This window comes from Carcharhinus amblyrhynchos, chromosome 5, assembly GCF_965287045.1.
Source record: "Carcharhinus amblyrhynchos chromosome 5, sCarAmb.v2.hapA, whole genome shotgun sequence".
Classification (NCBI taxonomy): domain Eukaryota; kingdom Metazoa; phylum Chordata; class Chondrichthyes; order Carcharhiniformes; family Carcharhinidae; genus Carcharhinus; species Carcharhinus amblyrhynchos.
In genome coordinates, this window is record NC_137328.1 from 114155257 (window position 1) to 114215425 (window position 60169).

Sequence of the window (60169 nt, forward strand, 5' to 3'; positions counted from 1 at the left end):
GTTTAGTGTTCCACAGTCCCATCTACCGCATCCCTCCACACCACCCCGCACCCCCCTGCCCCCGATAACCTTTGATTAGTGCTGACTAACAGGAATCCAGTTCTGCCTTAGAAATATTCACTGATTCCTGCTTCCGCTGCCTTATGAGAGTTCCAAAGCATGGCATGATGGCATAGTGGTTAGCACTGCTTCCTCAGAGTGCCAGGGACGGGCTTGGGTCACCGTCAGTGCAGTGTCTGCACGTTCTCCCCGTGTCTGCATGGGTTTCCTCCGGGTGCTCCGGTTTCTTCCCGCAGACCAAACGACGTGCTGGTTAGGTGCAGTGGGCCCAGAGGACACAGCTCGAAACCAATAACAGCTATGAACCATCACTCAAATTGGACTCCCGCGAGAATAGTGAAAGTCTTGGAATCATTTCACTACTTATTGGTTGTTGTGGGGGCAGAAAATAATAAACTTTATTCCTTTGAGAGAAGACATTTTGCCTCACCCCTGTCCTATAAGGGTTAAAATTTAATTATTAGTTTCACAAGTAAGCCTACATTAACAATGCAATGAAGTTACTGTGAAATTCTCCAAGTCGACACACTCCTATAGAGGGAGAATTTGGCACGGCCAATGCACCTAACCAGCATGTCTTTCAGACTGTGGGAGGAAACTAGAGCAGCTGGAGGAAACCCATGCAGATATGGGAAGAACAGACAGACAGTGACCCAGGCCGAGAATCAAACCCAAGTCCCTGGTGTTGTGAGGCAGTAGTGCTAACCACTGTGCCACTGTGCCATCTATCTGATGTTTAATTTTAAAACAGTGCCCTTTAGTTCTGGACTCACCCACAACAGGAAACATTCTTTCCACGTCCACTTTGTCAAGACCATTCAGGATCTTAGAAGTCACCCCTTCCTCTTCTAATCTTCAGTGGAAAGAAGCCCAGGAATTAAAGCTCATGGTATTGGGGGTAATGTATTGACATGGATAGAGAACTGGCTGGCAGATAGGAAGAAGAGAGTGGGAATAAATTAATCCTTTTCAGAGAGGCAGGCAGTGACTACTGGGGTGCCTCAGGATTCCTTGCTGGGACCCCAGCTATTCACCATATACATTAATGATTTGGATGAAGGAATTGAATGCAATATCTCCAAATTTGCAGATGGCACTAAGCTGGAGGCAGTGTGTGCTGTGAGGAGAATGCGATGAGGCTGCAGGCTGACTTAGACAGGCTGGCTGAGTGAGCAAATACTTGGCAAATGAAATATAATGTAGATGAATGTGAGGTTATTCACATTGGTGGCAAAAACAGGAAGGAAGTTATTATCTGAACGGTGGCAGTTTCGGAAAAGGGGAAGTGCAACATGCCCTGGATGTCATGGTGGAACAGTCGCTGAAGATTGGCATGCAGGTAGAGCAGACAGTGAGGAAAGTTAATGGAATACTGGTCTTCATAGCAAGAGGATTTGAGTATAGGAGTTGGGATTTCTTGCTGCAGTTATTCAGGGCCTTGGTGAGGCCACATCTGAAGTATTGTGTGCAGTTTTGGTCTCCTAGTCTGAAGAAGCTCATTCTTGCTATTGAGGGAGTCCAGCGAGGGTTCACCAGACTGATTCTGGGAATGGCTGGACTGAAATATGAAGAGAGACTGGATCGGCTGGCCTTGTACTCACCGGAACTTAGAATGATGCGGAATTCTCTACCACAGAAAGTTATTGGGGCCAGTTCATTAGATATGTTCAAAAGGGAGCTGGACATGGCCCTTGTGGCTAAAGGGATGAAGGGGTATGGAGAGAATGTGGGAGTGGGATACTGAAAGTGTATGGTCAACCATGATCATATTGAATGGTGGTGCAGGCTCGAAGGGCCAAACAGCCTACTCCTGCACCTATTTTCTGTTTCAATATTTCTATGTCCAACCTTGTCCTCATAAGCCAACCTGCTCATTGCAGATATCAATCTAGTAAACCTCCTCTGTGCTGTGAGACCAAAACTGCACGCAGAATTCGAGATGCTAATACCATGTCTGCTGCTGACATCATCATCCATGTCTTTGTTATCTCGAGACTTGACTATTTCAATGCTCACCTGACCAGGCTCCCACCTGCACATTGTGAACTGGGGTTCATCTATATCCTAACACAATAACTCCCTTTCACCCACCATGCCTGTGCTCGCTCACTGACATTGACAGTCAGTGTGGCACCACCTCAAATTCAAAACTCCTGATTATTGCTTTCAAACCAGTTCCTGGCCTTTCCCTTCCCAACTCTGGCAACATCCTTCCACTCGATTACCTGGCAAAATCTCAGTGCTCCTCTCATGATGGCCTCTTGAGCAAGCCTGATGTCCAGCTTTCCGCCTTTGATGGCTTTGCCGACTGGGCCCTAAGCTCTGGAATTCCTTCCGCAAGTTGTGGGTGTGATGCTTTGACTGATAAAACAAAGGCTGGTAACATGTCAGATGGAAATACATTGACAATTTTAGTATTTTTCAATAGTTTTTAACAATATGCAATTAGGAGGCCAATTCTGTTTGAATATTAAAAGCAGGTATCTATTTTTATGTCTCTCATATATAGAAATTGAAACCTTCAGGACAAAGTAGCCTCACAGGAGGAATTCCGTGTAAAATCCTTTCCCCTTTGGGACATCTTTTATCGACAACAGAAGAATGTAGACAAGACTTGGCAATATCACAAATGAGGGGAGGTTCTGTCAGCAGGGTAGGCTATTTCTGACTAGCAATTGAATGCATTAGACCCAAGAACAAAAGGCATGATGCTAGTGAGTACAAAAGAAATCCTTTAGGATTGCATGAAAGATCATGTGAATGCAACTCCATTTTAGACAGGAAATGAATAATAAATGCTTGACGTCAATCTTCTCAAACAGTCATTTGTCCACCCACCTGCAGAAGAGTCTAAATCCTACTGAGGCACTCAAATTAATCAATCCCCAAGATCACTTTTGCAACAGAGCTACAAAGCATGCTGCACGCCAGGTTATCCACCAAACATGTGACGTTTTGAAAATCTTGATGTGTTAACCCTTTTGTGCATTTGTTGATACAATGATGAGGCACAGTGAGCAAGTGCTCATTGTGAGTGCTTTCCTTGCTGTTATTAGTAGGTTCTATATAAGTTCATAAGACATAGGAGCAGAATTCGGTCCATTGAGTCTGCTCTGCCGTTCGATCATGGCTGATATGCTCCTCATTCCCATTTATCCTGCCTCCCCTCCCCATAACCTTTCAACCCATTCCCAATTAAAAATCTGCCTAAGTCCTCCTTAAATTGACTCACTGTCCCAGCATTCACCGCACTTTGGGGTAGCGAATTGCAAAGGTTCACAACCCTTGGGGAGAAGTAGTTTCTCCTCAACCCCCCTGCTTTAAATTTGCTACACCTTATCCTGAAACTCTGACCTCTCGTCTTAGAATGCGCCACATGAGGAAGCATCCGCATCTATCCATACCTTCTATCATCTTCAATACCTCAAGTTGATCTCCCCTCATTCTTCCAAATTCCACTCTATGGTGTGTTCCAGATATTGAAGAATGCGCACATGGAGTACCTTAACTTGGTTTGTTTCATTTACATTTTACTCGGAAAAAAGTGGACAATGTTGCATAACTAAAGCTTCGTTCATAAGCAGTCTCTCAGGATTGGTGTTAATGCCACTTGAAGCATCGGAATTCGAGAATCTTTGTTACACTGAAGACACATGGTTTCATAGATCCAATGAATTGTGATCTCAACCATTTCTTCCTAAGTCTTGTTTTAATTTGAGGGGTAGCACCATTAAACATAAACAAAAAGCAGGCTGAAAGTGAGTGGTTATCCCACTGGACTAGTTAACATCAAGGTCTGGATCACCAATCCAGGGAACATAAGAATCCCACATTGCCAGTTTGGAAATTTGATTGAAGTTTATTTTTATTCCACTCAAGTTCAATGGGTTCTAGACCATAAGACCATAAAATGTAGGAAAAGATTTAGGCCATTCAGCCCACTAAGTCTTCTCCACTATTCAATCATGGCTGATATGATTTTCATTCCCATTCTCTTGTCTTTTCCCCATAATCCCTGATCCCCTTATTGATCAAAAAACCAACCTATCTCTGTCTCAATGACCTGGCCTCCACAGCCCTCTGCGGCAATGAGTTTCACAGATTCACCATCATCTGGCTGAATAAATTCCTCCTCATCCCAGTTTTCAAGGAGCGTCCCTTCACTTTGAGATTGTGCCCTCAAATTCTAGTCTCTCCCTCTCGTGGAAACATCCCCTCCACGTCCACTCTATCCAGGCCTCTCAGTATTCTGTGAGTTTCAATTAGATTCCCCCCTCATCTTTCTAAAATCCATTGAGTATAGACCCAGACTCCTCAAACACTCCTCATATGACAAATCTTTCATTTCTGGGGTTCTAAGATGGTGTGACCTGCAGACTCTGCTGGATATGGAGGGTCAGGTAGATGAGTTGTTGGAAGATTTGTAAACACTCTCTCTCCGGTGCTTTGATTTTGTCCCTTCGTGTTCTCGAATGAATCATCTCCGCTTTGGTTGGTCTTGACCCAAGGATTTCCATGAAACAGCAGAGATGTTTGACCTCTTCACAGCTACATTGAGGACATCCCTTAAAGTATTTCCATTCTCCGTCTGGGAGTCTCCTGTCGCATGAGAGTCAAGTAGATCTAGTGTGTGGGAATCTGGTGTCAGGCATACCAACATATCCAATCCAGGGCAGTTGAATGTTACTATATATGGGGCTGGCCAGTGGTTTCTACTGGACATATTGCACTACCAACAATACAAAGGTTTACTGATGCATCCAACTGTACTCATTTCACCAATGCCTAGAGTGAAACTTTTAACATCAAATGGAGAGGCGACAGCCGAGTGGTATTATCACTAGAATATTAATCCAGAAGCTCAACTAATGTTCTAGGGATCTGGAGTCGAATCCTGCCGTGGCAGATGGTAGACCTTGAATTCAATGAAAAACTATCTGGAGTCAAAATCTACTGATGACCATGAAACCATTGTCAATTGTCAGACAAACCCATCTGGTTCACTAATGTCCTTTAGGGAAGGAACTTTGCCATCCTTACCTGGTCTGGCCTATGTGTGACACCAGAACCATAACAATGAGGTTAACTCTCAACTGCCCTCCAAGGGTAATCAAGGATGGGTAATAAATGCTGACCAGCCAGTGACACCCATGTTCCACACATGAATAAAAAAAATACAATATTTTTCTCCCTTTTCCACATACTTTAAAAAACTAATTATTTCTCTTTGGAATTATACTACAAAATTATACAAATTTAGTGTCAATGCAGAGATGAACCATTGTGTGACCCACACGAAATTTCTCGGGCTGGATTTTCAAAGTGGGGTTGGGAGGAAGCTCTGTGCCCTTAAGTGTAAATGCCCTAATTGGGCAGGAGGTGAGCTCAGCATACAATTGGTGCACAGGAGGTTGGAATGGCTAAAGCCATTGGCAGCCCATGTTGGAGTTTGCCACTGCCTTGCCGAGAGAGAGCAGACGGCTCAGAGGGAAAGCGGATTGGGAATGAGTGGTGGCCAGGGCAATTTGAGGTAATGCGCAGATTACCCAGATTATTTCTGACCAAAGTTTTGCTACAGCCGCCAATTCATCAGCACAATTCTGATTATGATCTCAATCTGTTTGTGTGAGTAACCACAATTATTCACGGAAAAAATAAAGTCAACTTCCTCTTACTGCAGAAGGGAGTCACTACTCAAATATATGTCTGGGCTATTTTTGACAGTCCGGTTAGTTTTGGTGCAGAACGGACCCACAATCACAAAAAGGCTCGAAAATCAAGACACGGAAATAAACGAAAATACTAAACTGACTTTGTTTTCATACTGTTTGTTGAACTAAAACAAAGCTCGTGTGTACAAAATGTAAGATACTAAATTTATAAGGGCTGAGCTTGGACCACGAGACAGATCATGCTATAACACTAGCATCACTGCGACGGGAACTGGTCACTCAACCTGGATTTTTAATATTCATTTTATGGGATGTGATCATGGCTGACTGGGCCAGCAATTATTGCTCACCCCTAACTGCCCTCTCTTTCCGAGGGCATTTGAGAGTTAATGAAGTCACATATAGGCCAGACCAGGGAAAGACAGCAGATTTCCTTCCCAAAAGAACATTAGCGAACCAGATGGGTTTTTCCAACAATAGTTTCAGGTTCATCATTAGATTTTTAATTCCATATTTTTTAAATTGAATTCAAATTTCACCACCTGCCTTGATGGGATTATGAACCAGGGCCCACCAGATCCTGTTCTGAGTTTCAGAATCACACATCCAGTGTCAATACCACTGCACCACTGCCACCCCCTATGCTGCTACAGTGGCAAATTCTATTGGTATGATTCAATTGAGCTCCCACACAGCAGGGTACAACTTTCTCTCTCCATTTATATACGCCGTACATGGATGGGAAGAAGTGGAAATGAAAGCAAGTCTGGAAAGAAATTGCAGGGTTATAAGGAAAAGGAATGGGAAAAAGGAGGGAGAACCAACATAGACAATGGGCTGAATGGCCTCCTGCTTACTAATGCATTTGATTTCCCCAATTCTTAAAGTGAAACTTTTAACAACATCAAATGCAACAGTTCTCTCCTTTTTCCAACTTTTATAAAAAGTTAATTTATTATTTCTCACTGTAACTATTTTACAATTCATTCACAGCAGTTGCTGGAAATCCAGTTCCTTATCAATGACACAATTGATACGGGAGACTGCAGCTTGGCAGCACCCAGGATCTGGTGGAAGCCATGGTTAACTTGGACTGGGGCATGATGGTTGAGCCAGATTCTTTATGAATACTTCTTGAGATCTATGAAGAGGTGAAAAATCTGGAGAAGGTTTTACTAATGGATGAAAGGGCACGGCTGGAGAGGCAGGTATATCCAATTAGAGGCAGAATCTTGGAGGCATGTGAAAAAATCTGTGGAACCGGGGGAGGGCTCTTGCCCAAAGAAGCGGGTATGGAGACAAAAGTGATGAAAGAAGAGTTAAACATCATGTCTGATTACCCTCTGATTTCAGCTTCTCTGCTGTTTGGCCATTTACACCTTTCATTGAGCAGAAATTGACAGCCAAGTTCCGCACACATGAGGACGGCCTCAACCTGGATCTTGGGTTCATGTCACACTATCTGTAACCCCCACGATTTGCCTGGGCTTGCAAAATCTCACTAACTATCCTGGCTGGAGACAATGCACATCTCTTTAACCTGTGCTTAACCCTCTCTTCACTCATATTGTCTGTACCTTTAAGACTTGATTATCTGTAAAGACTCGCATTCCAACTATTATTCTGTAAATTGAGTTTGTGTCTTTATATGCCCTGTTTGTGAATAGAACTCCCACTCACCTGATGAAGGAGCAGCGCTCAGAAAGCTTGTGGCTTGTGCTACCAAATAAACCAGTTGGACTTTAACCTGGTGTTGCGAGACTTCTTACTGTGCTTACCCCAGTCCGATGCAGCATCTCCAAATCATGGCTAACCTGAGTGAACAGCTAGGTACAAAGAGGGATGGACAGCAGCAATGAAACAAAGTTTGTCGCATAGCTTCTAAATAATAACAGACCTCCTCAAAGTTCAGATCTGAATTATGATCTAAATTTAAGTTTATTTATGAATCACAAGTAGGCTTACATTAACACAGCAATGAAGTTACTGTAAAAATCCCCTTGTCGCCACACTCCGGCACCTGTTTGGGTACACTGAGGGAGAATTTAGCATGGTTAATGCACCTAACCAGCATGTCTTTCAGATTGTGGGGGGAGAAAACCAGAGCACCCAGAGGAAACCCACACAGACACATGGAGAACGTGCAGACTCTGGACAGACAATCACGGAAGCCAGTGTTCAAACCTGGTCCCTGGCACTGTGAGGCAGTGGTGCTAACCACTGTATCCCCCTTACTCACAAACATGACAGCTCAGATTATAACATCAAGGGGTCAGTCCAGAATGAACTTGGGTCTTCAGCACACACATGGAGGTGGAAGTCCGCAGCATTAAGGATAGATTCTTGAGGCACTAAGTGGCTATGAAGAGGGATCGTCATTTGGTAGCTGTTTTTGGACAGGGAGGAGTGGAGGCACACAGGAACAGTTTCAGAGGGTGGATATTGTGAAGAACTCATGGAGAAAGCTTGACCTAGCCAATCACATACTTGTTAAGGAATAAAAGGACTTAAATTTACACAGCACCCTTCAGCCCCAAAGCCTTTTACAGCCAGTTAAATAACTGCTGAAGCATAGGCCCTATTGTAATGGAGGAAACAGCAGCTAATTTACCCGAAACAGAGATTATCTGGTCATTACCTCATTGCTACTCATTGAATCTCGCTTTATGTTCTCTGTTTAGTGATACCAGTTGGGGGAATGTATATTAGCCAGGTGGTAAAGATAAGATCCAGACCACTTTTTTACTTCTACCTTCCACACCCAGGGTCTCCAAATCCTCCTCCACCAATGAGGCAACAAAGGGATCATGATCAGGGGATGCAATGGCCTGGTGGTATTATCGCTAGACTATTAATCCAGAAACGCAGCTTACGTTCTGGGGATCCGGGTTCAAATCCCACCATGGTCGGTGGTGGTGCTTGAATTCAATATAAAATATCTGGAATTAAGAACCTACTGATGTCTGTGAAACCATTGTCCATTGTCAGAAAAACCCATCTGAGTCATTAATGTCCCTTTAGGGAGGGAAATCTGCCATCCTTACCCAGTCTGGCTGATATGTGACTCCAGAACCATAGCAATGTGGTTGACTCTCAACTGCCCTCCAACTAAGGGTGGGCAATAAATGTTGGCCAGCCAGCAACACCCATGACTCATGAATGAATTAAAAATTAAATTGATCTAACATTCCATCTGAAAGAGAACACCCCTGACAATGCAGCACTCCCTCAGCGCTGCACTGCAGAGGAGTGTCAGCCTGGTGTGCATGCTCAAGTGTCTGGAATGGGACTTAAACCTACAACCTTCCGACGTAGCTATAGCTATGTGACTAGTCGTAGAGGATGAAACACAATTGTTCAAAAACCCAAGGCTAACGATCTGCAAAAATTATCAATTAATAATAACTTCAGAGACCTCCAATCTAAAATGAGAGAACATAATATTGTGCTGAATCCTGAAAGTTACAGATAACTACCACACTCTTACCTTGGAAGAGCCATTGGGTGGGGAGGGAAAAAGAGATAAATGTCAGTGGTGTCACTGATTTTTATTAGACCCCATCCCCTCTGGGACCCATTCAAATCAAGTCCAGCTCACTGTATACACCCAAACATTATCAATTACCAGATCAATTGCTTCAAGGATGCTTCACAGCACGGTACTTCGGGCTAACAACCCGTCGTGTGTCAGTTTAAGTGCGCAGAATGAAATGGCACACAATTCAACTTTATGGCTCTTGCGGGAGATTGGAAGGAAAAAAATTCCAGTTATGTGGAGGGTCCTCCGCTCTGGCTGGGGGTTAAGGCATCCTGCTGTGCAAGAGTTGGCCCAGCAATCTCCCGTCTTTAACCTCTGCCTAGGCTGATCAAGTTCACTGGAAACTGACGTTGCTCATCTCAATGAGTGGGACATTCAAATAAAACTGTGCAAAGGAATGAATCAGACAACAAAATGGCAAGTTATAAGTTAGTTATTTACTGGTCACAAGTTAACCTTAGATTAACATTACAATTTCACAGTGACTTCATTGCAGTGTTAATGTAAAGCTCACTTGTGACTAATAAATAAATTTTAAAAAAAAATTCATTAAGTTACTACGAAGATCCCACAGTCACCACACTCTGCCATCTGTTCAGGTGCACTGAAGGAGAATTTAGCACCAAACCAGCACGTCTTTTAGACTGTGGGAGGAAACTGGAGCACCCAGAGGAAACCCACGTAAACATGGGGAGAACATGCAGTCTCTGCACAAACAGCGACCCAAGCCCAGAATCGAATCTGGGTCCCTGGCGCTGCGAGTCAGCAGTGCCACCATGCCACCCTTGAAAACAAAAACGGAGGTTTTAATTACGTATTTCAGGGGATTTTTCATCTTCTGAATTCTGCTTGAACTCTCGCTGTCAATGCTGTTGGGTGCTGTGTAATTTTGAGAATGTTAAGAAAACAAGACATTAGAAGTTTTGGAGCGGCTCAAAAATGTTCTATCCAACAGCAGCAATTAAACCACAGCCAATAATTTGAAATATTCGCAATGAAAACAGACATTTGCAGGAAATCTAGTGTGTGCAATTGCTGCATTGCTGGAACACTGAAGCACACGACAAAGCTAAAACATCTCCTTTTCTTGGTAGCTAATGTATAGCAAGAGTATAGATTCAAACATAAAAGTAAACCTCTGATATGGGGAACCTTCTCGCCAGAACACTGAACAATAATTCCAATTTATCATCCCACTCAGTGCTTTATTTCAGCAGAAATAAATATATTGCCCAGAGGGGGGAAATAGAGGAGAGACAGTGTCATCTTATGGTGAAGAGTTGCATGTACAAGAGTTACAATTTGAAGGTCGACATGAATGCTTTTGTACATGTGTCAAATCAGCGTCAACCCCTTTGCAAATATAGGACAGAGTACAGCACAGGAGCAGCCCCTTCCGTGCTCCAAGCGCAGGCTAATTGTGATGCCCTAATTAAAAAGTCTTCTGACCTTACTCAGTCCATATCCCTCTATTCCTTCCCTACTCATGTATCCTTTCAGATGCCTCTTAAATGTTGCTAATGTGCCGGCTTCCACCGCCTCTTCTGGCAGAGGGCTCCAGGCACCCACCACTCTCCCTGTGAAAAACTTCCCCCATATCTCCCTTAAACTTTCCCCCTCTCACCTTGAACCTGTGCCCCTTTGTAATTGATGCTTCCATCCTGGGAAAAAGCCTCTGACTATCTACCCGGTCTACGCCTGTCATAATTTTGTAGACATCTATCAGGTCCCCCCTTCGCCTTCAGCTTTCCAATGAAGCCAACCCTAGTTCATTCGACTTCTCCTCATAAGCAACACCCTCGAGACCAGGCAACATCCTGGTGAACCTTCTTTGCATTCTCTCCAAAGCTTCCACATCCTTCTGGTCGTGCGGCAACCAGAGCTGCATGCAATATTCCAAATGCGGCCTAACCAAGGTTTAATGTAGCTGTAACATGGGTTGGGGGGGGGAAGAGAGGGGGCAATTCTCCCTAAAGTGCTGAATTGGCGAGAAAACTGGTCTAAATCACAACTGTTTTTTCAGTTCAACTTCAGACCTGAATCTCCTACACTCTGTGCACTGCAGAGGTCACAATCATGAATATCATTAAAAGGTCGGGGGGGGCGGAGCCTATTTGGACCAGAGTCTGACAGCTCCAGAATTCTGCACATGCGCAGTGGCCCCAATCTGTCAGTCTCCCCGTTTGCTGGCCAGCTTGATCGCTGGCCAGCTCGGGACCCATACAGTGCTGCCCCTCCAGCATCCACCCTCCACCCCCCCACCACCCACCCCCCCCCCCCCAAACCAACGGCCCGATCGTGGCCTGCAGAATTCCCACGCCAGCCCCAACACCCACCTCCATTCCAGAGTACCACAATCTCCAGCAACCCCCCTCCCAGCAGTGATGATCCCCCCATTCCCCCCCCCCCACCATGGCAGCCCCCCACTCACCCCCTCCGTTGACCCGCTCCCTACCCTAGCAGACCGTCCCTCCCCCTCCGGGAGGCGGACTTCTCTTGACAGACACCCCCCCAAACCCGCCCCGATCGCTGGCCTCCTTCCAGCCAGATTGATCCCATCGCAGAGTGGCAGTGGGACCCCCCCCCTCCGCCCCCGCCCCCCCCCCACCCCCCCAAACCCCACTGATTGCTCCGTAGGCTCCGCTCATAATAGGCCCCACCCCTTGACCCCCTATGCCGGGGGCACAGGCTGGCATTACCGAGATGCCCATGCCCAGGAGGCACCCCTCCCCATCGTCTGACCCCCATAGGGAGCCCCCGATTGCTCTCCTTCATTCCAGCGGGGTCTCCCGCTAGTTCCCCGAATGTGGGGAGCTGCTGTAAACCCCGCTTGAGTGAAATACTCCTGGCAGGGTGGGAGATCAGCCATGATCTTATTGAATGGCGGGGCAGGCTCGAAGGGCTAGATGGCCTACTCCTGCTCCTACTTCTTATGTTCTTAAGTTCTTCATTGCTGTCGTGCCCAGTAATGACATTCAAAATACATTTTAAAAAGGTTTAAATGACATGCCTCTCTTACCACCGGTTTCCAGCTCGGTCCCAACTGCGCCTGTTCTCTGACCGTGGGAGACGCGGATGCATCGGGAACGTTTGCACGAATCCCGTGAAATGGCCGACACGCGATTCTCCAATCCCGACGCACCAAAAAACGAGCGCGGGGGGATGGAAGAATCGTCTCCATGATTTCCCAGCACGAAAGGCAAATAACATTTGATAAGAGCTTTGTGTCAAAACATTGGCTCTTAAAATGTTGCTCTTACTCCAAGCTCAGTTACCAATGAAACCCACTTCTTTGGTATTTCTCAGTACACAAAATAACACCGATGATTTGAAGCAAGGAATTTCACTGTTTGGTTTCGATTAAATGGGATTAGAGGCAGTGGTCAGAAAATTAAACCATTAAACGTGGCTTATTGAAAAAACACGTTTGAAATATTGACAGGAGCAGCACCGCACTCTGGGCCCACACCATAAAAAGGCTCCTTTGATGACAACGGACTCATCACGTGATGCTAGGAAAATATTTCCGCAATTCGGATACTTTCCCCACTTCCCTTAAAAAAAGATGTTTTCTTCTCACCCCACCAGCTGCGGATCAGTAAGCGCTCATAATTAGTAACAGGCTTAGAAATTGAAGATTCGGCGATAGTTGGGAAAGGTTCCATTGGTAATTGCCCCCACATGGTTGGCAGCAATCTTCTCTCTCTTGGAACGGAGACAGAATCCGGTCGAGTACACCAATTGGAAATTTTGGAAGTCTTCCTCAGAAAACAACTCTTGGGATCCAGCTCCTTTCTTCTCCAGAGTCTCTCAGATACATGCACAATAGACACGCAAAGATGCCACACTGTTTAATGCACCCTCCAGCCCCTTTTTTAAAAAATGTAATTGCTTGCATGTTCATTCCAGAGGAACGAAAAAGAGGAGGACGCTTCACAAACCACTGTGAAATCACCTTTGTACTGGGTTGCGATGCTAAACCAGCAGCTTTTTGGCTGACGCTGATACCAAACATTGCTAGCAAAAAAAGTGACGGGTCTGAAGGAACGTTACAGTGTAAGGACTGTCTGTAATCCAACAACAAGCCAAATCCCCAAATGTATATTAACATAGACAACTCAGTGTAAAGCATAGCAAACACAAATGCAGAGCGTGGTTGTAGAGGGTTGTTTTTCAAATTGGAGGCCTGTGACCAGCCGTGTTCTTCAGGGATCAGTGCTGCGTCCAATGTTATTTGTCATTTATATTAATGATTTGGATGAGAATATAGGAGGCATGGTTAATACGTTTGCAGATGACACCAAGATTGGTGGCAATAGTGGACAGTGAAGAAAGTTATCTCCAATTGCAACGGGATCTTGCTTGAGCCAGTGGGCTGACGAACGGTAGACGGAGTTTAATTTAGACAAATGTGATGCATTTTGGTAGATTGAACCAGGGCAGAACTTACTCAGTTAATGATAGGGCGTTGGCGACAGTTACAGAATATAGAGATTTAGGGGTACATGTTCGCAGCTCCTTGGAAGTGGAGTCACAGGTGGACAGAGTGGTGAAGAAGAAATTCGGCAAGCTTGGTTTCATCGTTCAGAACATTGAATACAGGAGTTGGAATGTCTTGTTGAAGTTGTACAATAGAAATGTATAAAAACTACAGCACAAACAGGCCCTTCGGCCCACAAGTTGTGCCAAACATGTCCCTACCTACTAGGCATACCTATAACCCTCCATCTTACTAAGTTTAGAGACATTGCTAAGGCCACACATAGAATACTGTGTGCAATTCTGGTCACCCCATTATACAAATGATATTATTAAACTAGAAAGAGTGCAGAAAAGATTTACTAGGATGCTACCGGGACTTGATGGATTGTGTTATAAGGAGAGACTGGATAGACTGGGGCTCTTTTCTCTGAAGCGTAGGAGGCTGAGGGGTGATCTTATGGTGTCTATAAAATAATGAGGGGCACAGCTCAGCTAGATAGTTGACATCTTTTCCCAAAGGTAGGGGAGTCTAAAACTAGAGGGCATAAGTTTAAGGTGAGAGGGGGGAGATACAAAAGTATCCAGAGGGGCAATTTCTTCACAGGGTGAAGAGTGTCTGGAACAAGCTGCCAGAGGTAGTAGTAGAGACAGTTTTGTCTTTTAAAAAGCATTGAGTTACATGGGTACAATGGATATAGAGGGATAGAGGCCAAATGCAGGCAATTGGGATTAGCATAGGGGCTTTACAAAAAAAGGGTGACATGGACAAATTGGGCCAAAGGGCCTGTTTCCGTGCTGTAAACCTACACGCAAGCCAGAAATCAGAGTTCTTCTCACAAGATCAAGGGTTGGAATGATCCAGTGTAAACAAAGATACTGTAGAGCAACACGGTGCGATAGATGCTGAGGGTTTCAAGACCCTGGCTCACATCCCAGTCTGAGATAATGACACTCCAGCTTCCACCAGAGGTAAAGCTGCTTATCTCAACCAGGCATGCTCAGATGATAAAATACCTTGCCAACAAGATAAGGAAACCAAAAGAGAAAATGCTGGAAAATCTCAGTAGGTTTGGCAGCATCTGTAAGGAGAGAAAAGAGCTGTGGTTTGAGTCTAGGTGACTCTTTGTCAAAGATAAAAGGCGTAGAAAGTGGGAGATATTTATGCTGTAGGGTGAATGAAAGATGAATCATAGCCTCAGAAACAAGGGGAAAGGCTGCTAATGGGAATCCAGAGAGAGAGAATAGAAGGTGTAAATGGCCAAACAGCAGAGAAGCTGAAATCAGAGGGTAAGCTGTGACAGACAAAGATGTGGGTGAAGGGATGGAGAGGTAAAATTGAGGAAAAGAAAGGGGAAAAAGTAAGAAAAGGTAAGGAAAGGAGGATAAAATAGGGAGAAAAGAAAAATAAAGAAATAAAAGGTAGAGAACAGTTAAAAATAAAATGAAAACAAGAGGGTTGAAACCTAATTATCTGAAGATGTTGAATTTGACGTTGAGACCAGAAGGAGGATGAAAAGGAACATTGTCAGAATTCAATCACCAGCTGTCAACATCTCCTACAAGCTACTCCAAGCCATTGGCATATCTGCTGTCTGCTTGCTAAGGTTCAGAGCCTGAATCCCTCACAGCAAGGATACTAATTGTAAAACCCAGTTTGGAAAAGCACACATTAAATTTAGCTTGAGGATGCCCCACTGCCTCTCAGTGGAAATTCAGTGTAAAAAATAGATAAGAACATAAGAACATAAGAAATAGGAGCAGGAGTAGGCCATCTAGCCCTTCGAGCCTGCCCCGCCATTCAATAAGATCATGGCTGATCTGTTGTGGCTCAGTTCCACTTTCCCACCCTCTCCCCATAACCCTTAATCCCCTCTCTTATCAAGAACCCATCAATTACACGTGATTAAACAACTGCCTCAGTGCTACAGCAGTGCCCAAAGTGTATTTCCTGTTCAATTTCCAAAGTCCAAAGGTGTGCAGGTTAGATGGACTGGCTATGCTAAATTGCCCAAGTGTCTCATGATGTGTAGGTTAGAGGGAACGGGTAAATATGTGGAGTTACAGGGATACAGCGGGGGTTTGGCCTGACTGAGATGCTCTGTCAGAGTCGGTGCAGACTGGACAGGACAAAAATGGCATCCTTCGGCACCATCGGAATACACAGTGGTTAGCACTGCTGCCTCACAGTACAAGGGATCCGGGTGCAATCCCCAGCCTGGGTCACTGTCTGTGTGGCGTTTCCACATTCTCCTTGTGTCTGCATGAGTTTCCTTCCACAGTCCAAAGATGTACAGGTTAGGTGCATCGGCTATGCTAAATTCCCCCCTCAGTGTACCCGAACATGTGCTGGAGTGTGGCAACTAGGGAGCTTTCACAGTAACTTGCCGTGTGAATGTCAACCTACTTTACTTTAACTTTGTTACAGAATAAATGTCAGTGATTTTTTAATATGGGCAAAGCCAAAAACACAATGGCAATGCATACAGAGACAGAGTTCAGTGTCTACGGTCAGCTCAGAATACGAAGCCGCGAAACATAAGGTCGAACAGGCACAACGGATAACTGGCTTTCTTTAATTTATAAACTTACAGGGCAAGAGACGGGGGCAATAGGAAAATTAAAGTCACGACTGCTCACGTCTTCACGGACCAAAATAAAAACAAACCCCTTTATTCAAACACATACTTTTCTTCTCTAGTACAGACACCCTAACCTTAATCAGTTTAAAAATCTTCCTCAAGCTCAGGTTTCTATATCGATAGCCATCCACATACAGTGTGCTTTAGCATCAAAAAATATACCACAAAAAAATGATTTAATATATTCTGTTCTACAGAATATGCACATTGCTGTATTTTTGTTGCAATTCACAGTAATTATACAGTATAAAAGCTGTTGTGCTGTAGGATACAAGCAAAGTTCGGACTCAACATCTTCAGAACACTCGGTATAAATACTCATGCTTCGACTTACTTGGTGTGTCTTTAATATACAGCAGAGAAAAACATGAAAAGGAGTCCTAAAATAAAACACCCCACTTAACGTTTGAGGAATCTGATTTGAGATTTTTTATTTTTTTTTGTAAAAAGAAAATCCTTATCCTGCTGAATAAACAGAGGCTTCTTACAGCAAGCTTCAGAAGTTGGGAGGAGGAATTAATAAGTACCATAATTGATAGAAGGGCAGTCATTTCATTTTCTTCAAGGATGCACGTCAAGTCGAGTGGTCTTTTTTATTTAGGTTAGGGCTGGGGAAGCAGTGAAAGCACAACAGCTGGAACGGAGGTGTCCAACACCGTCATCCCTCAGAATACCTAATGGTCAGCAAAGTAACAACACAAGAATATCGGCTTCGCAAAAGAAAACTGTTTGGAACTCACGGAGTAAGTAGTACATTGCCAATGTATGCTGTGAACAGTTATGACGCTTGTGTGGGGGGGGGGGGGGGGGGGGGGGGGGTGTTGTTTTCCTCACACTTTGGGAGGGCGGGCAAGATTTAAGTGCGACAGTCGTGAAATGTGGTGTCAGACTTACAACGCAGCTGCACATATCCCCCCTCCTCTTTCCCTCCCCCCACCTCATCAAGTGAAGTCCAACTTAGTTATATAATGCAAATCAAATCTGGACACAGATAAAACAATACAATGCAAAAGGATTTCTTGTGCGCCTGTTACAAAAAATACAAAACAGTCACCCATTTTATTTTCACTTGGGGGAATTTTCAGATTTTTTTCACCCCAGCCACACAGACATGATATTTTTTTGGATATAAAAATATGTTCCGAGTTATGAGTTTCAAATTACAACAATAAAAGGTATTGTAACAAAGGAAAATAGTCAAAAGTTCAATAGTTCTTTGTCATCTCGTAGGAATCTGGAAACGCGGCAGAACTGTGACCTGAACCCGTTACAAGAGGCAGTATTCCAGCGTTTGGAACCACATTCCAGGACAGAGTTAAAGTGATGTTTTCATTTCCCCTGTCAAAAGAAAACGCTAAATGTACGAATTATACTTTATTGGGACAGCACAAGCATTAACACAGATGCACATCAGATGAATTGCAACTCAACTCCTAATTCCCACCAAGCTCATGCATCGTTCCAATGCTTCCATTTCCAAATGTTTGGCCTAGTGTTCCCATCCTTTCCTCCACTCTCCATCTCCAGCCCTACATCCAATCAGGTCCCCTGGTTCCTACCAACTCTTGTGACCCCCCGTCAACTTCAGTCACCCCTCCCACGGCAACTGTGCTTTCAGATGTCTGAGCCCCAAGATCTAAAATCCCTTCCTTAATCTCTGCTCCTCTTTTTCCGTTCCTTTAAAATAATTCTTAAAAGCTACCTCTTCCACCATTTTGCCTTGCTGCACTCCCATGGAGCACCCCATGATCTTTCACTCAGCAGGTGTAAATAATTAAGACGCGCTGTGTATTTAAAGTAAAAACTGGTGAACTTTAAAAATACTTGACAGGATGGCAGTAATCAGGCTGAAAGCAAGGAATCTTCATCACACTGGATAGCTTTAACAACAATTTGTATTTAGACAATGCCTCTGAAGTCACTAAACTGTCTATAAAATAATGAGGGTCATGCATCAGCCGGATAGTCAACATCTTTTCCCAAAGGTAGGGGAGTCCAAAACTAAAGGATATAGGTTTAAGATGAGAGAGGAGAGATGCAAAAGGGTCCAGAGGGGCAATGTTTTCCACACAGGGGGTGGTGAGTGCCTGGAACAAGTTGCTAGAGGCAGTAGTAGAAGTGGGTACAATTTTGTCTTTTAAAAAGCATTTAGACAGTTAATGGGTAAGATGGGTATAGAGGGATATGGGCCAAACATGGGCAACTGGGACTAGCTTAATGGTTAAAAATAAAGGCAGCATGGACAAGTTGGGCTGCAGGGCCTGTTTTCCTGTTGTAAAACTCTGACTCTGTTACTAAACTAGCTAGGGTACTTGACAGGAGTGAGGGAAGCAAAATTTGATACAGAACCACGCAAAGTGAGAGAGCAGATGACCAAAACTTGGACAAGGTAGGTTTTAAGGAGTGTTTTAAAAGAATAGAGAAAAGGCAGAGTGTTTTTTGGATAAGAATTCCATTCTCTCGAGCAGCATCACTTACAATGCATTACGTATAATTAATGACAGAGAGATAGGCCATTCAGCCTAAACAATCCATGTTGGTGGTTATGCTCCACTTAAACTTTCTACCATCTTTCCTTATCCAAATCTATCTGTGTAATCCACTATTCCCTTCTGCCTCTCTTGTTGTCTAGCCTCCTTGCACTCCAACACACGGAGGTTCTAACGCAGACTATTTTAGAACTTTTGTCAGTGCAGCACGGTAGCACAGTGGCACTGCTGCCTCACAGCACCAGGGACCCGAGTTCAATTCCAGCCTGGCTCACTGTCAGTGCGGAGTTTGCACATTCACCCTATGTCTGCGTGGGTTCCCTCCAGGTACTCTGTTTCCTCCCACCCTCCAAAGATGTGCGGATTAGGTTGATTGGCCTTGCTAAATTGTCCCTTAGTATCAGGGTAAGTAGGTGGGGTTATGGGGATAGGGCCTGGGTGGAATTGTGGTCGGTGAAGACTCAATGGGCCAACTGGCCTCCTTCTGCATCATACGGATTCTATGATTCTATAATGCACAGATACTGGATCACTTTTAACAGTGGCGTTACTAAATGTTTCATTATCTACCAGTTAGAGAACTGCTGTCATATGGTAAACCCTAAAGACATCACACATACATTTCTACATTGCAAAAATTAGCAAGAACAGATTAATAACTGGAGTCAAGAGTCTATGGGATTTTCACAGCAATTTCACTGCAGTGTCAATGCAAGCTTATTCGTGACACTAATAAATTTAGCTTCAATGGATCAATTGGTGGAGCTATAGGGATCTTTAACGTCTACCAGTTCATCACTGGCACCACCATAAGGTCTTTGATGGTACTGCAAGCATTAATGACTGAACTGATGTACCACTACTCTCCAGCCTCCTCCTTTTTTCCTGTAAAGACCTAACCAGGAATGTTTATGATGTTTTGCCACATCATTAATTAACAAACTATTTGGACTGGCAAGGTGAAGAAACGTGGAGCTGCTTTATCCTGTCCTTGGCTTGCTCCCTTCCCTAAACCAGTGGAATCAAGTGCAATTCAATAATATATCCCTGGACAAGTGCAGCTAATTAATCTGGTCAGAGAAAGAGGGGCACAAACTAGCAATGGTACAGTGTGCAGCTTTTGGAGTTCTAACCACACACCACAGGCTAAGAATGATTACATATACCCCTACTGTTGCAACCAAAAGGGAAAATGCTGGAAAACCTCAGCAGGTCTGACAGCATATGTAGGAAGAGAAAAGAGCTGATGTTTTGAGTCCAGACAACCCTTTGTCAAAGCTCTTTTCTTTCTTTACAGATGCTGCTAGACATGCTAAGATTTTCCAGCATTTTCTCTTTTGGTTTCAGATTCCAGCATCCACAGTAATTTGCTTTCGTCCACTACTTTTGTACACGCATTTACTGCAAGAGTTTGTTCCCTCTTTAGTTCATGTGATTAGTGGTCCAGCGTGACACCAACATATCTTTAAACCACCAATCCCATCTCAACAATCATTCAGTTATACTACTACGGACCAGTAAAATGTTGGTTATTTTCCTGCCTCTATTTTGACATCTTGCATTTCCTACACACCTCTCCTCTTCAACCCAGTCACAGCAGTGAGGATTAATCAACGATCACTCCTTCCACACTGTGACAGCAGTGTGGACAACTTATCAAGGTTCCTTTGAAAGCACCTTCCAAATCCATGACCTTCATCACCCTGGAAAGACAAGGGCAGCAGTTGCATGGGAACACCATCACCTGCAAGTACACCTCCAATAAACAGGGCAGCACAGCAACACAGTGGTTAGCATTGTTGCCTCAGCACCAGGAACCCAGGTTCAATTTCAACCTTGGGTGACTGCACATTCACCCGGTGGGTTTCTTCCAGTTTCCTCCCATATTCCAAAGATGTGTAGGTTAGATGGATTAGCCATGTAAATGTACAGGGTTACAGGGATAGGCAGGGTGGTGAGCCTGGGTAAAATACTTTGTCAGAGAGTCAGTGCAGACTCGAAGGGCTGAATGGCCTCCTTCTGAACTGTAGGGATTCTATGAAACCTCATAACATGCTGACTTGGAAATATATCGCAGTTCCTTCACTTTCATTGGGACACAATCCCAGAACACACTGCATTACAGCACTGTGGATGTACCAACACCACATGGACTGCAACGGCTCAAGGTGGCGATTCACCACCACTTCCTCAAAGTCAATTACAGGTGGCCAATAAATGCTGACTTAGCCACCCACACCTTAAAGAACATATGGAAAATTTTGAGGTTGATAAATTCAAGGCCCCAATCAGTAATTAATTGTAACTGATCATAAAACTAGACATTCTAAGGCTTGTTGCTAACCGATAGTTAACTGCCAATAGTTAAGAAACACGTCTTTTTCTGATGAATTGCTAAGAACATTCCTGTACTTAACAGTGTGGCTGAGAGATACATTTCAAAGCTAGAGGTTTGAACTAACTTGGTAACAATGAACAGATAATGTTCTAATGACTTAACCATAGATTAAAGGTATTTTTGATGTTCTTGGGAGTTGGGTGGGAGGGTCCATCCACAACTGCCAATTACAACAACTTAGATCAAATTCAGTTTATTCAACTTATCCCATACATCTAGTGTAGCTTCATCCTGATTCACAAATCCACTGTGCAGATGAAGGGCAGCCTGCTCACTGACCTACATTCATGCTCCTTTTGGCTGATACACTGTCTTTAGAAAATCCAGGGATAGCCAGTTAAAACATCTTCCTGATTCTATCTTGCAGTTTTATTCCATTCGCAACACAGTAATTACACACAGCAACGCACTGCCAGCATAAATCAAATCAATAATCAAGCTGAACAGCGGTGTGGGGGATGAGCACCTGCTGCTGTCAGTCTACACCACCCCCGCCTTGCCTCACACACACACACAGCTTCTCTTTAACATTCCTACCTGGAAAACAGTTCAGATTTCAATTCAATGCAGAGTCTGTGATACCTGCAATTACGGCTCTGTGTAAATTCAATCTGTAACAGAGTGCTAACTGTCCACACTCACTGAAAGATCAGGCAAGAGGAGCAACTGCACAATCCACTCCTTTCAATACAGAAAGAATACTACACATACATGTAAGTGGGTAGCATGGGTGGCACAGTGGTTAGCACTGCTGTCTCACAGCTTCAGGACCTGAGTTTGATTCCCAGCTTGGGTCACTGTCTGTGTGGAGTCTGCATGTTCTCCCCATGTCTGTGTGGGCTTCCTTCAGGAGCTCCGGTTTCCCCTCTCAGTCCAAAGATTTGCAGATTAGGTGCACTGGCCATGCTAAATTGCCTCCAAGTGTCCCCGGGATGTGTAGGTTAGAGGGATTAGTGGGGCAAATACGTGGGATTACGGGGATAGGGCCTGGTGGGATTGTTGTCAGTGCAGGCCTGATGGGCTGAATGGCGTCCTTCTGCACAGTAGGGTTTTTATGTTTCTATAAGCCAGCACAGACAGAAACGATGGATGCTTCGACGAGAGTAGTTTGTCAGAATGATTTCGGGCAACAGTCCCATGGAAACAGTCCTGTTTTCAGAGCTGAATTTTACCAACACCTATTTCCAATTCAATTTTTCTTCTTATCGCCGTCTGCCTGTGATGTCTAAAAAACACTTGCTTTACCTCACTAGGGAATAATTGTCATTCACGCATTGCAGAGAGGGCATTAATTCAAGCAGCCATGACTGCTTTAAAGAGTTGTAGTTAGGTAATTACCACAACATTAAGATATAGCTGGATAGACAGGTGGAAGTTTCTTACTTGAGGCCATTTCCATCATCAAAGAAGAAATATTTTGACTTCACATCTTTCAGGTCCAATTTCGTCTTATCTCCGCGAAGAACAATCTTGTCCCAGAGAACAACCTGGTTCAGCACCTGCATTTGCAAGAAGAGTTTTGATAACTTGTATACACAACATGTGACTCATACCAGTACACACACACACACACACACATCATGATACAAACATACAAATTAGGAGTAGGCCACTCAGCCCATCAAGCCTGCCCTGTCATTCAATAAGATCATGGCTGAACGGATTGTAGTAAAGTTTATTTATTAGTCACAAGTAGGCTTACATTCACGCTGCAATGAAGTTACTGTGAAAATCCCCTCGTTGCCACACTCTGGTGTCTGTTCGAGTACACTGAGGGAGAATTAAGCATGACAAATTCATCTTTGGACGGTGGGAGGAAAACGAAGCACCCAGGCGAAACTCATGCAGACACGGAGAGAATGTGCAGACTCCACACAGACAGTGACCCTAGACGGGAATCGAACCCAGGTCCCTGGCGCTGTGAGGCAGCAGTGCTAACCACTGTGCCATCTTGTCATGTAGCCTCAAATCCATATCTCCACCGACCCCCAATAACCTTGCACACCCACCGCGCCCGATGCTCATGAAGGATCAATCTACCTCTGCCTTAAAAAATATTTGAAGACTGCTTTGATGGCCTTTTGGGGAGGACACAACTCTCATTTTTCCGCATCTGTCTTAATCAAAAGGTGTGGAGTTTTAGAACAAACTGCTGCAAACATTCAACCCATCAGTTTGCATCTACACAGAGGACAGGACTGCTGAAGGGGCCACACCCAACACAAACTCCCCTGATTTCCAAAGATGGGGACTGATCTGTTGGATATTCGCATCACCTGGACATCACCCATAAAACTCTATGTGGCCAGTTGTTCCCAAGGATTTGTAGCTAAGTCTGCTTAAGGATCAGAATTGTGCAATTTAATTGTACCCCTTCAAATTAAAAGCAAGCGAATGAAAATAATTCTCCATTTTATTGATCACTCCATATCAATCAGCAGATGGTAAAAACAACAGAGTTGTTAACCAATTTATTGTTTCAACGTTAAATTTTCTGCCCTTTCAACAATTGCAAAGTACAGTCAAAAACTTGTAGAGGAATAAGTACTAACTTCTGTACACTCATTCTATTTGGACAGCACGATAGTTAGCACTGTTGCTTCACAGCGCCAGGGACCTGGGTTTGATTCCCGGCTTGTGTGAAGTCTGCACGTTCGTCCTGTGTCTGCGTGGGTTTCCTCCAGATGCTCCAGTTTCCTCAGAAGGGCAGCAGTCTGATTGCTCTCAAAATTTTCTTGAGGGAAAATGCTGGTAGTTGGTGATTTTCCCTCAATTGTTGAGATTCGCGAGTGACAGGGAGTGTTGCATGGCTGCCTGTGAGGGTTCAGATGTGCAAATCCAGCAAGTTGGCACTCTGCAAACACATTCAATCTTCATCTCAATAAATAAATTTGCTAAAATCAGCAATTAAAAGGACAAGCCCACCAACACGTCTACTTTCCCAGAAGACTAAGGAAATTTGACGTGTCATCTACGGCTCTCACCAACTTTTACACATGCACCATAGAAAGCATTCTTTTGGTTGTATTACAACTTGGTATGGCTCCTGCTCTGCCCAAGATCACAAAAAGAGATTAATGGAATGTAGTCCAATCCATCACGCAAACCAGCTTCCCATCCACTGACTCTGTCTACACTTCCCGCCGCCTGGGCAGAGCAGCCAGCGTAATTAAGGGTCCCATGCACCCCGGACATTCTCTCTTCCATTGGGAAAAAGATACAAAAGTCTGAGACCACGTACCAACTGACTCAAGAACAGCTTCTTCCCTGCTGCCATCAGACTTTTGAATGGACCTATCCTGCATTAAGTTGATCTCTTTCTACACCCTAGCTATGACTGTAACACTACATTTTGCACTCTCTCCTTTCTTTTCTATGAATGGTATGCTTTGTTTATATAGCGGGCAAGAAACATAATTTTCACTGTATACTAATACACGTGACAATAATAGAACATAGAACATTACAGCGCAGAACAGGCCCTTCGGCCCACGATGTTGCGCCGACCAGTTACAAAACAATGACCCACTAACCTAAACCAATCCCTTTTCGTCCATAAACCTATCCACGGATCTCTTAAACGCCCCCAAACTAGGCGCATTTACAACTGCAGCAGGCAGGGCATTCCAATCCCTCACCACCCTCTGGGTAAAGAACCTACCCTTGACATCCATCCTATAACTACCCCCCCTTAATTTAAAGCCATGCCCCCTCGTGCTAGATTTCTCCATCAGAGGAAAAAGGCTATCACTATCCACCCTATCTAAACCTCTAATCATCTTATATGTTTCAATAAGATCCCCTCTTAGCCGCCTTCTTTCCAGCGAAAACAACCCCAAATCCCTCAGCCTCTCCTCATAGGACCTCCCCTCCATACCAGGCAACATCCTGGTAAACCTCCTCTGCACCCTCTCCAAAGCCTCCACATCCTTCCTGTAATGTGGGGACCAGAACTGCACACAGTACTCCAAGTGCGGCCGCACCAGAGTTGTGCACAGTTGCAACATAACACTGCGACTCCTAAATTCAATCCCCCTACCAATAAACGACAAGACACCGTATGCCTTCTTAACAACCTTATCTACTTGATTCCCAACTTTCAGGGATCTATGTACACATACACCTAGATCCCTCTGCTCATCCACACTATTCAAAGTCCTCCCGTTAGGGTGCGGGGAGGGAGGTTCAGAAGTGATGTTAGGGGTAAGTTTTTCACTCAGAGGGTGGTGAGTGAATGGAATCGGCTGCCGTCAGTGGTGGTGGAGGCGAACTCGCTGGGGTCTTTTAAAAGACTTCTGGATGAGTATATGGGGTTTAATGAGATTGAGGGTTATAGATAGGTCTGTAGGTTGGTAGGTGATGTGGTCGGCGCAACTTGTGGGCCGAAGGGCCTGTTTGTGCTGTAGTGTTCTATGTTCTATGTTCTATGTTAGCCCTATACTCAACACATCTGTTATTCCTACCAAAGTGAATTACCTCACACTTCTCCGCATTAAACTCCATCCGCCACCTCTCGGCCCAGCTCTGCAACCTGTCTAAGTCTTCCTGCAAACTATGACACCCTTCCTCACTATCTACCACACCTCCGACTTTGGTGTCATCAGCAAATTTACTAATCCACCCAACTATACCCTCATCCAGATCATTTATAAAAATTACAAACAGCAGTGGCCCCAAAACAGATCCCTGAGGCACACCACTCGTAACCAAACTCCATGATGAATATTTACCATCAACCACCACCCTCTGTCTCCTATCCGCTAGCCAATTCCTGATCCAATTCCCTAGATAAGAACATAAGAACATAAGAAATAGGAGCAGGAGTAGGCCATCTGGCCCTTCGAGCCTGCCCCGCCATTCAATAAGATCATGGCTGATCTGTCGTGGCTCAGTTCCACTTTCCCGCCCTCTCCCCATAACCCTTAATCCCTTCTCTTATCAAAAACCCATCAACCCGCTTCTTAAAAATATTTAGCGAGGCAGCCTCCACCACTTCAACGGGCAGAGAATTCCAGAGATTCACCACCCTTTGAGTGAAGAAGTTCCTCCTCAACTCCGTTCTGAACCGCCCCCCCTTTATCTTGAGGCTGTGCCCCCTAGTCCTACTGTCTTTTTTGAGCGGGAAGAGTCTTTCCACCTCTATCCTATCCATCCCATTCATCATCTTATACGTCTCAATGAGATCTCCCCTCATTCTTCTAAACTCTAACGAGTACAAGCCTAGTTTATTCAGCCTCTCCTCATAGCTCAACCCCCTCAACTCCGGTATCAGCCTAGTAAACCTCCTCTGCACTCCCTCCAAGGCCAAAATATCCTTGCGCAGGTGCGGCGCCCAAAACTGCACACAGTACTCCAGCTGCGGCCTCACCAATCACCCCCAATCCCATACATCTGCATTTTCTGCAGAAGCCTACCATGGTGAACCTTATCAAACGCCTTACTAAAATCCATATACACCACGTCCACTGCCTTACCCCCATCTACCTCTTTGGTCACTTTCTCAAAAAACTCAATAAGGTTAGTAAGGCACGACCTACCTGCCACAAAACCATGCTGACTATCTCCAATCAATTCATTACTCTCCAAATAACTATAAATCCTATCCCTAATAATTTTTTCTAAAACCTTGCCCACAACAGAAGTGAGACTCACCGGTCTATAATTCCCGGGGAAGTCTCTGTTCCCCTTCTTAAACAATGGGACAACATTCACTAACCTCCAATCTTCCGGTACTATACCAGAGGCCAACGACGACCTGAAGATCAGAGCCAGAGGCTCTGCAATCACTTCGCTTGCCCCCCAGAGAATCCTGGGGTAAATCCCATCCGGACCAGGGGACTTATCTATTTTCAGACCCTCCAGAATATCCAGCACAAATAAATCAAATCAAATCAAGGGCACTACTGGAGCAAAGGAGAGGTCATGAGCCAAAGATCTATTAAATACCCAAATGCTGTGCTCAGAAATGGAAGGTGACAGAGCACAAAGCAAGCCGAGAGTCAAAACTAACATATTATCCCAAATTCCATCAGTAACTTGTGACATTTGGTCACATGTTCCTTGAAAATCCAAGTACACTTCATCCTTATCTATCCTACTAGATACACCCACAAAAATCTCTAATTGATTTGTCAAACACAATTCCTCTCATCATAAGTTAATGTTGACTCTGCCAAATCACAAGTGTCCCCAGTAATAAATCCTACCATTTTCTCTGATCTGTCAGGTTAATGGGCCTAAAGTTGATTTGATTTATTGCCACATGTATTAGTATACAATGAAAAGTATTGTTTCTTGAGCACTATGCAGACAAAGCATACCATTCATAGAGAATGAAACAAGTGAGTACAGAATGTCGTGTTACAGTCAGAGCTAGGGTATAGAGAAAGATCAACTTAATGCGAGGTGGGTCCACTCAAAAGTCAGACGGCAGCAGGGAAGAAGCTGTTCTTAAGTCGGTCGGTACGTGACCTCAGACTTTCATAGCTTTTTCCCGATGGAAGAGAGCGTAAGAGAGAAAGTTTGATTTCAATCTGCCTTCGTCTTTAAATAGCAGGGATGCATTTGCAACCTTCTAATTATAAAGATCATTTAATTGCTAAGGAATTCTTGAAGATCAAAGCCATTGCACCTCTGTGGTGACCCCTTCTAAAATTCTAGGACGTAGGGCAGGTTCATGGGACGTCAGCTTTCACAATTCACAACTTCTCTAATTATTAGCTAATAATTTCTTAACATGCCCATTACCAATGGATCATTGATTACCTTTCTTTGACACAAAGCATTCATTTAATAACGTTGCTATGTCAGTAATCCGCATCATAATTTCTTCTGTCTTTGCCTAAAAGGGGCCAAAGTTTACCTTCATTGGCTCTCTTCCTATTTCTATGCCAACAGATGTGGAGATGGTGGCACTGGACCGTGGTAAACACAGTAAGAAGTCTCACAACACCAGGTTAAAGTCCAACAGATTTATTTGGAATCACAAGCTTTTGGAGTGCTGCTCCTTCATTAGGTGAGTGACATCTTACTACACCTACAGAAGTTTTAAGAACATGCTATGATGTCTCTTGCTAGTTCACTCATTTCACCCCATTTTATCTATCAACTCCTTAATTGTTGGTTAATTCCAAAATCCTCCCAATTCTCAGGCTTCTTCCTCTTTTTAAGCATCATTCTAAGCCTTTTCTTTTAATTTAACAGAACCTTTAAATTCACTTACTAACCGAGGTTAGGCTATTTTACTCTTTAGAGCCACGTGTATTTGCTGTGAACTATGGATTTTCTATTTAATTATTTTTCCCATTACTTAATTTTCAATCTAGTTTCCTAATCCATTTTAGCCAACCTACCCTTCGTACCACAACAGTTTGCTTTGTTTAGGTTTAACAACTTGGTTTTAGACTTGACTAAAACCAGTACCTATCCTCAGAGGTACTTTTGCCAAAACTTTAGTGAATCCCACAATAATAACCTAAAAGTTCCCAGGATGGTTCCTCAGCATACTGATCCAGAAGACTATCTTGGCAGGATTCCATGAGCTTGTCTTCTACATCATTAGATGTAGAAGACAAGCTGGTTTGCTCAGTCTACGAGAAGATTACATCCCCTCTGATTATTGGATTACCCTTGGTACATATGCCTCTGATCGCAGAAGGAGGCCACTCAGCCCATCGAGTCTCCATCGTCCACAATCCCACCCAGGCCCTATTCCCATAATCCCACATATTTACCCGGCTAATCCCCCTGACACTAAGGACAATTTAGCGTGGCCAATCAACTTAACCCACACATTTTTGGATTGCGGGAGGAAACCGGAGCACCTGGAGGAAACCCACACAGACATGGGGAGAACGTGCAGCCTCCACTCAGACAATGACCCAAAGCCGGAATTGAACCCGGGTTCCTGGCGCTGAGAGGCAGCAGTGCTAACTATTGTGCCACCATGCCGCCCCATGCATTGCTTTTTACACTGCCCAACACAACTACTTCTCAGAAGCCCATAATTTATTCCCACCAGTGCTGTCTGCCCCTCTTAATTCTAACCTGATTCCACAAGATTCCAAGTCCATAACCATTTTTTCTCTACTGTCTAAATCCCATCCTTTGCTATCAGAACTAGCGCCTCTACCCCACTCATCTCTACCATTTTGCCTCTCTCTTCATGTCTCCTGAATTATATATTCCCAACCTTGGTCACTCGCTATCATATCCCCATTGTGACTAGATCAAACACATTTATTCCTGCTAATTCATTTTTGTTGCAAGTTTTTCACATTTGTTTTATTTTTCCCATTGCTACCTTAGTCAGCGCTGCACTATTATCTTTGTAAAGCTTCCTGACTCATTCTGCTTCTTTTTACCCAAATTATCCTTCTGCTCTGAAGCCTAGACATTTCTCTGACTGCTCTTGTGGGTGCCCCTTCTTCAATCCGTCCACACGATTTTCCTCCTTCATTAGTTTAAAGCCCCATCTACCATCTTAGTTTTTCAATTTGCTGGGATGCTAACCCAGTTTAATTGGAGCCTGTCCCAACACCGCAGCTCCCTATTTCCCCAGCAGAGACTGAAAATCCTATCCTCTCTCATCTCACACATTTAACCTTCTAATCTGTTTGACACTAGGCCAATTTAGACTTGGATCAGATCACAATCCAGAGGTGAATACCCGCGAGGTTCTGCATTTTAATTTAGATCTGAGCTCCTCAAACTCTCTCAACAGAATGGCATTCCTAGTTCTCGCTATGCCAATGTTTCCCACATGGGCTATGACAAATTAGATGTGTGTCCCCCACTACCCCTTGCACTCCCAAGTTCTTTCCTGTTGCAAAGAGGAGAGTCTCCAGTCCCAGCACTGTGCAGGCAACACAATCTTCAAAATCCCAGTTGCTGCTGCAGAGAACACCAGATATTCCCCGGAACTTCTACTGATTAGGATTTCATTCAAAAAACATACTCACATTATTCTTGGTTTTGTACTCCGCTGATAAATAAAGGAACAGTTGCTTGACATTCCAGTCAAATATTGGCTTCAAATGTTGAATGGAGTTAAAGAAAAAGAACATGCAGCAAGAATAAGGTTAGCTCACTAGTGGCAAATCTTTATTCTCAAAAAATATTTTTATTTATCAGTCACAAAGGGTTAATAGATTCTGCTCCCACGCCATTTAGCTGAAGAGACTGAAGTTGGCCCACCATAATCAGGAACATTCTTTATTCTGTTTCTGCTCAGCACCCAGAGTGTCTTGTCATCAAAGTCATTACCCAGAAAGAGAAGCCTGATGGCGATGAAGGATGACCCAAAAATAATTAAATCACAAATTCAACACTTATATCCCAATTACTGAACTGAAACAGAGTCAAATACTGTGGATGCTGGAAATCTGAAATAAAATCTGGATAAACTCAGCAGGTCTGTGGAGAGAGAAACTGAATTAAAGTCCAGTCCATATGACCCTTCTACAAACTCAAAATATTAACTCTGTTTTTCTCTCTCCATAGACGCGGCTACGCCTGCTGAGTTTATCCAGCATTTTTTATGTTAATTCCTTTACTTAGTTGGTTTTATTTTGAAACAACCACAAAATACAAACCGAGTCCTTTGCCATATGTCATTTCCCAACAATTTTTTGATTTTCCCAAATCATGTGTCTACTAAAAAGGCTTTCCAGAGAATCTGGAAGGATTAGGATGCAAAGACTCAATCACAATTTTGTTGTGGGCTTTGAGTAAATGACGCATCAGTGTACTGCTGCCTGAAGAAAAAAAATATGCAAATAGTACTGCTGGTGGATTGGATTTCTACCTGAAGTTTGGAAAAGGCGTGTGGATAAGCTACAGTGGGAACTTACTAATAGGCTTCATGCTTGCATGACATTTTCTTCAAAGGGATGATATCTGCGATGCCCTTCACCAGGACTAACCATCACAGAGCCATTAGAAAAGCAGCCATAAAAAACCACGTTTCATTCACGTCTGTGTTATTTTGGACATGCTGTACTGAAGATTGAATCCAGTGATTCAAACTCAATTCTATGCTTAAACTTCTTACTGACAGTGAAAACTTTAGCTAGGCACATCTCTAAGCTTTTGATAGATTGCGTTCCCAGCCCCACCTGACCCAATTCTGCAGCCGTGCCCCTTATAACCCAAACCTGCAAATGCCAGCAGCTTTACAGGCGATCCATTAACAAGTCTTATTAAACTGAAGAAAACACTAGAAACTCAACAATTCCAGTGTCATGTCTTCGTGGCGGGGTTTTGCTTTCATTCATTCGAAAGATGGGAGCATGACTGACAGCACCAACATTGTTGCCCATTCTTAAATGCTCTTGAACAGGTGGTGGTGAACTGCCTTTTTGAACTGCTGCAATCCACTGATGGAAAACAAAGTCCAAGAATTTGAAAGAATGGTGATAAAGTTCCAAGTCAAGATGAATGTGTAACTTGATGTGGAGCTTGCTGCCGGTGGTGTTTTATACTCTGGCTTGCCCTTCTAGATGGTAGAGATCATAGGTTTGGAAGTTTGTCGACACAAAATGATAGCTGGCAACCCCCCCCCCCCCCACCCCACCCCCACCAATATCCCCCATCCCCCTCTCAGTGGCAGTAATTACACAACATCATTATATTTCTTTGCGGCACCAGCAATTCTCAGGGCAGCAAAATCAGTCTATGCCAGCGCACAATAAACACAGCGAGAACCTGCTTCAAACCATCATCACTTTGACAACGGATACACCGATGAATCCTCCTGCATATTAAGTGCGCTTTTTCTTTAAAACTGGCCGGAACCAAACACTTTTGCACTCGGAAGAACGCCTGAAGGTTACATCCAAACGTGACGGGATTGCGTGCTGTTAGTTCTGCTCGCTGGCACTTAAAGCAGGGCTGACAGCAGACACTCCAAATTATGTTAGATTTAAGATGTCCTTTTGACATCAGCTTTCAGCGTTGCTCTAGCAGACTTCAACTAAACAGCGGTAAGAATGCTCTAGCAGTTCGCGCCGTGCCGTAGCTGTTTACAGATGAGCTACTTAAACACTCAGTCAGTCAAACTGCTCAACTGCTAGACCTCAGATGCAGCGATCGTTCGGGGTTTAGGATCACTTGGAGAGTTTCCCAACACAAACACTGTAACCAAATTCCACCATGACACCAATTCTGGGCGCATACATGTTCCGTTCAATAATGATTTGTTTATGCAAAACATATTCAAAAAGGATATCTGCAGAGAGGTCAAATGTGATCAATCCCAAGTCACTTCTTTCTCTGGGTCCCGTAAAATCCTCCACATTTTTCCTGTAATAAAAATGTTTGAGTCTTTATTAACAAACTGCATTCAAGATACATTACACTTACTAAAAATGATGCAAGAAAGTAGTCCCCAAGGTTTAAGTTCCACTCCATCACTTGAGTAGAAAAATAAATTCAAGGCCTGCATTCCAGCACAGTATCGAAGGAGTGTTGCACTGTTGGAGGTGCAGTCTTTTGGACAAGATCATAGAATCATCGTGCAGAAAAGAGGCCACTCGGCCCATCAAGTCTGCACCAACTCTCTGACAGTATCTTATCCAGGCCCTCTTCCCCGTCCTATCCCCATAACCCCAGCACCATGGCGAATCCATTTAAGATCATCACCTTGGGGCATTAAGCGGCAATTTAGCACGGTCAATCCACCAAACCTCCGCATCTTTGGATTATGGGAGAAATCCAGAGTACCCGGAGGAAATCCATGCAGACATGGAAGGAGTGTGCAAACTCCACCAAGACAGTCAATCAAAGCCAGGTTCCTGGCACTGTGAGGCAGTAGTGCTAAACGTTGTGCCGCTTAAGATGTTCAGCCGAGGTCCCCTCTGCTTCTTAGGTGGGTGTAAAACATCCCATGGCAATATTTCAAAGAGTAGGGGAAACTATCCTCAGTGCCTAGCTTTCAATCTGACAAAAGCAGATTCACTGGTCTAGTCCACTGTTGTTTGTGGGAGCTCGCCATGCTCAGAATTTGTTGTATTTCTTAAATTAGAATGGTGACTCCCTTCAAAGTGCTTCACTGGGTCATTCCGATGATGGGGAAGGTACAATAATGGTTACAAGTCAATCTTTCGTTCAATAATTCCCATTCTGCAGCACAGTGACAGGCACTGCTGCTTCACAGCACCGGGGACACGGGTTTGATTTCTGGCTTGGGTCACCATCTATGTGGACTTTACACATTCTCTCCATGTCTGCGTGGGTTTCCTCCAGGTGGCCCAGTTTCCTCCCACGGTCCGAAAGATATGCTGGTTAGGTACATTGGCCATGCCAAATTCTCCCTCAGTGTACCCGAACAGGCGCCCGAGAGTGGTGACTGGAGGATTTTCACAATAACTTCATTGCAGTACTAATGTCAGTCTACTTGTGACACTAATAAATAACTAAACTAAACATAGGATAAACTCAAAATACTGTGGTCTGAAATAAAAACAAAGTACCAGAAAAACTCAACAGATCTGGCAGCATCTGTGGAGAGAGCAGAGTTAACATTGTGTCCAAGATGACTTATTTGGAACTGAAAACAGATGGAAATGTGATGGGCTTTATGAGTGAGGGGAGCAGTAGCCAGGGAATGGGGTTGGGACTGAAACAAAGTGGCTTCAATCTGTCACATTATCAAACATTTATCAAAGTGGTTAGCACTGGGTTTGATTTGGACCTTGGCTGACTGTGAAGTTTGCTTGTTCTCCCTGTTTCCTCCCACAGTCCAAAGATGTGTAGGGTTGGCTATACTAAAATTGCTCTTTGGTGTCCAAGGATATGTAGGGTAGGTGGATCAGAAATGGTAAATGTGCGGGGTCATGGTGATAGGGCAGAAGGAAGGAATGCTCTTTCGGAGACTCAGTGTAGACGCGATGGGCTGAATGGTCTCTTTCTGCACAGTAAGGATTCTACAGTTTCTTGAAGGAAATTTCTACTCACCGAGTGGTGGATGTCAGATAAACAGTCTGATAATAGGACAACAGTGAAGTCATCAAGAGAGGTGGTGACGAGATAGAGATAGGTGCCATCAGGGTCCATGTGAAAACTAAAGCTGTAATTTTGGATAGAATCAAAGAACCCTACAGTGCAGAAAGAGGCCCTTCGGCCCATCAAGTCTGCACCGAACACAATCCCACCCAGGCCCTACCCCTATGTCCGTACATATGATACCCACTAATCCCTCTAACCCACACATCCCTGGACACTGAGGGGCAATTTCTTAGCATGGTCAATCAACCTAACCCGCACGTCTTTGGACTGTGGGAGGAAACCGGAGCACCTGGAGGAAACCCACACAGACATGAGGAGAATGTACAAACTCCACACAGACAGTGACCCGAGCCGGGAATCGAACCCAGGACCCTGGAGCTGTGAAGCAGCAGTGCTAACCACTGTGCTACCGTGCCATGGATGATGCAGTGGAGGGGCAACAAAGAGGTTGTTGATGGACCTAATGAGTTTTTCCAGAGTTAGCAATGCAGCAGTGGAGCCTAAGGATGTGTTCTTAGGAGGGGGTGTAAAGGAGATTCATTAGGATGCTGATGGAACATTTAAGTTAAGAAGAGAGATTGCGTAGGTTTGGGCTGTTTTCATTGGAGCAGAGAAGACTGAGGGGGGGACAACCTGATCAAGGTGTACAAGATTATGAGGGACAAGGACAGAGTGGATGAGGAGCAGCTGTTTCTCTTAGTTGAAGGGTCAGTCACGAGGGGACATAGGTTCAAGGTGAGGGGCAGAAGGTTTTGGGGGAGATATGAGGAAAATCTTTTTTTTAAACCCAGAGAGTGGTGATGGTCTGGAATGCGCTGCCTGGGAGGCTGGTTGCCTCAAATCCTTTAAAAAGTATCTGGATGAGCATTTGGCTGGAGGTCAGTCACCAGCGGAGTGCCTCAAGGATCTGTTCTGGGACCCTTGTTGTTTGTCATTTTCATAAATGACCTGGATGAGGAAGTGGAGGGATGGGTAAGTAAGTTCGCTGATGACACGAAGGTCGGTGGTGTTGTGGATGATCTGGAAGGATGGCAAAAGTTGCAGCAGGACATAGATAGGATGCAGGACTGGGCGGAGAAGTGGCAGATGGACTTCAACGCGGATAAATGTGTAGTCGTCCATTTTGGCAGAACCAACGGGATGAACGAGTACACTATCAAGGGCAGAAGTCTGAGTAGTGTTGAGGAGCAGAAGGATCTTGGGGTCCGGGTCCACAGGACTCTTAAATCGGCCTCGCAGGTGGAGGAGGTGGTCAAGAAGGCGTATGGTGTACTGGCCTTCATTAATCGAGGGATTGAGTTTAGGAGTCGGGAGGTAATGCTGGAACTTTATAAGACCCTTGTCAGGCCTCATTTGGAGTATTGTGCGCAGTTCTGGTCGCCTCACTATAGGAAGGATGTAGAAGCTATTGAAAGGGTGCAGAGGAGATTTACAAGGATGTTGCCTGGACTGGGAGGCATGCCTTATGAAGTTAGGTTGAGGGAGCTGGGACTCTTTTCCCTGGAGAGACGAAGGTTGAGAGGCGACCTGATAGAAGTTTACAAAATGTTGAGAGGAATAGATAGGGTGGACTCTCAGAGGCTATTTCCCCGGTTTGAAATGGTCGCTACGAGAGGACACAGATTTAAGGTGCGGGGAGGGAGGTTCAGAAGTGATGTTAGGGGTAAGTTTTTCACTCAGAGGGTGGTGAGTGAATGGAATCGGCTGCCGTCAGTGGTGGTGGAGGCGAACTCGCTGGGGTCTTTTAAAAGACTTCTGGATGAGTATATGGGGTTTAATGAGATTGAGGGTTATAGATAGGTCTGTAGGTTGGTAGGTGATGATGTGATCGGCGCAACTTGTGGGCCGAAGGGCCTGTTTGTGCTGTAGTGTTCTATGTTCTATGTTCTATAACATTTAAGGCTATGGGCCAAGCGTTGGCAGATGGGATTAGATGGGAGTTCAGATGTTTCCAATGTGTCCACGTGGGCTCAATGGGTCAAAGGGCCTCTTTTGCGCTGTGTGACTCTATGATTTGATCCTATGATTTCCAACATTACATAGCAATTACAACACAAACACCAGCATTGAGCCATTAGCCAACCCAACAACAGCTCCTTGCTGGTGTGTATGCACAAGTTACCATCCACCCTTTTACATCCAATTCTATCGACATAACGTCGCAAATCTCCCACGACTAAATGCAATCAAGGTTGCACCTCTTCGACTATTTTTGGATTAAACTGCACCAGTGAGAATCTTTCAATTGGATCAATTCTTTGCTGAACTAAGTAGACATTGCAGAATCCATTCGTACCATCAGAACCTTATAGTATAAATGGTGGTCATTTGGCCTTTCATGCCATTGCGGACTCTCAGAAGTCACCATTCAATTGTTCCCACTAACTAGCTCTGTCCCTGCAGCCCTGCAAACTGCCTCTTTTCCAATGTTACACCAGTGTTAGAACGCAGTGTGGGATCAGTTTCAAGCGTGTAAACATCTCCAGTGTCTGCGCCCCAAGCAAGTACGAAAACTACAATTTGGAATCCCACCGGCACAATTTAATCAAGCAACACCAGGGTTTTTCCAAGATCTGTCAGGGTGGAAAATTAATTCTAAGTCGGCGATCAAAAGATCTGGCACTGCTTTCAATGCACAAGGTCAGTATCAATCCTCACTCTGCCAAATTAAACACAAGCAAGTTCTATTTTGCAAACCAAAGAACACAGATGCAGGAGTTATTACACAACCAAATTCCAGCAATAACCCATGTCTCAAACTGTATGGTTTCTTTGTAACTAAATTTCCATTTCACAAATTTATTCACAATTAATTTCACGTCCAGTAATTACTTTACAACATTAATATTCAAAAGAAACAAGATATTGTGAATATGTCAGCATTTATTCTGCAAAGCTCCTGAGGTGAGACTTTTTTTTAATTCCCTTTATGGGATGTGGGCGTTGCTGGCTAGGCCAGCATTTATTGCCCATCCCCAGCTGCCCTTGAGAAAGTGGTAGTGAGTCGCTGCCGTTCATATGACCCACAGTGCTGTTAAGGAGAGAGTCCCAGGATTATGATCCAGTAACAGTGAAGGAATGCTAATACATTTCTAAATCAAGATGGTGAGTGACTTTGGGGGTGGGGGAGTGGGGGGAGAAGAGTGGTGAAGAGAGAGACTTCCAGGCGTTCCCAGGCATCTGCTGCTTGTATCCTTCTAGATGGAAGTGGTCATGGGTTTGGAAGGTGCTGCCTAAGGAGTCTTGGTAAGGTCTTGAAGTACATCTTGTAGATGATACACACTGCTGCCACTGTGCACTGGTGGTGGAGGGAGTGAATGCTTGTGGATGGGGTGCCTATAAAGTGAGTCGGTTTGTCCTGGATGGTGAGCTTCTTGAATGTTGTTGTAGTTGTACTCATCTGAGAAAGTGGAGAACCCTCCTGACTAGTTCCTTTTGGAGTCAGAAAGTGAGTTATTCAGTGCTAGTTTCCTAGTCTTTGATCTGCTCTTGTAACCACAGTATTCATATAGCTGGTCCATTTCAGTTTGTGCTCCATGGTAATCCACAAGATGTCGACAGTGGGAGATTCAGCAATGCAATGCCTTTGAATACAAGGGACGATGGTTAGATTTATTTTTGTTGGAGATGGTCACTGCCTGGCACCTCTGTGGCACAAATTTTACTTGCCCTTATCAATAGCTGCCTGAGTGCAGCACCAAGGAGTCCAGATAATACCATGGTACATTGGAGAAATCAAGCAGACGCCAAGATGAATGAACACCGCCCAACAATCACCATGCAAGACTGTTCCCTTCCTGTTGGTGAACACTTCAACGGTCACGGGCATTCGACCTCTGATCTTCAGATAAACGTTCTCCAAGGCGGCCTTCATGACATACCAGAGCGCAGAGTCACTGTGCAGAAACTGACAGCCAAGTTCCACACACGAGGACGGCCTCAACCGGGATCTTGGATTCATGTCACACTATCTGTAACCCCCATGACTTGCCTGAACTTGCAACATCTCACTTACTGTCCTGTCCGGAGACAATACATATCTCTTTAACCTATGCTTAATGCTATCTCCATTCCCATTGTCTGCACCTTTAAGACTTGATTAGCTGATTAGCTGTAAAGATTCGCATTCTAATCTGTGTTCTGTAAACTGTGTGTACCTTTATTTTTTTGTGATCAGAACTCCCCACTCACCTGACACAGGAACAGCGTTCCAAAAGCTAGTGGCGTTTACTACCAAATAAACCTGTTGGACGCTAACCTGGTGTTGAGAGACTTCTTACTGTGTTTACCCCAGTCCAACGCCAGCATCTCCACATCATTCAACAGAATTATCATCCTCGAAAGCCGCACCATTAACATCCTGGAGTGACGAGGTCCACCACTGACCATAAAGGTAATAAGTATCAGCCACATAAATACTGCAGCTACAAGACCAGTTCTGTGGCAACTGGCTCAACTTCTGACTTTCCAAAGCTTTCTATCATCTACAAGGCACAGATTAGCACGAGGGAACAGTCTTCCCTTGCCTGGATGAACGCAGCACCAACTGCACTCGAGCAGCCCGATACCACCTAGCAGCCAGTTTAATCAGATTCCCAACTACCTCAAGCATTTAAGTTCCTCAATCACCAGGGTAAAATGACTGTGCTGTCGACCTTTTATAAGATGCACCATTACAAGTTATCAAAGGCACATCTACAGCTTCTCGCTTTGATGAACAGAAATGTAGTTCACCTTAACAAACATCTATATATAAAAATAAATTTAATTCAGTTGGAGAGATGGTGCTACAAAAGGTGTCCATTAGTCAATGACCTGATAACCTAGTTTCAAACACTCCAAATAATATATTCGTCCAATGAGTGGTGAAATTAACCAGCTTTAAAAAGAACTGGTGTGGGAGTAGAGAATTAAAAGCAAAGGTAACCAATTCCTGATTTCAAAAAATTGTTACAAGATGAGATTCCTTAACCTTGGAAGGACATGAGTAGCATGAATCTTAAAGGAATATAAAGATAATAAGTGGAATGAATTAGAGTTTGAAATAATCTCTTTTTAAATTAATCCCTGAAAGCAAAACAAAGCAAAAAAAAGAAATGAATGAATGAGGCAAGTTTAGGGCCAACACCAAGATGAAGAAATCCTGGAACAGAATAGTCCCCTGGGCAGAATAGTGGAAGCACAATTGAAGTTACTTAAAGGTCAGTTAGATGCTAGAATTGGGAAGGAAGTGAATTGAATTATAAAGCTCCATGAGAAGATGAACGAGGGGAAGGCAGAATGGTACCTTCTCCTCATCTGCGATTAGAATCATAGAATCCTACAGTGCAGAAGGAGAGCCACTCGGCCCATTGAGTCTGCACCAACCATAATTCTACCCAGGCCCTGCCCCCATAACCCCATGTATTTACCCTAGCTAGTCCCCCTTACAGTAAGGGGCAATTTAGCATGGCCAAACCACCTAACCTGCACATCTTTTGGACTGTGGGAGGAAACCGGAGCACCCAGAGGAAACCCATGCAAGCACAGGGAGAATGTGCAAACTCCACAAAGATGGTGTCCTGGATTGTGTTGGTTAGAGGGATTATTTGGTAATGTATGGGGATAGGGCCTGGGAGGGATTGTGGTTGGTGCAAACTCGTTGGGCCAAATGGCCTCTTTTTGCACTGTAGGGATTCTATGATCCCTGGCGTCAAGAGGCAGAGGCAGCAGTGGTAAAAACCATACCACCATGCCACCCTATGTAACAAGTTACCACGCAGTTAACATTACATTCTGCATAGGGTAATTAGGTAGTTAAGGTTTTAAATGTCAGATATTTGTTCCCCCATTACCTGGAGAATGAATATGCTTTGTCCAGTACTCTTGTTAATATTTCGCCAAATGTTTAGCTACTGCCAACTTGTTGTGCACTACCCATTCACTGCTGTCATTTCAAAACTAGCCAGGAACAGAGTAGAATTTGATTTTCTCTTGTCTGAAGCTTTTCCTTTAAGCTGAGCCACCAGAGATTTTATCACTATATGTCCTGGTGTGATGGAACAACTGAGCTACATAAATAGAATCTGATATTTTAGACAATGTTACCTCCTGCTGCACACACAAACTGCAGCACTGCTGCACGAGTTTTCCAAAATATATTCCAATACTTCTTCCACTGACTCAAAAGACTTTGAACCACTCTGACTGGGAATCAAAACAATACCAACCAACAGCTGCAGCCTTTAAATAAAAGGCCACCAGTGCAGTCCCCAAGGCAAACCTGTTTGGCATTTGCAGATGACCTCGAGAACTGCCATATAAAATGAGAAACTTAAATTCTGCATACAGTATAGCTTTGATTTCTGGAACAAGGCCAGTGTGTGAGAGAGACAATCGGGCATGCTATAACAGACAGCTGTTATACCAATCATTAGGGGCATTGGTGATCAAGTGAACTGGTCAACCATTCTGTATTTCAACTGACAAGGGGACCATTTGGAAATTATTCACATTCAGCAAAAGCACTTCCTAATGAGATTGAAAAAGTTGGCCCAATTTATTTTCTGATCGATGATAACCTCCAGGCTGCTGATTGAACATGATTCTTTTCAGTCTTTGCCCGAGTATGTCAGTTGAGATTAAATGTTGATAGCATGCTAGTGTATTATTCCACCCAATCATTAGACAAAGTGCAAACTGCCAATTTTCAAAATATTTAAAATTTTGAAGGTCAACACAATAAAGTAGTGCCAGAGAAACAAACATTTGTGTTTCAAGGACCCAGTACGTCATGGCTAGATGCAAATATCCTTCAACATGTCTCAAGCACAATTTCAATATGACTTTGTCAATTCCCAAATCACCTATTCCAATGGCTGTCCTGAGCAAGTTTTATTTTGTCCGAAATTAACTGCTGTTTTTGTGTCTTCGGCCAACTGGAGTTGGGCCAAGAACATGTAAAGTCGCTGTGGAGATATTCACAGGCTGGAGATAAGAGGAGAGGTTATTCCCGTACTGAAAAATGAAGGGATGGTTTCAAAACATCTGCAGGTTTGCCTGAGACCTGGTACATTCCAAGTCTTTGAGACTTTCTGCCATTTAATGACGGTGACACAATGCCTCTACTTCTCAGAAGACTAAGGAAATTTGGCATATCAGCTACAACTCTCACCAACTTTTACAGATGCACCATAGAAAGCATTCTTTCTGGTCTTATCACATTTTGGTATGGCTACTGCTCTGTCCAAGACTGCAAGAAACTACAAAGATCATGAATATAGCCCAATCTATCATGCAAACCAGACTCCCATCCAGACTCTGTCTACACATCCCACTGCCTCAGTAAAGCAGCCAGCATAGTTAAGGACCCCATGCACCCCGGACATTCTCTTCTACCTTTTTCCGTCGGGAAAAAGATACAAATGCCTGAGGTCTCACATCAACCGATTCAAGAACAGCTTCTTCCCTGCTGCCATCAGGCTTCCGAATGGACCTACTTCACATGAAGTTGATCCTTCTCTACACCCTAGCTGCGACTTAACACTACATTCTGCACTCTCTCCTCTCCTTTTCTATGAATGGCATGCTCTGTCTGTTTAGCATGCAAGAAACAATACTTATCACTGTACACTAATACATGTGACAATAATAAATCAAATCAAAATCAAACAAAGAAAATCTTTTTCTTTTGTGCAACAAGTAGTTCAGATCTGGAATGCATTAGCTGAGAGTGCAGTGGAGGCAGAGTTAACTATGGCATTCAAAAGGGAATTGAAGATACTCCTGAAGAGAATAAAATTGCAGGCCATGGGGAAGGCACAGGAGAGTGGGATCAGCTTGGTTACTCTTGCAGTGGGCTGGCACAGGCACTGCTGACTGAAAGGTCTTCTTCACTGTTGTAATCATTCTGTATGATGTGTACCTCAACTTATTTGATTGTTTCTACCACTGAGCCTGATACCCCTTCAAATTGCACGCCATTAGAACTTGAACATCTAATCTTATTTGTCCATTCTTTCTGCGTTAATATTTTGGAATTTCTTACCTAGCACCATTGTGGAAGCGTGGTCTCTAAGTATTACAGCGATCCAAAGGAAGAAGGAACAAAAGGCTGTATTGTGTATAGATCAATAAAATGAGCCTCTACCCTCATCCACATTCCTTGCTCACCTTACTGACAAAAAGCAAACATCTTCAAAATTTTGCTTGAACCAGCATCCATAACTGTTCTGGGAAAAAAAATTCTATTATCCTTAGCATGTAATTTCTTGGATCAAATCTCTTCTACTGGATGCCTGCCGGCAGGGAAAAGAGTTTATGTATTTACTGTCAAATTCTTTGTCATGTTGAAGACTTAAATTATATTATCCCTCCCTCTTCTGAACTCAAGGGGACACAAACGAAGTTTATGCAATTATTGTTGATAAATTGACCTTCAGTATATCTGCACTGTATTCTTGTATCTTTTCTGACGTTCATTCGTGTAAGTGAATGCAGAACTCAAAATGGGCCTGAAACAAACACTGAGCAATTTCCTCTCTTTATATTCCAATGAAAATTTGGAGCAGGAGGAGACCATTCAGGGAGATCATGGCTGAAATTCTACATCGACTTCACATTCCCGCCCTATCCCCATATCCCTTGACTCCCTTTATCCCCAAAAGATCCTCCCATCTCAGTCCTGAATGCACTAACTGACTGAGCATCCAAAGAGATAGAGAATTATAAAGATTCATAACCCATTGAAGATATTCCTCCTCAGTATATTGGCACAGTGGTTAGCACTGCTGCCTCACAGTGCCAGGGACCCGAGTTCGATTCCCAGCTTGGGTTACTGGCTGTGTGGAGTTTGCAGATTGTCCCTGTGTCTGCGTAGGTTTCCTCTGGGCGCTCGAGTTTTCTCCCACAGTCCAAAAAGATGAGTGGGTTAAGTGAATTGGCCATGTTAAATTCTCTCTCAGTGTACCTGAACAGGCAGACTGCAGCGACTAGGGGCTTTTCACAGTAACTTCATTGCAGTGTCAATGCAACCCTACTTGTGACTAATAAATAAACGTAAATGGCTGATCCTTTACGCTGAGATTATGATCTTTGGTTCCTAGACTCTTCAGCGAGGGGAAACAACATCCACCCTGTTAAAACTGTTATACAGATCAATGAAATTGCCTTTCATTCTGCTAAACTCCACAGAGTACAGACCCATTTTAGTGATCTACACACAATACAGCCTTTTGTTCCTTCCCCCCTTGGATCACTGTAACACTTAGAGACCACATTCCCACAATGGTGCTAGGTAAGAAATTCCAAAATATTAATGCAGCAAGAATGAACAAATAAGATTAAATGTTCAAGTTCTAATGGTGTGCAATTTGAAGGGTATCAGGCCGAATGGTAGAAGCAATCAAACAGACCAAGCTGTCCCGGAACCAGTCACAATTTCCGACCGGAAAATACATTCAAATGAATGGCAAGTATTTCATCACATTCTGTACTTGAATCACGCAGCTGTTGGAAAGACACTGAGGTGTCAGTAAATGAGCCACTTGTTACAGAATGTCCAGTCTCCACATCCTGCTTCCCTTTCCACTCTGCTGGTTCCGCTAACACTACAGATAAATAGTGACCCACAAGATGTAAGGGGACACAGTTAATGGTGTGCTGCTGGAGATTGGGGAAAATCACTAGACTTTTCTTGTTGGAAATAGTCTCCTCTAGTCAAATGCACAACCATTCCACACCATGTGCAACTGCGATGAATCTGTTGTGTACAATGATATGGTCCTGCATTTCCAGCAATTGAACAGGAAAGTTTCAGCACTAGCTCAGCGAGGCACAGATGTCCAGCCAGCACTTCAGCATGTGCTCGCTACATAAATCATAGAATTATACAGCATAGAAGAGGCCCTTCGACCCATCAAGTCCACACCAACATTTTAGAAACATCTGAACTCCCACATAATCCCATCTGCCAGCACTTGGCCCATAGCCCTGAATGTTATGATGTGCCAAGTGCTCATCCAGGTACTTTTTAAAGGATGTGAGGCAATCCGCCTCTACCACCCTCCCAGGCAGTGCATTCCAGACCGTCATCACTCTCTGGGTTAAAAAGTTTTTCCTCACATCCCCCTAAATTTCCTGACCCTGGACCCTTTTGTATCTCTCCTCTCACACCTTAAACCTGTGCCTTCTAATTTTAGACTCCCTTACCTTTGGGAAAAGGTTTTGACATCTAGGCCCCTAATTATTTTATGGACTTTTATACGACGCCTACGTGGGCTTCCTCCAAGTGCTCCGGTTTCTTCCCACAGTCCGAAAGACGTGCTGATTAGGTGCATTGGCCATGCTAAATTCCCCCTCAGTCACTGAAGTGTGATCATTAGGGGATTTTCACAGTAACTTCATTACAGTATTAATGCAAGTCTACTTGTGACTAATAAATAAATTATAGAATCCTACAGTGCAGAAAGAGGCCATTCGGCCCATCAAGTACGCACCAACCACAAATCCACGCAGGACCTAACCCCATAACCCCAGCATTTATCCTAGCTTGTCCCCCATCACTAAGGGGCAACTTAGCATGTCCAATCAACCTAACCCGCACATCTTTGGAGTGTGGGAGGAAACCCATGCAGACGTGGAGAGAATGTGCAAACTCCATACAGACAGTCACCCGAGCCAGGAATTGAACCTGGGTCCTTGGCGTTGTGAGACAGCGGTTCTAACCACTGTGCCACTCTTAAACTTAAGTGACTTTGAATGCTGTACATAAACAGCCTCTCAGTCTTCTATTCTCCAAGGAGAACAACTTCTTCAGTCTATCAACATAACTGACATTCCTCATCCCTGGGGCCATTCTTGTGACTCTTTTGAGCATCCTCTCTAAAATGCTTTCATAATCTTTTGCACAGTATATTAGCCAGTAGGAAAGCAATGCTCCAATTAAGGCTGAACAAGTGTGCGATGCAAGTTTAACATAATTTCCTTACTCTGTCTTTTATTAATGAAACCCATTAATAAAGCTGGTTATTAGGCACTCTCCCAACCTGTCCTGTCATCCCCAATGATTTAGTTTAGAAAAAATGATAGTAGCAGGTTGGCAATGAAAACACCAAAATTCAAGCCTTACAGTGACGAATTAAGGGTTAAATTAACAGTTTATATCCTGAATATTAACCAACTACTTTTTTTTTTAATTCATTCATGAGATGAAGCATTGCTGGCTGGGCCAGCATTTATTGCCCATCCTTAGCTGCTCTTGGAGGGCAGTTGAGTCAACTATATTGCTTTGGCTCTGGAGTCACATGTTGGCCAGACCAGGTGAGGACGGCAGATTTCCTTCCCTAAATGGACTTTAGTGATCCAGATGGATTTTTCCAACAATCAACAATAGTTTCATGGTCATTAGTAGTTTCTTAATTCTAGATTTTTTTTATTGAATTCAAATTCCATCAGCTGCCATGGTAGGATTCAAACCCTGGTCCCTAGAACATTAGTCGAGTTTCTGGATTAATAGTCTAGCCATAACACCTGCAGGCCATCACCTCCCCATACATAAGCACAGTCTACAGTCGATTTTAGCATCAGGAGACTACATTCAAGATGGCCGATCATTAAAAATGTTTACTGATAATAAGCCAAACTTCTGAAATGAGTGTCACCAATTCTGGAATACTGACGAGTGTAAAACAATTCACAACGTAACCAGCTTCACAATTATCCAGTCTTCACATCTCCCAACTGAAAACAATAACATCTCAAGAACTACACTGCAGCAATATCATATCATAGAATCCCAAAAGTGCAGAAGATTGGCCCATCGGTTCCCTCCAACCCTCCGAAAGAGTATGCTACCTAGGCCAAATCCCCCAACCTAACCCCATACACTGGCATGCCTAATCCAGCTAACCTACACATCTTTGGACTGTAGGAGGAAACCCACACAGACATGGAGAAAACATGCAAACTCCAAGGCCGGAATTGAACCTGGGTCCCTGGCACTGTGAGGCAGCAGTGCTAACCACTGTGCAACCATGACACACTGGGAGGAAACCCAGAGCACATGAGAGAAACCCACACAGACACGGAGTAAACATGCAAACTCCAATGAGCAACCATGCCACAATCCAGTGGTTAGCACTGCTGCTTCACAGCTCCAGGGACCTGGGTTCGATTCCCGGTTTGGACCACTGTCTGTGTGGAGTTTGCACATTCTCCTTGTGTCTGCGTGGGTATCCTCCAGGCGCTCAAGTTTCCTTTCATCGTCCAGCTGGGCAGGTTAGGTTGAATGGTCAGGCTAAAATTGCCCCTTAGTGTCCTGAGATGCGTAGGTTAGAGGGATTAACAGGTAAATATATAGGGATATGGGGTAGGGCCTGGGTGGGATTGTAGTTGGTGCAGATTCAATGGGCCAAATGGCCTCTTTCTGCACTGTAGAGTTTCTATGATTCTACACAGCTCAAATCTTTGTACAATGTTTCTCAGCAACTTAACGTTACACGGACCAGAAGAGAGAAATGTGTTGTCACTAAACTACAATAAAAAGCAAGCGAACCAAAATTTCCAGAAAATTCTATTCAGAAAAATTTGCAACTTTTTCAATTAAAAGCAAAGAATGTCCATTAAAACACTGGCAGAAATCCCACTATGCAAGATGCATATGATTTAGATTGTATGGTTTAGTGGGAAATATCGGCTGGTGCGAAACAAAAAAACTAACCATGTTGCAACACAACATTAAACTGAACAGGGTCACCACTGCATCTGAGTTCTGATGAAATGTCAAGATGCTTGCTGCCTCAGCTGATGAGTATTTCCAGCTTTTCTGTTCTAATTCAGATTTTACATCACAAGCACCTTTGATTTGCATCCAACCACGGTGCAAAGCAAAATCTCCCAAGTGTGAGTGATACAGCAGCTGGCTTCATGCAGACGTGGACGATAGCAATTGGCAGATACGATAACGGAAATGAAACCACAGATATCCTTTGAAGACGGACAGCGACATGTTGAAGTGTGAAAGTACAGCTCTGGTGAAGATATGTCAACGCGGTGAGGAGGCGGCGATACCCCTGCCTGCCCCCCCCCCCCCCCACCACACCACACACACACACACACACACAGTATTAAACAAAGCTAACAGCCGCAGCTAGCCCCCCTCTTAGAGCAAGATCAATGTTACCATATGGCACAGGCACTAACTTCCAGTTCAGTTTACTAATCTCCGGCGCTCATTCTTTTTTTATTTTGGGGACTCCCTTTGCTGTTTGTTCCTAAACATTATTATTATTTTTTGTTTGTTAATTAGACACATACCCAAGTCGCTGTGAAAGACGCCAGAAGGAGAAAGTACACTCTCAGCGCACCCAAGGCGATTGAGGTCAAATCATTAGCGAGCGGACAGGCAAGAAATTAATAAAACATACCAGCACACACAAAATCTAAAAAAAAACACCCCCAAGTGTTAACTTGATTTAGAAAAGCGGAGTAGGAAATGAAAGGCTTGGGGGGGAAAATATTAAACTCCAGGGACCGGTGGACAGATAGACTGAGTAGAAATGTAAACGTGCAAGAGAAAAATAGGACAAGAGGAGGCAGGGAGAGAGTGGGCAGAAAGGATGGGGGATGGGGGGGGCAAAGAAGGGATCAGGGGTGGGTGGGGGGGGGCAAAGGAGGGATCAGGGGTGGGGGGAGTGGGGGAGAAGGGGGAATGGGGGTGGGGGGAGAAGGGGGGGTGGGGGGAGAAGGGGGGGTGGGGGGAGGGTAGATGGAGAACAATGTGAGCCGCCAGGCCCCCCCGCAGCCCCAGCCCCGGCCCCGCACTTACAACATGACTTTGGAGAGCTGGATGTGCACCGGGACGCTGCGGTCCTTGAAGGCGGTGGTGAGGAAACAGCCCAGCGTCAGCACGGCCATCACACTGAGCGAGAAGGCGAAGAGCGAGTTGGCGCGGGACAGCGCCGTGTTCATGGTGGCGGGGACAGCGGGGAGGGGGGGGAAACTCTCTCACTCAGGCTCACACACTGAGGTGGGGGGGGCACCGACTGCAGCTCGGCCGGGGGGAAGCAGGAGGAGAGCGGACCGCCCGCACTTCCGCTCCGGCAATCCCTCCGCCAATGGGGACCGACCGGAAACAGGACCCGCAGCCCGGGTTCCGGCTCCCAAATCCCTTCCCTGTCTGTACAGTAGCCCGCTCCCCCCGCTCCCCCACCCCTCCAAAGACTGTCCAGGATTCACCCCCCCCCCCCCCCCCCGCCACCAAACCTTTGCCTGTACAGGATCCACCACCCACCCACCCACCCCCCCCCCAATCCATCTCTGTACAGGATGTTCCCCCCAACCCCTCCAAAACCTTGTCTGTACAGGAGCACCCCCAGCTCCCCCCCCCCCACACACACAAACCCTGACCGTACAGGGTTTACCCCCCCCCAAAAAAAAATAAAAACACTGTCTGTACAGGATCCTCCCCAAACCTTGTCTGTACAGGAGGACCCCCAGCCCCGCCCCCCCCCACCCACACACAAACCCTGTCTGTACAGGGTTCCCCCCCTCCTCCCCCACTCCCAGAAGTACAGGATCCTCCCCAAACCCTGTCTGTACAGGATCTCCTCCTCCCCCCCCCCCGCCCCCGCCACTGCCTCTTAAACCCTGCCTCCCCCGCAATCCCTCTTTGTACAGGATCCCCCCCCCACCAACCCCCAAAACCTTGTCTATACAGGATCACCCCCTCCCCACAATCCTTCTCTGTTCAGGATCTCCCTGCGCCACCCCCCCACCCAAACCCTGTCTGTACAGGATTTCCCCCCCCCCCCCCCCCACCAGCCCCACAAAACCTGATAGTACAGGATCACCATCCCCCACCCCCACAAACCCTGTCTGTATAGGATTTCCCCCCCCTCCACCCGACCCCACAAATTCCGTGTATAGGATTTCCCCCCCCCCACCCGACCCCACAAACCCTGTCTGGATAGGATTCCCCACCCCCTCCCCCCCCCCACCCCTACCAACCATGTCTGTACAGGATCACCCCCTCCAAACTCCAAGGACCTCAAGAAAATTAAAATAATGCAGGTGCTGGAAATCTGAAATTAAACATAGAATATTTTGGTTCATCTCAGCAGGTCCTTCTACAGATGCACCGTAGAAAGCATTCTTTCCAGATGTATCACAGCTTGGTATGGTTCCTGCTCTGCCCAAGACCACAAGGAACTACAAAAGGTCATAAATGTAGCCCAATCCATTACGCAAACCAGCCTGCCTCCCATTGACTCTGCTGCCTTGGCAACGCAGCCAGCAGAATTAAGGACTCCACACACCCCGGACATTCTCTCTTCTACCTTTTTCAGTCGGTGTAAAGATACAAAAGTCTGAGGTCAAGCATCAGCCAACTCAAAAGCAACTTCTTGCCTACTGTTGTCAGGCTTTTGAATGGACTTGCCTTGCATTAAGTTGATCTTTCTCTACACCCTAGCTATGACTGTAACACTACATTCTGCACCCTCTCGTTTCCTTCTCTGTGAACGGAATGCTTGTCTGTATAGTGCACAAGAAACAATACTTTTCACTGTATGTTAATACATGTGACAACAATTAATCAAATCAGGTCTGGTAGTATCTGTGGACAGAGAATCAGCATCAACGTTTATAGTCCATATGACAGTCCTTCAGAGCATCAGAGAACAAACGTATTGGACTCGAACCATCAATCCTGCTTCTCTCTCCATGGCTGCTGCTCCTAATCAGCATTTCCCACAGATAGAATATTGACTGACAAGGGAGTCAAAGATGATCAAGGGTAGGGGAATTAAGGAGTTGAAGCCACAATCAGATCAGACTTGATTTTATCAAATGGTGGGAAATGCCAGGCTGACAGTGCCAGGGTCTCAGGCTGGCATTGCCCAAGGGGCACTCTCCCAGCAACCCCCCACCACACCCTTCCCCCTGCAGCATAATGAACCAGTAAGACAGCCCCATGGTTTGGTTTTATTTTGATAGTGCACCCAGCATGGAGCATTCTACTTTGTAAAAGGTACAGTGTAAACACAAGTTATTGTTGTTGACAGGGTTATTTGTCCAAGAATTAAATAAAGGCTTATTTTGATTGGATGCAAAATTAGCACGATTAAAATGTTAATATTTGCAATCATCTCAACATGTCAACATCCCTGTTCGAACGGGCCCAAATTCTATCTTAAATTAGAGTCAATTTGTCAATCTATTTGGAAGGGAACCAATGCTCCAGTTTCCTGCCACAGTCTAAAAGATGTGCTAGTTAGGTGCATAGTGGACCTTATAAAATCGAAAGAAAGTTAAGTGAGGTGAATTATTTGATAAGAACACCAGATAGAAGGAAAACTCATAGAGTGTGTCATGTAAATATACTCAAACAATATTTTGATAGGGCAGGAGTGCAGAAACAGGGTGTGTTAGTTCTTACAACTCAGAGTGAATAAGCAAATCCAGATGATTCTGAATTTGACATTCCTCAAATTAGATTGGACATTGAGGAAGTAATCAAAAATTGGGATAAATTACTGAGTTATCTTCCTGAGGAAAATCAGAGTGACCTGAAAGAATTATTGCAATCACATAGAGCTCTTTTTGGGAACAAACTAAAAAGTACCAAGTATGTGATGTAGATGTAGGAAATGCTGTTCCAATTAAGCACATCTGTGTACACCGAATCCACTAAAATTGGCACAAGGTCAAAAGGAATGTTTGGACCATTTAAAGGAATTGTTTGTTTGACTACTGTAGGCAAGCATGGTGATAAACTTGGCTAAAAGTAATTTTGCAAAAGCCCAAGTCATGTTATTTGGCCATACAATTGGACATGGACAGATGGCCCCATTGGAAAGGAAAGTTATTGGGGAGTTCCCAATACTATCAACTAGAAGAGAAGTGCTGAGATTCCTAGGCTAGCGGTTTCTACAAGAAAATCATGCCAATTCTTTGCAGTGTGCTCCCTGACTGAACTGCTGAAAAAGCACAAGAAATGTCAGTGGCTGCCTGAATGTTAGGAGGCATTTGGCAACCTGAAAACTGTATTAACCACTGCATGAATCTTGGCGATACCAAATAATGCAATGTGGTTCAAGGTCGTCTTTGATGCAAGTGATATGGGTGCTGTAGTGTTACAAGAAAATGACAAAAGAATAGAAAGACTAATTTTTTTTAATTAAGTATTAATCAAAAGAAATATTTGACAATTGAGAAGGAGATATTGAGCTTGGTATTGGGCATTTATGTTGCTAACAATTCAGAGACAACTAGTTACACTGACCATAATCCATTAAAATTTCTGGAGAAGTTTAAAGATAAAAATCCAAGACTGTTTAAATGGACCTTATTATTACAGCCATTTAATTTGAAGATTATATATGTGGCAGGATGAGAGATTGTGATTTGCAGATGCTTTATCATGCATGACTGATGTGAAAGAAGGATGGAACAGTTAGTGTTCGAAAAGAAAAACTGAACTGGACAAGTCCACTGTTAAATTTGCATGCTTAAATGTGGTAAGATATATAGCTTTTTGAGTATAAGTAATGTGAAGAAAACTAAAGGCTTTAGAAGAATGAAGCTATTTTTTCAATTTGTTGGTATTGTTTTAAGTGAGGAGATATAATGATAGTGTTGTATTGACATAAATATATATATATCGTTTAAGGAGAATGGCTACATTTTGATTTTATTCTGCAGGCAGTCAGTGTGTCTGGGAAACATTTAACTCAAGGATTGTAAGAGCAATCTTCACCAATAATTTGTTACCTTAATAAGACTAATGGACTTTGTTTATACAAGAAACTCTCCTTCAGTCTGTCCGCAAGCAAGACCCAGACTTCCTGTCGCTGGCCATTTCAACACACCACCCTGCTCTCCTGTTCACATGCCCGTCCTTTGCAATGTTCTGGCGAACCCCAGTGCAAACTGGAGGAACAGCACCTCATCCTCTATGATTCTATGATCTTTTGATTGGGCACTTTACAGCCTTCCGGATTGAACATTGAGATCAACAACTTCAGAGCATGAACTCTCTCCTCCACCTTTGCCCCCACTTCCATTTATTTTATTCCATTTTGTTTCTTCTCATTCATCTATTTTATCATCCTCTTTCCCACTTGCATTTTTCCACTTTTCCATTCCAGCTCCCCTTCTTGTCCCCCCTCCCCCACTTCAGGGCAACTGCCACATTCCTCAAGCAGTCACAGATGGAGGATGTGGTCAAGAAGGCATATGGTGTAATAGCCTTCATTAATCGAGGAATTGAGTTTAGGAGTCGGGAGGTAATGCTGCAACTTTATAAAACCCTAGTCAGACCCCACTTGGAGTACCGTGCGCAGTTCTGGTCGCCTCACTACAGGAAGGATGTGGAAGCTATTGAAAGGGTGCAGAGGAGATTTACAAGGATGTTGCCTGGATTGGGAGGCATGCCTTATGAAGATAGGTTGAGGGAGCTGGGACTCTTCTCCCTGGAGAGACAAAGGTTGAGAGGAGACCTGATAGAAGTTTATAAGATGTTGAGAGGAATAGATAGGGTGGATTCTCGGAGGCTATTTCCCAGGGCTGAAATGGTCGCTATGAGAGGACACAGGTTTAAGGTGCTGGGGAGCAAGTACAGAGGAGATGTCAGGGGTGCGTTTTTCACTCAGAGGGTGGTGAGTGAGTGGAATCGGCTGCCGTCAGTGGTGGTAGAGGCGAACTTGCTGGGGTCTTTTAAAAGACTTCTGGATGAGTACATGGGACTTAATTGGATTGGGAGTTACAGATAGTTCTATGGCCTGGTAGGTATGGATATGATCGGTGCAACTTGTGGGCCGAAGGGCCTGTTTGTGCTGTAGTGTCTATAGAAGTGAGGTCTGACAGGGGTCTTATAAAGTTGCAGCATTACCTCCTGACTCCTAAACTCAATCCCTCGATTAATGAAGGCCAGTACACCATACGCCTTCTTGACCACATCCTCCAACTGCGAGGCCGATTTAAGAGTCCTGTGGACCTGGACCCCAAGATCCTTCTGCTCCTCAACACAGCTAAGACTCCTACCCTTGATATTGTACTCCTTCATCCCATTAGTCCTACCAAAATGGACCACTACACATTTATCCGCGCTGAAGTCCACCTGCCACTTCTCCGCCCAGTCTTGCATCCTATCTATGTCCTACACATGTTCTATGTTCAGTCGCTTAACAATCTGTACCTAGAGTCATAGAGGTTTACAGCATGGAAACAGGCCCTTCGGCCCAACTTGTCCATGCTGCTCTTTTTTTCAAACACCCCTAAGCTTATCCCAGTTGCCCGCATTTGACCTATATCCCTCTATACCCATCGTAACCATGTAACTACCTAAATGGTTTTTAAAAGACAAAATTATACCCACCTCTACTACTACCTCTGGCAGCTTGTTCCATAAACTCACAACCCGCTGTGTGAAAAGATTGCCCCTCTGGACACTTTTGTATCTTTCCCCTCTCACCTTAAACCTATGCCCTCTAGTTTTAGACTCCCCTACCTTTGGGAAAATATATTGACTATCTAATTTGTCTATGCCCACATTATTTTTATAAACCTCAATAAGGTCACCCCTCAGCCTTGTTAGCGCGAGTGGGTGAAACAACCACTACGGACCCAGGGTGTAGTTCAATAACAGCACAGCTTTATTTTCTTTTTACGTCGATGGAGGCGCAATCAGGGCATGCAATCGAACTGTCCCGAAAGCACTCTAAAGACCCGCCGCAATGGGCCACAGTTATACCTGAACTTGATACATTGTACAATTCAAATGCTAATGTTTTGTTTACAGTAGTCGATCTGACCATCTTGTTTCGATGGTCTTTGAGCATTGTAACAATGTTTTTAAGTGTGTGTTAATCGTTTTTTGTCTGATTGGTTATTAATGGTGTAGAATATCTGGGGTTTGAACAATGGGTGTGTGATTGATCTCCAAGTGTTTTGAGGGGCCAGGGACGTTTCCTTAGCTATGCTAATTTTTAGGTGCCTCCATAGGTTGTTTGACTGGTTTAGAAGTGCTGATTTGGTGGGGTGGGGATGTGTTTTTTAATTTAGTACTTGTAGGTGCCATCCTGTCCAGCTTCCCTTGTGTGCTAGTCCTCATTTGCATTCTAAAAGCATGCTCTTGCCTGCTAGCCTGTGTCTGTTACTTTGTGATTTTTAGTGGAGAGGCTTTGAGTGTAATTTTAGTCTGCTTCCATATTGTATGCCCAATTTCATAAAACGTGTTGTCCGATAACAGCCTCCTACCCTCCAGAGAAAAAAGTCCCAGTCTATTCAGCCTCTCCTTGTAACTCAATCCATCAAGTGCCAGTAGCATCCTAGTAAATCTTTTCTGCAGTCTTTCTAGTTTAATGGTATCCTTTCTATAAAAGGGTGACCAGAACTGCGCACAGTATCCTGAGTGTGGCCTTACCAATGTCTTGTACAACTTCAAGAAGGTGTCCCAACTCCTGTATTCAATGTTCTGACCGATGAAACCTTCTTCACCACCCTGTCCACTTGTGACTCCATTTTCAAGAAGCTATTTGTCCTGTAACTCTCCCCAGTGCTCTACCATTAACTGAGTAAGTCCTGCCCTGGTTCAATCTATCAAAATGCATCACCTAGCATTTGTCAAAATTAAACTCCATCTGCCATTCATCAGCCCATTGGCTCAATTGATTAAGATCCTGTTGCAATTGAAGATAATTTTCTTCACTGTCGACTATGCCACTAATCTTGGTGTCATCTGCAAACTTACTAACCATGCCTCCTATATTCTCATCCAAATCATTAATATAAATGACGAATAACAGTGGGTCCAGCACTGTAGCCTGAGGCACACCGCTGGTCACAGGCCTCCAGTTTGAAAAACAATTCTGTACAACTTTGTATCCATTTAGATACCTGTTCAGCCATTCACACATTCTGATCACTTAATGGACATGTTTAGCACCTTCTCAGGCATCTGTATCCTTATTTACATTCCCATTGTTCCTTTCCACCACATAATATAAATCTCTGCTGATTGTCCTTGCTCTCAGCTCTGACAAAGCATCATCCAGACTCGACACTGCCAAACCTGCTGAGATTTTCCAGCATGTTCTGTTTTTGTTTCAGATTCCAGCATCTGCAGCTTTTTAAGTTTGAAATTCAAGTTGTTTCCTTTCATTTTTAAATATTGTTCAACCATCAATAGTTAAACTGCTTCATTTGTTAGAATTTATATTTAAATTGTGTTAGTAAATGAAGTTTGTTTTACCATAAAAAATCCCTGATTGGTCAGTGGAGTGAAGCATCCTATCTTTGCATTTATGCCAAAATAGACAAACTGTTGGAGTTTAGTCTGGTTTCATAATGTACCTTGGGGTTCTTTTTTGGGATCCTAACACTTTTTCATAATCTCTTTGCCATACTTCTCCCTGCCTTCAAACCTATCATTTTTGTTATTTTTTCTACTCCCACATGCCATCTTTTAGCCTCTGTAGATGCCTCCAACATTAGAGCCTCTCTCTTGTCATGGCATCTTCCTTTGTACTCTCTGCTTTCTCTCCTGGACCCTCTTCTATATTCCTATCACACCCTGCACTCTCATTATTCTGCACCTTCCTCGGCATCTGCATCATACTTTGAGCATTGTCCGTGAACCCTTTTTTGCATTGAAATTTATTGTAATGCTTGACTTGACCATTTGATGGAGCTGTGATAAGCTGAAGTATGATCATCCATTCCTGTGCAGTGCCATCAAGAGGACCTTTAAAACGATGACTCAAGATGCCTTGGTTTGAAGAACAGATGCCTCGCACAGCCTTGATTTACAAATTTAATCCTTCCTTTTGGATCCCTCCTTCACTTAGCTGCTGCTTTTCTCTATGATCTCCACTTGTCTGGCAAGGCACTTAGTTCAAGGGCAATCAAAGAAGGTCAATAAATGCTGGCGCAACTGGTGACGCCCACACCTAATAACTGAAAAAAAGCACCCTGAGGTTTCCCCTCTCCTCCAGTTCTGCCTCATGTTCATCCTGATTTACTTTGCTGCACCACTGATTTTAAAGTTTATTTATTAGTGTCACAAGTAGACTTACATTAACACTGCAATGAAGTTACTGTGAACGTTCCCTAACTGTCACACTCCAGCGCCTGTTTGGGTACATTGAGGGAGAATTTAGCATGGCCAGTGCATCTGACTAGCGTGTCTTTCAGACTGTGGGAAGAAATCAGAGCACCTGGAGGAAACCCATGCAGACACGGGGAGAATGTGCAGACTATGCACAGACAGCGACCCAAGCTGGGAATTGAACCTTCGTCCCTGGCACTGTGAGGCAACAGTGCTAAACACTTGTGGCCACTATTTAGAGGTCATGCCTTCAGCAACCTAGGCCCTAAGCTCTGAGGCTCTGTCACAAAACTCCTTTTAAGACTAACTCCCCAACAGAGTTTCTGCAATCCTGTCCTTTGCAGCCTGTGACGTGGTCTGATTTTATTTAGTTAATGAACTTCATCAAGTCACTGAGGTTTACAGCATGGAAACAGGCCCTTCAGCCCAACTTGTCCATGCTAGCCCTATTGCCTGCATTTGGCCCATATCCCTCTATATCCATCTTAACCATGTAACTGTCTAAACACATTTTAAAAGACAAAATTGTACCCACCTCCACTACTACCTCTGGCAGCTTGTTCCAAATGCTCACCACCCTCTGTGTGAAAAAAAATGCCCCTCTGGACACTTTTGTATCTCTCCCCTCTCACCTTAAACCTATGCCCTCTAGTTTTAGACTCCCCTATCTTTGGGAAAAGATGTCAACTATCTAGCTGGTCTATGTCCCTCATTGTTTTATAGACCTCTATAAAATCACCCCTAGCTCTCCTATGCTCCAGGAAAAAAGTCCCAGTCTATTCAGCATCTCCTTGTAACTTAACCTGTCAAATGATGGTAGCATCTAAGTAAATCTTTTTTGCACTCTTTCTACTTTAATAATATCCTTTCTATAATAGGATGACCAGAACCGTACACAGTAGAACCTCATGCAGCATGGAGCATGCAAATTGTTATTGTTGACAGGGTTATTTGTTCAAGAATTAAATAAAGGCTTATTTTGATTGGGTGGGAAAGCAGCATGATTAAAATGTTAATATACACAATCATCTGAACATGTCAGTATCCCTGTTCAAAGGGGCCCAAACCTTTCATCCTAAATTAACATCAATTAGTCAATCTATTTGAAAGGGGACCGGCTGGCTGTGATGCAAGTGCAATTTGTATTCTGGCACAGCTAATGATTTGTTTTCTTATTTGTTAAATTAGGGAACAGATGGGCATTTTATATCTGCAGCCGAACAGGTCATAAGCAGACTAACATATGGTGAGGAAACCCACCAGTGCCAGATTTGACTTAGCGTTAAATATCACCTGTGACTTCAAAATTTCTCCTGAAGGGACATTAAAGAAACTGTAGTGAATTAAATTCACCTTTTCTTTCTAGTTTTTCTGAGATGTTTTACTAAGTTCTCTGAATAGAACTGTGTTAAACTTGGAAAAATAGATCTGGGGCTTCCACCCTCCTCGGCCCCTCAGGGTAAGTGGAATGGCGTGGGATTGTTACGAAGGGGAAGGTTGATCTCCTCTCTGAGAACTAACACTCAACCATTCAAACAGAAGTACCTCCCTTCATAATCTGTTCAAGAATGTGTGAGGAGGGGTAATATCTGCGCTTCAGCAACTTTTTGAGATTACATCAAAATAATTGAGACGCTCTTTGAAAAAGCAATAAGTAGCACTTTATTTATCGAACTGTGAACAGTGCATAATAAATTGTTTAAAAAGTCAGAGAAAACACAATTCTAATGGAACTGCTGTTTAAATAAATACAATTCCCACTTACTAACAAAAAAAGTAGAATTTCTGGTCATTCTCAAAATGTAATCAGGTTTTATCTTCCAGAATCTTATGTCTTTGTTGACTTATCTGGCCAAGATAGATGCAGGGAGGATGTTTCCAGTGGTGGGAGAGTCCAGAATCAGAGGTCACCTGAGGTTTTGGGGTAGACCATTTAGGATGGAGGTGAGGAAACATTTCTTCACCCAAAGAATGGTGAGCCTGTGGAATTCATTTCCACAGGAAGTATTAATGCCAAAACATTGAATGTAATCAAGAGGCAGCTAGATATAGTACTTGGGGTGAATGGGATCAAAGGTTATGGAGAAAAAGCATGATTAGGCTATTGAGTTTGATGATTGTAAAGAATAGCAGGGCAGGTTCAAAGGGCCAAATGGCAAGTCTTGCTCCTATCTTCTATGTTTATTCTGTCTTCACTCTCTTCTGTTGGTATTTTTGCAATTGAGATGAGGCTTTCTTTTAAGATATAGAAGTGGCTGGCAGAGACAGTCGCTGGCTGTATCTTTCTCTCAAGCTGTGGCAGAGCCAATTGCTGTTTGGCTCTCTGGAGCTGGGAGCTGTGGCACTTATACCCTTGATGACATACCAATCTCCCCACAATAGGACTGGTTTGCAGGTCACCAAAACATCAAATTCAACTCTGATAGGCTGCTACTTTTCAAATGCCTAGTTTAAATTGATTAGTTAAAATCCAAAAACAACCTGTTATCTTGGCAGCAATACTGCCGAGCCTCGCAATTCAATGTTCTCTGTGTACTCCAGTAGCACCTGCATCTCTTTTAAGTTGTATCATAGCAAAAAAAAACTAACAGACCTTGCAATTTTACAACTCTTAGCATTTTAGAAGTTTTTAAAAATAAGCTTCCACTGCATTCACTACAGAATCCCTTACTGTAAAGGCTTTTCAACCAGCAAGCCAGAAATGGATTACATCAAGGTGCCACTAGTGTGAGTTCGCATGAATGACTTTCAATGGAGAAAGGCCAGAATTTCCAATCTACTTCTTCAGGTACTGTGACTAGAATTTCAGCTCAGCCACAATTCGATTCTTATTCCGGAACACTCTTCCTAAACCATGGGTGCATCTGTAACTCCTGCCTGCTAAGAACTTTAGTCTTTTTACACCTCCTCCCAATATCCCCACCATTCATTTCCACTTTTCACTAAATCTCACAAAGAGTATAAGCGATAAGAAGTGCCTTGTGCAGTTGATGGTCTACATGGACTTCAGTATGATTTTTTGACAAGGCCCCGGGTGAGAGACTGGTCAAGAAGGGAAGAGCCCATGGGATCCAGTGCAATCTGGCAAATTGAATCCAAAATTGACTTTGTGACAGGAGACAGAGAGTGATTGTCGAAGGTTATTTTTGTAACTGGAAGCCTGTGTCCAGTGGTGTACCACAGGGATCGGTGTTGGGTCCCTTGCTGTTTGCAGTGTACATTAGATCTAGATGTGAATGTGAGGGTTATGGCCAGTAAGTTTGCAAAGATCACAAAAATTGATGGTATGGCAAATAGGAGGATTACAGAAGTCAGATGGCAATGTGCACTGAGAGCTTATGTAGATCAGCAAGAACAGGAGGGATGTGTGAGAAGTACCTGGACTGGGTGCAGGATGAAATATAGGCAGCAGATGATCTGAAGCGTAAGGACATAAGGGAATGAGATGCTGCCCAAGTGAACATTGTTACCGCCAAGTTGAGATATAAGCAGTGGCTGAATGAGGGATTCAGCAGAAGATAGGCTGAATGAGGAGTCATCCAGGTAGATTAATTTTATAATAGCGAGTATATGCAAGTGCCCTCCAAGTCATGCACCATCCTGACTTGGATCTATAAAGCTGTTCCCTCACTGTCATGAAAATCCAGGAATTTCCTCCATAACAGCATTGTAGGTGTACCTAAACATGTGTGGTGGGATTCTCCGATCGCTTTTACTTATTTATTAGTCACAAATACCTTTGACAATGTGCCGCATGGTAGATTGTTGCATAAGGTTAAATCTCACAGGATCCAGAGTAAGG

The 60169-nt window shown here is 44.0% G+C and overlaps 1 protein-coding gene across 1 annotated transcript; it reads right to left on the minus strand.

Moving 5' to 3' along the window:
* Positions 1–16308: 16308 nt before the first annotated feature.
* Positions 16309–48274, minus strand: spcs3 (signal peptidase complex subunit 3). Its single transcript, XM_080189747.1, has 5 exons — positions 48088–48274; positions 32506–32579; positions 30239–30315; positions 22662–22777; positions 16309–17729 (listed from the first exon to the last, which is right to left on the minus strand). Exons 1-5 carry the CDS (start codon positions 48228–48230, stop codon positions 17597–17599), a joined length of 543 nt encoding a protein of 180 aa, XP_080045873.1. The 5' UTR covers positions 48231–48274; the 3' UTR covers positions 16309–17596.
* Positions 48275–60169: the final 11895 nt, after the last annotated feature.

Excerpts from the sequence above, each read along its gene's own strand:
- spcs3 (XM_080189747.1), bottom strand. The coding sequence starts at position 48,230 with ATGAACACGGCGCTGTCCCGCGCCAACTCGCTCTTCGCCTTCTCGCTC. Across the intron at positions 32,580-48,087 it reads CAGCTCTCCAAAGTCATGTT|GAAAAATGTGGAGGATTTTA; the intron begins GTAAGTGCGGGG and ends TTTTTATTACAG. Across the intron at positions 30,316-32,505 it reads CACATTTGACCTCTCTGCAG|ATTTGAAGCCAATATTTGAC; the intron begins ATATCCTTTTTG and ends ACTCCATTCAAC.